Below are 71,335 nucleotides of genomic sequence, written 5' to 3'. Positions count from 1 at the left end.
ACAGCCGCCCCTTCCCCGCCCCCCCACAGGGGGACATAGAGGTGGGCGACACCAAGTCCCCCCCTCGCTCCCGCCTGCCTGGGCCACGCAAGCAGCAATCCAGCGACAGAGGGGCCCGGGGCTGAGCTGGAGGAAGGAGGCCAGGGCCTGCCTCTTGCACGGGGGCCCCCCAAATAGCAAGGTCCCCAGTCCCCCCCGTCTCTGGTACTACTGGCGGTCAGGATCTAGAAATCTGTGGGGCACACCTGGAAGCCGACGAGCCGGCCCCGCCTGTGTCTCAGTCTTGGGGCCACGTGTGGCTAAGATGGTGGCGCCTCACAACCGCGCGCAGCTGCTACAGGTGTCTTTGGTTATAACCCAGAGGCGGATCTGTGGGCTGTGACGCCCCGGCTCTTCCGCCCTTGACGGACAGCTCATCCCGCCCCTTCCTGCCCATCTTAGACCTGATTGGCTCCTGTGCCTTATATGAGTGGCACGTACTTCCCCAGTAAACGAGATCTTGCGCCCACTTGACTCCCAGGCCGTCTGATTGTCCTCCGGTGAGGGAGGGCTGGGTGCGGGCGGGCGGCCTGCCGACCCTTCTCCTTGCTTGGCTCGTCCGGTCGGGGCGTGCCTTCCCCGTCTCTCCCGCGGGTCGGGGGAGCGCGGGGCGGGGGGGTGCTAGAGACCCCGACAGTAATCCACAGGTCAGCATGTGCCCAGCTCCGGACCTAAGGCAAATCATGGTAAGGGAGGTAAGCCGCGCTCAGGGACACGGCGCGTGCTTCCTCTCACACGCCAAAGCTGGACCTAAAGTACACACACGCCAGGACGGGAGGAATCACGCAGGAAGGCGTTCCCACACCGTGAGACCAAAGGAGGATGCTCTTAGGAGAGACACGAAGGCACAGCACCTCTGGGCTCCTGAGCATCTATAATATATAGATATTTACTGACATGAACTCCAGGAAATGGAAACAAGAGGTATTTTCTTTTCACTTTGTTGTTGTTGTTGTTGGATGTGGGCTTGAACTCAGGGCCTGGGCACCGTCCCTGAGCTCTTTTACCCCAGGCTTACACTCTACCACGTGGAGCCACAGTGGCACTTCCATGTTTCTGGTGGTTAATTGGAGAGAAGAGTCTCAAAGGGACTTTTCAGCCGGGGCTGGCTGCGAACTCTGATCCTCAGATCCCAGCCTCCTGAGTAGCTAGCACTACAGCCGCGGACCGCCGGCACCCAGCAAGCATTTTCTTGGCTGCTGTTTTTGTTTTGTTTTCTTTTCTTTTTTGTCTTGTCTGTTGGTTTACGTGTCTTTGGGAGGATGGGGGAGGGGAGCACAGGCATGGAGGCACAGAGGGTGAACAAATGTGGCAGTGGTTCCCACTGGACACTCTGCTGGAAATGAACCATGCAACTTGAGGTGGAGATGGGAGAGGAAAAAAAACTGGGAGAGAGCAAGGGAAGGGGTGACAGTGTCCCCAAAGAAATGTACTCGTTACCTGGCTTGTGTCACTGTAACCCCTCTGCACGTCACCTTTAGATAACAATACAAAATGAACATTTGAAAAGTGTGCCCATCCCGTCCTGCATGTCCTGAAACCACCAGGGCCAACTTTGGGGCCTGGCAGGAGGAAGGGAGGCTGGGTGCCTGGGGTGCCCTAGCCAGATGCCGTGGGGAGGAGCGCGGGGCCCTAGAGAAGAGCCCAGCCCCGCCGCAAGGAGGAAGGGGAGGAGCCCCGGAGCCAGAGGCAGGCGTCTGCAGCAAAGCTGGGTCCCATGCGTGAGCAGGAGATAGACAGACAGACAGAGAAGGAAGGCACGTCACAACCGTCAGCCCTTATTGGGTGCTGACTGTCACTGGGCCCAGCACTAAATCACGTCTCGGGCTGGGAATATGGCCTAATGGCAAGAGCGCTTGCCTCGTATACATGAAGCCCTGGGTTCGATTCCTCAGCACCACATATATAGAAAACGGCCAGAGGTGGCGCTGTGGCTCAAGTGGCAGAGTGCTAGCCTTGAGCAAAAGGAAGCCAGGGACAGTGCTCAGGCCCTGAGTCCAAGCCCCAGGACTGGCAAAAAAAAAAAAAAAGAATCACTTCTCAGCTCCTCCCTGAGCCAGAACGAGGCAGCTCCCTCCGCCTTCCTCGTCCCCAGCCCGAGCGAACTCAGCCCGTACCTGTCCCCAGCCTCCTCTCCCCACCCGGCCCCTGGGTTGAGGAGAAGGGAGGGAGAGGAGCCGTTTCTTTTTCTTTGTCCTTCAAGAACTACCCAAGTTATTCTGTTTTGTTTTCTGTAGCAGGGGGCTTGAACTCGGGGCCTCACACTTGCTCGGCAGGCCCGCTACCTCTGGAGCCTACCCACAGCCCTTCAGGATGCCGGTTCTTCCTCAGCTCTGGGGCCAGCCTGGACCGTGACCCTCCTCTTTGCGCTTGCCCCATGCACGCCGTGCGACACGGCTGAGTGGCCTTGTTCCGGGGCCCCCCCAGTTGCTGGTGAGGATAGACGCCCGCTGTGGGCACGGCCCAGTTGCTGGTATCTTGTTACGACAGCCTGAGCCGAGACCCGACCCCGCACAACACAGCATCTCCCAATTCTACCTTCACACTTGTGTTCCACAGTGCCAAGGACCGCCCTCCCCGCCCCCACCCCCTCCCCTCGAATGCGCCCCATTTTCTCCCCTCGACAGGTGTATCTGCTTTATGTCACACGAAGCAGTCAGCTGGCTCAACATTAAAACTTTCAGGAATAGTCTACTCGATTCTATTTTTTAACAGCGCATCAGTTTCACTTCCAAAATTATACCGATGTGTTCCGTAGTCTTCCTTCTGCAGCACTCACGGGTTATCAGGGCCCAAAGCGCGGAGCTCAAATCGAGAGTGGCTCAGGAAGCTGTGCGCTGCACCTTAGCCCTGGGAGCTGAGTCAGGTTCCGGGGGGATGGATTTCACACGCACCCCGTGGAGAAACGTGAACACCAATGCCGCACATTGTTCAAAAGAAATGGCACGGGCTGGGAATACGGCCGAGTTGGTAGCGTGCCTGCCTCGTATCTATGAAGCCCTGGGTTCAATTCCTCAGCACCCACATATATAGAGAAAGCCAGAGGTGGCGCTGTGGCTCAAGTGGTGGTAGAGTGCGAGCTTTGAACAAAAAGAAGCCAGGGACAGTGTTCAGGCCCTGAGTTCAAGCCCCAGGACTGGCCAAAAAAAAAAAAAAAAAAAAGCAATGGCAATGACAGGGTATTCATTTTAATCTGCATTCTGCCCCCATTAAGCAGAATACCTTTGTAAGAAAAACTGTGTTTCCTGAGCTTTGTGGCAAGTGCCAAGTGGATGTGTGAATCAGCTGGCTTCGTGCCATTTTCCATTTGGCCTGCAAGGCGGATTTGAACGTTCGGCCAAGAAGAAGCAGAACAAAGACTGAGGGGTGGGCCGGCGGGGAGCGGTGGGCGGGAGCAGCGGAGGAAGGAAGCCGCACACAAAAGGCAGACGCCAGCTCTGCTAGAGACGGCACAGAATACTTGCCTTTGAGATAAGGAGCATTAACACGTCTTTGTAAAACTTAGCATTAGGGTTAAACACTTTGGCAGGGTGTGGTGGTACACTGCTGTAATCCCAGCACGAGGGAGACTGAGACCCGAGGAGCCAGACTTTGAAGGCCATTCTGGGCCTTGTTTTAAGAAGGATTAATGACAGACATTATACTTTTGAATGTAGGGCCCGGGTGCTTTCCCTTAGCTTGTTCACTCAGAACTAGCGCTCTACCACATGAGCCACACCTCCACTTCCAGTTTTTCGGTGGTTCCTTGGAGATAAGAGTCTCACAGACTTTCCTCCCCAGGCTGGCTTTGAACCGCAATCCTCAGATCTCCGCCTCCTGGGTGGCTAGGGTTGCAGGCGTGAGCCACCCATACCCAGATGAGCTCCTGGGTTCTCCCTGAGCCCAGTGTAGCCAGGCTCTAATAGCAAGGCCAGGCATTTCTACAAGAGCGCCTGCAGGTGTGTTCTCAGCCTGCGGGGGGCGCCGGTGAGCCGACCATTGAGCCACCGCTCAGCCCCTGCCACCAAAGGCTGTCTAAATGGCCTGCTCTTCCTTTTCTAACTTCAAAGTGACTTCTGGCTGGGTGCCAGTTATCCCACCTACTCGCAAGGCCAAGATCCTGAGGACTGCCGCTCAAAGCCAGCTGTGGGTGCGATACAGAACTGCGCATGTAACAAAGCTATAAGCACGCGTGCCCTGCCTCGGGGGCTCCTTTAAGCGGGGCATGGGGTCGGGCCCTTGGACTTTCTGTAGCCCACGATCCTCTGCCCTAACACCGCCCTCTGGCGCTGTCCAAGGCTTACAGAAACAGTGAACCACTGATACCTCCCAACTGCTGCGCATTGCACACACACGAGGTCAAGAGCAAGCCCCGGGGTGACGTGTTTGCAGCCATCTGAAGCAGATGGCTCTAGAACCTTCCGGAGGCCACACTCCCCTCCTATTTATGGACCTGGCAGGCCGCAGAATGAGTCCGTCTTGCTTTATGTGCAAAACTTTCCTCCTGGGTCAATGTTCTGATGCCCCAAATGACATATTACAAAGCGGAATAAAAGTATCAAGAACAGTAATTCATTCTGGAAATCCGTCTTCCTCCGCGAACTACAGGTATCTGCCATGTCCACCGGCGCTTCGCTTGAACCTCAGCCGTCACCCACATCCAATTACTTTCTAAGTCAGAGGTAAACTTTACATCATAAAATACCACTCAGCCACATCAATCCCATCCCAAATCTGCATTACTCTCTTGACCCGAACGCCTAGAAATCCACAATTCACGCATCGACCGGCTGCACCCCATCCATAAGCCTCGCCCCCGATGGTGGATTGCGCTAATAGATTCCGCAGCCCCGGCTTCCGGCGGTGATGGATAAGGGCCATTCGTTAGGCAAGCCCGCTCCCTCCAGCCGTGGATCGTGCAGGGGACGGCGGGCGGCTGATGGACGACCCGAACAAGGGCACCAGCCGGGAGAGAACAAGCGCAAAGTGGGTTCGGCCAGGCAGAGAGAAACGGGAACTTCGATCCCACCAACCCCGCTGTCCACCCCCCCCCCCCCGCCACCCCCGCCACCCTTGGCCTTCACCCGCCTTTGTCTCTGCCAACCTTGCCCGTCTCTCCCAGGCCAGGGCTTGCATGGAGACCGGATGTGGACTTCTAATGAAGTCGCTAAAGGAGACTGCATAGGATTATCACCTTCAGGGGTAGTTGGTGTTTTTTAAGGTTATTGAGCAATTTGGATGACGGTCGCTATATGCACCAAAAGACATGGTGAACGACCATGCCATCAACGTTATGAACCAGTCCTGAACAGTGACGGTGACTATCACACAGGACTTGGTGAGGTGGTGGAGGGCAGGCCTGGGCGGGGGAGGGGGTCTGCTCACCTGTCTCCATCTCGCTCTGATGATGGCCGACACCTGAGTGAGCAAGCGCGGTCTCCCTGCACCGTCTCAAACCGCCTCACTCTTGCTAACGCAAGTCACGAGGCCAAAGCCACGGCCCCCAGTGAGATGAGTCAACGGGGACAGACTCAGGCCGTGCAGCAGCATCAAACAGTGAAAACCAGCCAACTACTGCTGCACACAGCGTCCCGGGTCCCACAAAGACACTGCCAGGGGCAAGGGAGGGAGCTGCTGACGCGCTGGTAGCTGTGATCCACTTATACAAAGCTGGGAACGAGGCATGGTTACCATGATGGAAGGGGTCAGGGTGGGTCACCACCAGGGGACAATGACCCAGGGATGGGGGTGGGGTTCACGCACTGGAAATTCCTGCAGGATACCTATAATTTGTGATTTTATGCATTTGCTTCATTTCTGTTAAAATGTTCAGTTAAAGAAACAGCAGGCAGGTAATACGCCATGCCTGGGGCAGACTAGAAACGAGAGTCGAGGACAAGAAGATAAACACATTCACATAACGCACGTGTGCAGTCACCCCGGCAAGCTCCTGGGCAGAGGGAAGGGGGGACAAAGACAGGAAGGGGGGACAAAGACAGGAAGGAGGGACAAAGACAGGAGGGAGGGACAAAGACAGGAGGGAGGGACAAAGACAGGAAGGGGGGACAAAGACAGGAAGGGGGGACAAAGACAGGAAGGAGGGACAAAGACAGGAGGGAGGGACAAAGACAGGAGGGAGGGACAAAGACAGGAAGGGGGGACAAAGACAGGAAGGGGGGACAAAGACAGGAAAGGGGGACAAAGACAGGAAGGGGGGACGACAAAGACAGGAAGGGGGGACAAAGACAGGAAGGAGGGACAAAGACAGGAGGGAGGGACAAAGACAGGAAGGGGAAACAAAGACAGGAAGGGGGGACAAAGACAGGAAAGGGGTACAAAGACAGGAAGGGCAGACAAAGACAGGAGGGAGGGACAAAGACAGGAGGGAGGGACAAAGACAGGAGGGAGGACAAAGATGGGCAGGGCCTTCCCTCTGGGACTGGGCTTAATGCTGCTCACCCCTACGGTTGTTAAAATAAAAACTTACCAACTGATGGTCTACTCAGATGTGAGCTCCAGGCGTGGGTGTGCTATCTGCACTTTCAAAGCCCAGCACTAATTTACCAAAGAATCTCAAAATTCTCCAGCAGACCTGAAATGAGACCTGGCCTCCACCTGCCTCCTGACCCTACCACCTGCCCACGCCTCAGCTTAAAGTAAAACAAAACAAAAACTTGGCTTGTAGAAATACAACAGCACACACTCCAGTTAGAATGGCCTATACTCTGAACTCAGGCAACAACAAATGCTGGAGGGGGTGCGGGGAAAGAGGAACCCTTCTCCATTGTTGGTGGGAGTGCAAATTAGTACAACCACTTGGGAGAACAGTATGGAGGTTCCTCAAAAAGCTCAACATAGACCTACCCTATGACCCAACCATACCACTCCTAGGCATCTATCCTGAACAGCAGGTCCCAAGATATCAAAAAGACATTTGTACTTCCATGTTTTTCGTGGCACAATTCACAATAGCCAAAATAAGGAAACAACCCAGATGGCCCTCCACAGATGAATGGATCCAAAAAATATGGTACCTATACACAATGGAATACTACATAGCGATTAGAAATGGTGAAATATTGGTATTTGCAGGGAAATGGTCAGAACTTGAACAAATAATGTTGAGCGAGATAAGCCTAGAACACAGAAAACAAAGGGGCATGATCTCCTTGATATATGACTGTTAAGGTGGGGGGAGGGGGAGACAGTAGAGACCAGGTCTGTGCAACCAAAAACTTCTTGTCAAATGGTATTTCCCACAGGTTTGGGTCAGCGACCCTACATTATGTAACTAAAACCAAACAACCACTCAACATATAAAGGTCAAAAATTGACCTCTCAGTGGATCACAATAGCACAAAAGCTATGTATGTACGTTCATATAAGACTATTGTCAACATACTGTCTATTGTCGACATTACATTTAAAGCCCTAGGCGAATTTTCTTCGGCGTAGGCCACGTGGCTACTGTATATGTTCTTGGTACATTGTGTATTGTATATATGTCTACTGACCTAGGGAAGGGAAAGAAAAACAGGGTGTAAGATATCACAAGAAATGTACACACTGCCCTACTATGTAACTGTACCCTTTTTGCATAACACCTTGTCAAAAGTTTTTTGTTTAATTAATAAATAAATTACAGGGAAAAAAAGAAATACAAGAGCACAACCCTCAAAGGGACTTCATTTATTTATTTTAATTTTTTTGTTTTTTGGTGTGTGTGGTTTTTTTGTTTTTGTTTTTGTTTTTTGCCAGTCCTGGGGCTTGGACTCAGGGCCTGAGCACTGTCCCTGGCTTCTTTTTGCTCAAGGCTAGCACTCTACCACTTGAGCCACAGCACCACTTCCAGCTTTTCCTGTGTATGTGGTACTAAGGAATTGAACCCAGGGCTTTACACATGCTAGGCAAGCACTCTACCACTAGGCTACATTCCCAGCCCCTTATTTTTATTTTTTTGCCAGTCCTGGAGCTTGAACTCAGGGCCTGAGAACTGTCCCTGGCTTCTTTTTGCTCAAGGCTAGCACTCAACCACTTGAGCCACAGCACCACTTCTGGCTTTTTCTGTTTATGTGGAACTGAGGAATGGAACCCAAGGCTTCATGCACGCTAAGCAAGCACTCCACTGCTAAGCCACATTTCCAAACCTGGATTTTGATAAGCCGTTTCATAGGTGCTGTTTGGTTTAGTAATTGTCCCAAAGTTAGTCTTTACAAGTATGAGTACTTGTGGTCATCTAGTTATTCGCCACTAATCTATCTTCTATCTACCCATCCATTTCTCTACCCACCCATCTATCCATCCATCCACCCATCCATCCATCCACCCATCCATTCATACACCCATCTATTCATCCACCCATCTACCCATGTATACACTCATCTATCCCTCCATCTACCCACCTATCCCTCTATCCACCCATCTATCCCTCCATCTACTCATCCATCCACCATCTATCTATCTACCCATGCATCCATCCATTCACCCATCTACCTATTCATTTACCACTCTTTCACCTACAAATTGATCCACCCACCCATCCATCCACACACCCACATATCCTTATAACCACTCATTCATCATTCACCTGCCCACCCACCCATTCCTCCATTCATTATTCAACTCTTTCTTCCTCCTTCTACCCTTTTATCCACCAAGACATAAAAAGAAGTATGAAATTGGAGTTTCGAACTCTATCTTAGGTCTCTTATTCTTTTTTCCTATGTGATCTTGAACAAATAGTTGAGATTCTCTAAATTTTTTTTGTCTTCTATAGGATGGGGGGGGGAGTGTGCTTATCCTTGTATTACAAAACTACTATGAAAGTTAAATGATTTGTTGAAGCACCGTCAGCCAGTAGGTCTACTTAGTGGAGTAACAAGGCCTCTGTGGCAAAGGGAGAGACATCCCAGTGTGGACAAAGAAAAAGCCCAGAATCCAGGTCCTCTCACACGTCAGACCCATAGTCTACAGTGCCCAGCACCTTGATGGGATTCCCTCAAGTCCCCAAAGTAAATGCACTCCATCTCCTGCTATGGGCTGAACTGACCACCCGCAACCACCATTCATATGCCGAAGTCCCCACCCTGCGACCTGAGAAAATGACCAATTGGGAGATACTTCTTTACAGGGACAATGGAGTTAAATGAGATTGGGAGGCTGGGCCGCGATCCAACAACACCAACGGCCTGAATAAAATGGGGAACTTGCTGCTGGATGTGGATGGGTCCCGCCTTGCAATCCCAGCTGCTCAGGAGGCGGAGGTCAGAGGATCGTGTTTTGAAGCCATTCCCAGCAAGAAAGTGTGTGAGACTCTTATCTCCACGAAGCATCAAAAAACCTTAGCGTAGCTGTGGCTCAAGTGGAAGAGCAAAGAAGCTCAAGGGCAGCACAAGGGCCTCAATTCAAGCCCCAGGACCAGCAGGGACACACACACACCACACACACACACACACACACACACACACACACACACACACACACACACACACGGCGGAGCAAGGTGGAACACAAAGTAGGGTCAGGAGGACAGCGCGGGGTACAGTGCCTAGAAAAGTAGTTATCATAATAATTTTAGTATTTTTTTTTAGTGCTAGAATAACTGTTATCAACCAGAGATAGGACATTAATTTTGAGTCGGGAGTAAATGAAACAATAACAAAAAATCTTGCTAGGCCCAGTGGCTCGTGCCCGAGGCTGAGATCTGGAGGATTGTGGTTCAAAGCTAGCTCAGGCAGAAAGTCTGTGAGACTCTTTGCTTCAAAATAACCAGCAAAAGGGTGGGCTGAAGGCGTAATTCAAGTGATAGGATGTTGGCCATGACCAAGAAAGCTGAGTGAGAATTTGAGGCCCTGAGTTTAACCTAGGGGGGGAAAAAAAATCTTAAAGACAATTCTGCAGCTGACAAAATTTATTAGAGACATTCTCTCTGAAATACTTCTTTTCACTGCACATGATTCTGATCGCATTTTTTTTTTACCATTCATTCAAATACAGTATAACAAGTTTATTTAGAATAAATATAAGTATACAAAAATGTACAAAGACACTAAAAAGTTTCCAGCAACGGTCGTGTGTTTAAAAAGCGGAACTAAAGATGAAACAGCAAGTATCAAGCCAAAAAACGACTATCCTGATACGTTACGAGCCCTTCACCAAAGTACAGGCTCCAGGGAAAATCCTCCCGTGCCCACCTTGCGCTCTTCAGTGGACACTGAAAGGGCTGCGCATGCCGGAGCCCGACTGGTCCACGCGGGCCTTCGCAAGAGGGCAGGCTCAGATGCCCGAAAGATGAAAGCGGATCTGCACGCAGCACCACCTTCAAGCAACTGAAGACACGGTGCGTGGCAGGCGTGGCTCCTGAGGGTCGCTCTATCATGACCCGCGTTTTCTTGCTCTCCCCACCTGACAGGGGGCTCCTCCATCTTCCCGTTTACTCCTGTTTACTCAGCCAACCCCCTCTACTTATGCCGAATAAAACACCACCGCTCCGTCGCTGCTCCGTGACGCTCAGAGGCTTTAAGTACCTTCTTGAGAGGTTAAGAATGTCAAGCTGTTTTCCTAAGGTGCTATCCCACAAGCAGAGTATTATCCCGACTGTACAGGGCTTTTAAAGCTGAGAAATACAGAGATCTTCACTCTCCAGCCAATCATGTACAAGTCCTTTCGCTATGCCATTAGCCAAAGGAGGAAAGCAGCAGCAGTCTCCAAGCTCTGCTGTGGGCTTCAGGACGTGGTACCCCTCAGCCCCCCCCCCCGCCCCGCCCCGGGGGGTCACGGGCAATTCAAGGGAGTACTAAGCCAGAGAGCACAGCACCACTGCATCACCATACCCTATCTGGGAGTTAGCTACAAGCCGGGAGGCACGGGACGGCACACCCTGAGCACGCATGTCATTCAAAGCGGCAACTCCGTGAACCCCTCAGAAGAGACAAGGTGTAGATGTAAGCGTGCAGAGTCAGCTGCCCCGGTTACACCTCTGCTCGCCATTTCCCCACGTGGCTGCCCCTAGCTATTAGAGACCCTGAGTCAGTCACGGGCTGTTCTGATTTCCCTTCCGGAGGAGAGCGGTGCTGACACACGGACGGACCCGCCAGGGCACGCGTGCCAGTGTGCTGACACACTGATGGATCCACCGGGGCACGTGCCAGCATGCTGACACACCAACGGACAGGCCCAGGGCACGTGCCAGCGTGCTGACACACCAACGGACAGGCCCGGGGCACGTGCCAGCGTGCTGACACACCGATGGACAGGCCAGGGTGCTGACAGCATGAGAAGCCAGGGGCGCGGCCAGCCCACGCGTGGTCCCGAGGAGCCCGGTGAGCCCGCGGAGGCTCCCAGGCCAGCTCCCGTCCTGCCGATGTCGTCCACCCCGGGGCGGCCACGGGGGAGACCGCGCCCTCCGGAACGCGCACACTCGAGCCTTCTCTCCTTTCTCCCCCGCATCCGGGCGCGTGTGTCCGCCGTGTCCTCCGGCCGGCCGCCCCGGGTGCCGCGTGGCCATCACACCCACTGGCCGCCCCCGGCCGGCCCGGGCTGGGCGCCCCGCAGGGAGAGGACGCGCTTGGGCACGCCCCGGCTGCAGCCCGGCCTGCCCGGCGTGGCGGCGGCCTCCCCGCGGCTCGGGCTTCCGGCACATTCGCGGGCTTCCAGCACCTCGGGTCCCTCCTCGGCCTCGAAGCACAGGAGCAGCGAGGCGGCGAGGGCGTCGAGCTGGCCCAGGCCGGCCTCGCCCGGGGGCTCCGGGGCGCAGGGCTCCCCCGCCGCCGCGCGGCGCACGCGGCCGGCCAGGCGGCAGAGATCCTCCACGCAGCTCCTCCGGGGGTCGGCGTCGGCGGGGCCGCCTGGGCACGGGGCGGGGACACGGTGGAAATCAGGCATCTTTATATAAGAGGGACCCCATCGGTGCCCTAGCGGGCCAGGGAACCGAGATCCGAGGATCTGGGGTCCGAGTCCGGGGGACCCCCTCTCTCCAGCCGACCAGGGAAAAGCCAAGGGTGAAGCCGGGCCTCGCGGATGGAGCACCGGCCTCGGGTGGAAGCCGCAAGAGCTCCGGGCCCCCGAGTCCAGTCAAGCCCGGGAAGAGGGCCAAAAACAAAACAAACACGGGAGTCCACACTGTTGGGGATTATTCCACTCAAGTGTTTCTCTACTAGGCAAGCAAGCACCCTGTTTTCTAATGCTGGCAGTGGGGTGCAACTCGGGACCTAGGTGCTGTCCCGTAGCTGTTTTCGGATCAAGGCTAATGCTCCACCATTTGAGCCACAGCTCCACTTCTGGCTTTTCGGTGGTTAATGGGAGATAAGAGTCATGGACTTTTCTGCCCAGGCTGGCTTTGAACCGTGATCCTCAGATCTCAGCTTCCTGAGTAGTTAGGATCATAGGGGCCAGTGCCACCCATACCCAGCACCGCCGGTTCTTCCCAGTGATGTTCACAGACAAACGTGCAGGCCTATTAGGCGGAATCAGGTTCCTGCAGAGGTAACTACCGCCCGTGAGGGACCAACAGAGGGAGGAAAAAGGGGAGCTGGCTCAGGGCCCTTCTCTACACAGTTCTGGACACACGCCATCCACAGTGCATACCTCTCAGCGCAGAAATCACCATTCGAACGGTCCTCTCTAAGCAGTGTGTTAACTTCAATAATTCTGGGGCAAGATGAACCATCTTCTTGCAGTTCCGGAATCTATAATCTTCTTGTTCTGGAGCTCCGAAGCTTTTCTGTGTAAATCAAGATTTAAAAAAAATACATAAAATAGGCTACTTAGCAATAAACATTAACAATGTGATTTTAATCATCAGAAAGTTATTTTTAATAAAGTTCATTTCCACACCAATATTTTACTCAACTTCTGTAAGACCAAAGTTAATTATTAACATAATTATTTTTTAAAAGAGACAGAATTCGCAATGAATTTTAAATCAAGGTCTTATTGTCTTACTATGAGGATGGACTAAAGCAAGTTGCATGCACTTATCTATTACCATAAAATACAAACTTACTTAATTAAAAACTTCAATTTATAATACCTCCCCTTTATCATACGTAAATAAAAAATTGCCTTCATTTTTTTTTTTCTACTTCCACCCAAGGCTCCATCAGAAATAAGTTCTTTACTCATTATATTCAATGTATACTATGTAGTAATTGAACTACATAACTTGAGGTTAGGGATGGAGGAGAAAACTATGGGAGAGGTGACCGTGATCACGCGCATTGTACTAGCCAGGCACCAGTGGCTCCTGCCTGTAATCCTAGCTACTCACTACTCAGGAAGCTGAGATCTGAGGATCGAGGTTTAGAGCCAGCCTGGTCAGGAAAGTCCATACGGCTCTTTATCTCCAATAAACTACTCAGAAAATGCCGGAAGTGGCGCTGTGGCTCAAGTGGTAGAGCGCTAGCCTTGAGCACAAAGAAGCTCAGCGGCAGTGCCCAGGTGCTGAGTTCAAACCACACTACTGGCAAAAAAGCATTGTACTCATAACCTGATTTATATAATTGTAATCTTTTTAATTATATTTTTTAAAAAAGAAGGCAAGTTTCTTTTCTGCGGGTAACAGTGGGGTTTGAGCTCAAGGCCTCCTACTTGCTAGTCAGACACTCAACTACTTGAGCCATGCCTTCAGTCATTACTCTCCTTTTAAAGACTAATAACACACCTAGTTTATATTTTTCTACTTACCCGATACATGGGAATAAGGTAATCTGTCTTAGTCAGTTGGGTTTCAAATCTTTGAACTCACTGAGTATTAAACCCAAAAGCTAAAAGATACCAATCCAGTAGCTCTAAGAAACAAATGTAAGGGGCGAGGCACCAATGGCTCAGATCTGTAATCCTAGCTACTCAGGGCGCTGATATCTGAGGATTGAGGTTCAAAGCCAGCTGGGACAGGAAAGGCCGTGAAATCCTTATCTCCAGTTAGCCACCAGAAAACTGGAAGTGGCATTGTGGCTCAAAATGGTAGAGCACTAGGGGCAGTGAATATGGCCTAGCGGTAGAGTGCTCACCTCATATACATGAAGCCCTGGGTTTGAGTCCTCAGCACCACATATAAAGAAAAAGCCAGAAGTGGCACTGTGGCTCAAGTGGTAGAGTGCTAGCCTTGAGCAAAAAGAAGCCAGGGACTGTGCTCAGCCCTGAGTTCAAGCCCCAGGACTGGCAAAAACAAAACAAAACAAAAAATCGTAGAGTGCTAGCCTTGAGCTGAAAAGTTCAGGGATAGCCCCAGGCCCAATCGAAAAAAAAAAAAAAAGAGAGAGAGAGAGAGACAGAGAGAGAAAACAAGTGTAAGGGGATAGGAATATGGCCTAGTGGTAAGAGTGCTTGCCTTGTATACATGAAGCCCTGGGTTCGATTCTTCAGCACCACATATATAGAAAATGGCCAGAAGTGGCGCTTGTGACTCAAGTGGTAGAGTGCTAGCCTTGAGCAGAAAGAAGCCAGGGACAGTGCTCAGGCCCTGAGTCCAAGCTCCACGACTGGCCAAAAAAAAAAATCCAAGTATGAAAGTAGCAAAAAAAACAAAGAAAAAGAAAACAAGTGTAAGGATACTGTATTAACAAATTCCTATTCAATCTTCTATTACTAAGACTAGTAATGATGTCTGCAAAGTAGCTACAAACAAGCAAATGTGCTTCAATCCAACACGTACATAAGAGTTCTCTTTGAGTAAGCATAAAAAAGTTTTTTAAAAGTCATTAATTGAAGTAAGTGGAATGATAAAATATATACTAAATGAAATTTTAAAAAAAACCTCTTACTATTTTCCATTCAGAGAAGGTATCTTCAAGAGATCTGATCAGTCCCATGGCACTAGCTTTCATCTGCTTGGTGACCTGCAGAGAAATGAATATTTTATTATGCAAATCATTATTTAGAAACACAAAATCCTAGAACTGCATGGGAATCCAAGAGGGAAAGTTCTAGTCTACAAAGCCAGAAGGTTGAAGTTCTGACTCGGGAAGTGTAAATAAATAGCTTCAGGGTATCTAAATCATACAACTGGAATGTCTTTCAAAAACCGATGGCCTACCGATTTCTCCAATAAATACCATGCTCTTTGATGTCTGCTATAACAAGATTTGCCTTTTACTTAAATATTTACAGGATGAAATTAGCAAAACTCCCCATGGGAGCAAGTGAGGAGACTGACACACCAAGCAGTCGATGCTCTGAGAACTTCACACACATTTTATTATTTGCTTGTTTTGTTTTTGCCAGTCCTGGGGCTTGGACTCAGGGCCTGAGCACTGTCCCTGGCTTCTTCCCGCTCAAGGCTAGCACACTGCCACTTGAGCCACAGCGCCACCTCTGGCCGTTTTCTATATATGTGGTGCTGGGGAATCGAACCCAGGGCTTCATGTATACGAGGCCAGTGCTCTTGCCACCAGGCCATATCCCCAGCCCACAGGTTTTATTATTTGATGCCCGTTAAGGTTAGGTCCTGGGTCCTAACTCCTGAGACTCCGAAGGATGGCAGAAGCCCAGTCTGAACCCTAATCCTTTGCTTTTGCACTGCTCAGTGCTGCCCCCTACGGAGCAGCTTCATTTCTGCCAGAGGATTCTGTTGAAGTATGTGTTGGCTTCACCTCTACTGAGTTCTGCCCTAAGACCAACTCAGATTTGCTCTATGGGAAGGAAGGGGGGAGGGAAGGAAGAGAGGGAGAGAGGGAGGGGGAGGGAAGGGGGAACCAAATCTTCCTCCTTACACACACACACACACACACACACACACACACGACACAAACTAGGATGTATCTGTGGCAGTGGGGTTGGCTGCGTGGAGCCGCGGCCTTGCTGGCCGTCAGGTCCTGTGCATGCAGGACGCACCTCGTGCTGTGCCCACTGCCTCGAGAGGTCTTGTTCAAGTTCTTCTGCTTTTTCCAGCCCAGAGTCTAACAGAATCTTCATTCCTGAGCCCACACCATCGCAGACAGCATCCATGAATTCTCCCTAGGGGACATTGCAAGCATTAACTTGTTTTCCTGGTCTGGGTAATTAGAGCTACGGAAAGTTTCTAGAATCGCGCATTTCTAAACTTAGTTTTTCATGTATTGGGCTGGGTAGAGTCTCTGTGGTGGACAGCAATCATCAAATCAAGCACGTAGAAGGATTTTCGTCTTTTCTTGAGGCAGGTTCTCATTACGTAGCCCAGGCTAGACTTGAACTCATGATCCTCTGGCCTTTCTGCCTCCTGAATGTTAGGATTACAGGTGTATGCCATGACATCTAGTATCAAAGGATTTTAATGGCTTGTAAGACGTATGTGTTTCCAACTACTTTAACCCATTTACATTGAGACTATTTTAAACCTTACTGCCAAATTATTGAAAGCACAATTTACTTTGAAAAATGAACTGAAGCCGAGTTTAATGATGCTGCTGCAGAAGTCGCTCATGTTCCCCCAGGAGGTCTTTCAGAACTAACCTCGGTGACGTTACCTGGACGCTGCCGGAAGTCTGACTGTTCCTGTGGTCCAGGAAATACAGCTTGCTCCCTTTCAGAATGGCTAACTGCCCCACATACTTCACAGCTTGCTGAATAACCTGCTTCCCTTTCTTCCTGGCCTCTTTCACCATGGATGAAATATCTGAACAGCATCCCTGGAAGACAAAAATGGACCAGTGTACCCGACGCGCGAGCTCACCCAGGGGAAGGAAACAAGGACAGCACTGGCTTGCAGAACATGTGATCCCCGTTCCCCAGAAGAATAAGAGACAAGACGAACAATATGAAGGACATAAATTACCCAGCCATTGATACAATGACCACTCCTCATACACACGTTCAAGCCAGAAACCAGGCAGCCCTACAGCTATGAAAGATGGCAGCATACGATACAGTCTGTGAAATAGTAATGACTAGGCATTCTTCAACATCAACTCCTTATTTCTTCCATCTCACCGGAACCCTTGAATGTTTATCTGGGCACCTAAGCGTTTAGAATAAAGAACTAACATGTCCTTTACGCTTGCATTCAGATGCGGTCAGATGAGGAAGTCCTGGCAAACATGCAAACAGAGGTGTCATATGGCGATCTCCAGAAACTTCCTTTAGAAGAAGGGATGTTGCGTCCTCCTCTGCTGCTGCTTGCGGCCTAATGCACTAAGCCAGCTGAAGGTTGTCGTGCTGGACCACACAGCCAGGGCTACTCTTTAGGCAGCGCGGATGGGAAGGGGGAAGGAGGAAGGAGGGAGGAAGGAGGGAGGGAGGGAGGGAGGGCGGGCATGGCAGCCTTGGAGGGCCAGCGCCGCGGTGCCTGCCGGCCTGCAGACGCCATACGTGAGGGAAGGCAAGCTGTGATCGCGCTTCTCCCTCGTAGCCCAGATCTCACCTGAGCGAGGTGAGCAGGGGACAAAGATGACCGTCCTGGCCGCCACGTGGGCAGGTTTGTGACTAATGCAGCACGGGCAGAGCGTGGCCCCTCTTCCCAACGCCCTTCAGAAGGCCGGCACAGTAGCTGAGTAGAGGGTGAAGTCCGGTCCACTGGTTCCCATCCCCTCTGCCACTTCCTGGTTCTGTAACACTCAGCGCCCCCACCCCCGCCCCCGCCTAATACAATGGCGACGGCAGTGCCTACTGGGGGGGTGCTATGAGTATGAGACGGACTTGTCTCTGTAATCACTTAGAAGCCTTGGCTCAATAAATCCATTTTAATCTACTTTTAAGACAAGACAGGAAACACGTCTGAAAAGCCCCCAGTTCTAATGTAGGGAAAGATACAGGCCAAGGCAAAGTTAATAAATAGTTACCCAAACAATTAGATTCTCCAAAGAAGAAATCAATCTCCAGGCCAGGAGGTATGGCTCAAGTGGCAGAGTGCCTTCCCAGCAAGTGCAAGGTCCCGAGTTCAAATCCCACTCCTGTCCCCTCCACCCTCTCCTCTAAAGAAAAACAGGTTGAGAGAAATCAATTTACCTGCAAAAACAACTGTAGGTAGCCCCCAAGTGTTTTAATTTCTTGTCTCAGTTCATCTTCGAGCCTTGCTATGCTGGTACAAGGCAGACACTCATTCCACCAGTGTTTGAGCAAGACCACAAGCTGATCGAAAGCACAAGTGATCTGTATAGTCAAGGACTGCGTCGTTCGATCCAAAGAGAACACTTTGAACAAGGAAACGACAGTGATCGAGGTGCACTGTACGCATGGACTGGCATGTGGAGTAGAAACCCCTTTCTATAACTGCTTAAAGATAATTTTTAGGGGCTGGGAATATGGCCTAGTGGCAAGAGTGCTTGTCTCATATACATGAAGCCCTGGGTTCGATTCCCCAGCACCACATATACAGAAAATGGCCAGAAGTGGCGCTGTGGCTCAAGTGACAGAGTGCTAGCCTTGAGCAAAAAGAAGCCAGGGACAGTGCTCAGGCCCTGAGTCCAAGCCGCAGGACTGGCCAAAAAAAAAAAAAAAAAAAAAGATAATTTTTAAAAGGGAATAAATAAGACTAAAAAAATTTAAAAGAATGAAATTTAGTGGAAGAAACCATCTCCAAATATGTTTCCACATGGCTGGGGGTGTGGCTTAGTGGTAGAGTGCTTGCCTAGCATGCATGAAGCTCAGGGTTCGATTCCTCAGTACCACATAAACAGAAAAAGCTGGAAGTAGCACTGTAGCTCAAGTGGTAGAGTGCTAGCCTTGAGCAAAAGAAGCTCAGGGACAGTGCTCAGGCCCTGAGTCCAAGGCCCAGGACTGGCAAAAACAAAAAAAAGATTCCACATGCCAGGTGCTAGTGGCTCACACCTGTAATCTTAGCTACTCAGAAGACTGAGATCTGAGGATCTCAGTTCTAAACCAGACTGAATAGAAAACTTATTTCTAATTAAGCACCAAAAAAGCTGGAAGTAGAGCCATGGGCTCAAGTGGTAGCTCATTAGCCAATCAGCGCAAAAGTGCCAGGCCCTGAGTTCAATCCCCGGGGCCTGGCGTGCACACACAAAAAAGACCGGACACACATGAGTACCACGAGAGCGGTCAAGCAACCTCTAAAGTTGTTTGCCACCAGTGTCAAGTATCCCCCCCCCCCCAACCACAATGCCCTGAGATGGGGGTGGGGTGGGGCTGTCCTTACAGCTCTCCTGACTCTCCTCGTCCTGCTCTTCATGGGCTTTAGAAACGGCCAGCAGCGCAGTGTAGATTTTCATTAGATTACTCATCAGGCTATCTGCTATCGTTTTTTCTTCATCGTAATTCTGCCCAAGGAAGTCGATCGACGAGCCAATCAGTTCTTTGCAAATTCCAGGAAGAAATGGTTCTGCTGAATTTGAGCAAAGGCTGCTTGATCTCTCCATTAAACCTGCACGAACAGGAAACAGCCTGACGCATGCCTGGTTGTCACACACCATACTTTCCGAGCTGTGAATGCAGATACGCTATAGAATCGCGGGCCATAAGGCTTCAAAGGAATTCATTCTTACTCCAGTACCCTCAGCAGGCCAGCCCCAGGACACAGACCCTCGCAGGAATGACCTCACCTCAAGCAGCCGCAGCCCATAGGTTGAGTAGCTTCTCCACCACAACAGGGGTGACGAGAAAACCCATACACCCCAGCGGCTTACTCTCCTTTTCTGAGCTCCAGCTCAATTTCACTACATTGAGCTTTTTTTTTGCTCCAGTTTGCTACTCTGGAAGCATACATCCAGTTCTAGTTTTTTCCTGGTTAGCTGTCTTCCAGACTGATCTGCCCAGGTTGGCTCTGAATCTCCCTCCTCAGAATTCAGCCTCCTGATAGCTAGGATTATAGGTTCAACCCACCAGTACCTGGCTGGCTCTCTTCTTTATTTGCTTTTGGTAGGGATTAATTTTTTCTAACTCCTATAGTATTATAAACCGGTAAAATAATGGCAATTAAATAAAATGACACCGGAAACGGGACTTGCTCATAAAGTAGAAAAGCAGGAAACAACGTGCTATCTAAAACTATATAAAAAGAAATGCCTGTGTTAATTTCTTCTAGAGGTATACCACAATCAAGACAGGCTCGAGCCAGCGGCCTCTCTGTAGCCCAGGCAGCATGTCTCTGGAAGATTGCCCTCAGGACAGGGGAATTTTCTGAGCACTGTCCAATCCAGAAGACAACGTGAGGGCTGGGGATATGGTCTAGTGGCCAGAATGCTCGCCTCGTATACATGAAGCCCTGGGTTCAATTCCCCAGCACCACATATACAGAAAACGGCCAGAAGTGGCGCTGTGGCTCAAGTGGCAGAGTGCTAGCCTTGAGCGGGAAGAAGCCAGGGACAGTGCTCAGGCCCCGAGTCCAAGCCCAGGACTGGCAACAACAACAAAAAAAATCCAAAGTGGTAAATAAGCTAACTGTGGATTAATATTACTGTGATGATGAGGAGGCATGACAATAGTCTTCTACGAGAGTTACGGTATTCATGTGCCTAGCTTAAAGAATTTCCCCCCCTATTCCTCTTTTTCACTTCACTCAACATTATGTTTCAATCGAGTTGTTGTGTGAGTCAGCCATTTGCTCTTTCTTATTGTTCCGTAGTGATCTACTGATAGCTGACAGGAAGTTCTTCTTTGGAACGGGGTCTTGCGATGTTGTCGGTTTGGCCGTTAAGTGAGGCTCCTGCCTCAGCCTCCGGAAGCAGCTCAGACTATAGGAATGTGGCATTACGTCCATCTAGAGAGTCACTGTGTGTGCGTGGTGTGTGTGTGGGGGGGGGCGGTGTCCTAAGGCTTGAAATTAGGCCCTGGGTGGTCCTTGCGCTTCTTTTGCTCAAGGCTAGTGCTCTATCACTAGAGCCACAGCGCCACTTGTGGGTTTCTGCTAGTCTAGTGATGATCAGAGTCTCAAGGGCTTTCCTGCCCAGGCTGGCTTTGAAACATAATCTTCAGATCTCAGTCTCCTGAACAGCTAGGATTCTAGGCGAGAGCCCAGCAGAGAGATCTTACTCATTTGCAAGCACAGACATAATACAAATCATGGTATGCAATGCATAACCTGCTATAATTTCTTCTTTGACTTATCAAGAAATAACCTTCCCCATACTGCTGAACACAAATGTCATTCTCATTCAAGCGGCCGCTCTACTAAAAGGGCACAGAGCCCAGGATTTTACAAGTGAAGAAACCACCCAGTCTACCTCTTCATTTTACAAGGGAAACACCTAGGCAAGGAAGCAGCTTTCCCAAGGCCAGGGGCGGTGATGGCCGAGGCGGGACTTGGTGCCTGTCTCCCACTGCAGAGCTCTGGAGGGGGTCAAATACCTGATGACCGGGAAGGGTGCAGATTCGGAGGCAGGGGGACTTGTAAGTCCTGCAGACAACCAGAAATCCTCCTGTTCTTCAGCAAACATCTGCTCCTGAGGAGAACAAACACTGAGACATTGTCCTTACACGCCACAGGGAGTGATGCGTTCTCAATGTCTTGCTTGGCTTTTACCCTCAAGGCTGGTGCTCTACTACTGTGCCATGCTTCCACTTGCAGCTTTGTTGCCGGTTAACTGGACTTTTCTGGATGAGTTAATTCTGAATTGAGATTTTCGTGTCAGCCTCCTAATTAGCTAACATTACATGCATGAGTCGCCAGTGCCTGGCTAGAACAATTAGTTATTACTGCTCATACAATGATAAATAATTCTAAGGACATTAAGTTTATACCTGTTTATAATGGAAACAGAAAGAAACCAGAAATCCTAAAATCCAAAGGAATTCGTAAGTCATTCTTGAATGAGTTTGTTGGTCTGTTTTAAATCTTGGAGAAGTTTATATTCTTATAAATTGCCTCAGGTATCTCAAAGCTGATTTCCTGGTGGTTAACTGGAGATAAGTTTCATGGACTTTCCTGCCTGGGCTGACTTCGAACTATGATCCTCAGGTCTGACTCCTGAGAAGCTAGGATGATGGGTGTACGCCATCAGCACCCAGCTTGTCCTAGTGATTTCTGACTGCAGCTTAGCAGTTTAGCACATAGCAGGTAACGCAGAAATACTAAGAAATGTTTGCTCTAACATAGTTCCACCTCTTTGAGAATGCAAAATGAATTTAAGTAAGCATGGTTGGAAGCAACAAGAGGTCTAACCAAGTTTGATAACTCAAATGGATCTCGAACTGCAGGCAGCACAAGACGATACAAGTTTTTTTTCTGGTTAAAATAGTGTTTGCCGACCTTTTTATGATCTTTAAGGAGTTGTACAAAGGGGTTTCAATTCAATGTGTCAGTTTGTGAGTACAATGCATCTTGATTAATGCCACTCCTTCTGATGAATTTATTTTTTCCAGTCCTAGAGCTTGAACTCAGGGCCTGAGCACTGTCCCTGGCTTCTTTTTGCTCAAGGCTAGCACTCTGCCACTTGAGCCACAGCGCCCCTTCTGGCCATTTTCTATATATGTAGTGCTGGGGAATCGAACCCAGGGCTTCATGTATACGAGACAAGCACTCTTGCCCCTAGGCCATATTCCTAGCCCCCTTCTGATGCATTTTTAAGAATAAAAAACAGTACAGCTGGGAGGTTCTGGGACAGCTGATAGCTCACGTGAGAACACTGGGAGCTGTGGGCTCAGCCATCTTTGAGTGGCAACTCTCTCCCCCAATCAGCAGCAGCTTGGGGCGAGTCTCCTGACCGCTTTTCACGCTCAGTTTTTCCATCGGCAGCATGGCGACGAAAGCCCGCGCTCCCAGGCTTGTGGTAAGTGCCAAAGGAGGCCGTGCCTTAACAAGCATTCAGCCATCTTTTTTTTTTTTTTTTTTTTCATTTTGAAGGTAGTGTCTTGCTGTGCAGGCCCAGGCTGGCCTTGAACTCACGATACTCCTACCCCTGCCTCCCACGTGAGGGGACGGCAGGGAGGCTGCCCCACATCTGGCTTCCCAGACGCTCTTGATCCTGAGGACGCGCCCGCTAATGAGCCAATAGTGTCGACCCCTCCACCCTGCCTCAAGGTTCCAGCCTTGGAGACAGCGCTGAGGTGTCCTGGAACCTCAAACGCGCTCAAAAGGTGAGCCTCGTCCCAGCTCAGGGAGCAAAGCCCTCTCGCTCTAGCCTGTCACCCGACCCAGAGCGGCGACGTGCTCCAGCCCTGCCTCCCGCTCACGAAGGCAGCGAGTGAGCGTGCGTGCGTGCGTGCGTGCGTGCGTGCGTGCATTCATTCATCTTTCAGGACACAGTAGACAGTAGTCACCACAGAAATACTTGCTTAGCTAACTAAAGGGCGCAACTGTATGGGCTTTCCATACCTTTCCAGACCCCTTCACCTCCACAATCTTAGCGCCCGAGGTCCAAGTGGAACCACAATTTGTTTAAAAAACATCCAGGCATTATATTAGTCTCTACGCTTTAAGTTAATTAACAAGCAATGCACAGCATATCTACTAGTCTTCTAGCAGGATGATTTATTCCTTTCTGGTGCTCACACTGACCTGACTACACTTAAAATCCTACAGCTTACAGTAAAATGTCACGGGATATGCCAAGTTCTGGAGAAAGAAGTTTAAAGTAATACTCTGCCTTCTTCATAGAAAATTAAATTTCTGCTGCTCTAAGGTGCTCATAAAACTTGGATGATGGGGGCTGGGAATGTGGCTTAGTAGTAGAGTGTTTGCCTCCTATACATGAAGCCCTGAGTTCAATTCCTCAGCACCTCATATACAGAAAAAGCCAGAGGTGGCGCTGTGGCTCAAGAGTAGAGTGCTAGCCTTGAGCACAAAGAAGCCAGGGACAGTGCTCAGGCCCTGAGTCCAAGCCCCAGGACTGGCAAAAAAAAAAAAAAAAAAAAACTGGGATGATGAACTATAGTTTTGTTTCTCTATCACATAACATTGTCATATCCTATGCTATAGCTTAATCACTACTGTATTATTCCGTTTTTGGTTCAGGGTTCCCATCACAGATATAGCCATCATGACAATAAATTAAGTAAATTAGACATTTAGATAAAATGTGATATGTGTACACAAATATGTGCACACATAATACACGTGATAGTTTTACATATCAACACCCACACCCACGCACACACATACACGCCCCTCCAGAGTAACAACCACATCTTTACCTCCTTCGAGAAAGTGAAGACACGGGCGTGTTTGTAATGTCAGGTTCCCACTCATCTTCGGGATCACAAAATACATCGTCACCCTTGTTAATACCATTACTCTAAGGGAGGGAAAAAGATAGTTTTCATTGTTATCAGTGGGGAAAAAAATGTTTAGCAACTAAGGGGAGAAGCTTAACTATTCCGCTACATCCAAAACATAACATTGGCAAAATTACAGAACATTTTTTTTTAAAAAAATCACAATCTTGATGACATGTTAAAAATAATCACAGAGGGCTGGGGATATAGCCTAGTGGCAAGAGTGCCTGCCTCGGATACACGAGGCCCTAGGTTCGATTCCCCAGCACCACATATACAGAAAACGGCCAGAAGGGGCGCTGTGGCTCAAGTAGCAGAGTGCTAGCCTTGAGCGGGAAGAAGCCAGGGACAGTGCTCAGGCCCTGAGTCCAAGGCCCAGGACTGGCAAAAAAATAAAAAATAAAATAAAAAAAATAATCACAGAGTGTTTGGGATTATAGCAAATACTTAAAAAACAATGAACTTGGTTTAAAGATAAGAATCACAATTGAGAAGAGACAGGAAACATAAAGCACAAGTAGGCTAATGTGGCAAGGCGGAGATGGAGTGTTGGGAGAGGGGGGAACTCGGCAGTAGGGCCTGTGCCCCATGGGTGGGAGGCTCGGGATGAGCCCTGGGATCCCAAAAGGAGAAAGGAGAGCCACGTGCCAGTGGCTCATGCCTCAAATCCTACTTAGGAGACTGAACTCTAAGGACCATCGTTCAAAGCCAGCCCAGGCAGGAAAGTCCATAGCATTTTTTTTTTTTTAAGAAGTATCATAATTTAGGAAGAGTACTGTAGTTTAAAATTTGAAGAGAGATAATAAATGATAATGTGGAAAGAGATAGAAAATGGATAAACTATATGGTATAAACCAACAGTACAATTCATTTGGGGAGGGAAAGGGGGAGGGGGAGGAGGAAAAATGAGGGGGAGGTAACAAGTTGGATAAGAAATGTATGTACTGCCTTACATATGAAACTGTAACCGCTCTGTACATCACTTTGATAATAAAGAAATGAATAAAAAAGAAAGAAAATAGATAAACTGAAAAAAAAAGAAGTATCATAATTTATTTATTTATTTTTTTTTTTTTGCCAGTAATGGAGTTTCACTCAGGGCCTGGGCGCTGTCCCCATACTCTTTCACTCAAGGCAAGCGCTCTAACACTTTGAGCCACAGCACCACTTCCCAGGAGTTGCTTATCTCTAACCACCAAAAAAGCTGGAGGTAGGGGCTGGGAATATGGCCTAGTGGCAAGAGAGCTTGCCTCATATACATGAAGCCCTGGGTTCAATTCCTCAGCACCACATATCTAGAAAACGGCCAGAAGAGGCGCTGTAGCTCAAGTGGCAGAGTGCTATCCTTGAGCAAAAAGAAGCCAGGGACAGTGCTCAGGCCCTGAGTCCCACGCCCCAGGACTGGCCAAAAAAAAAGCTGGAGGTAGAGCTATGGCTCAAGTGGTAGTGTGGTAGTATGCTAGCCTTGAACTCACAAGCTCAAGGACAGTACGCAGGCACTAAGTAAGCTCTAGGACCTACCCCCACACCAACCCCACTCCGTCCCCACACACAGAGAAACAGGAGAAGGTATAAAAATAACTTCAGGGGGCTGGGGATATGGCCTAGTGGCAAGAGTGCCTGCCTCATATACATGAGGCCCTGGGTTCGATTCCCCAGCACCACATATACAGAAAATGGCCAGAAGGGGCGCTGTGGCTCAAGTGGCAGAGTGCTAGCCTTGAGCAAAAAGAAGCCAGGGACAGTGCTCAGGTCCTGAGTCCAAGCCCCAGGACTGGCCAAAAAAAAAAACAACTTCAGATTAAGTCATAACTGTCTAGGCCCTAGTGACTCAGGTCTTTAATCCTAGCTACTTGGCAAGCTGAGAGCTGAAGTATCTTGATTCTAGAACAGCCTGGAAAATAACCAGCTAAAAACAGGACTGGAGGCCTGGCTCAAATGGTAGAGCACCTGCCTAGCAAGCAAGCACAAGGAACAAACTCTAGCCCCACAAGACAGATCAATAAACTGCTGCTTACAAGCAAAAGTAAATATATGTAATGGTTAATACTGTCTTGAATAAGTACATGATGGGTTGGCTTTTATATTTGAAACACTTTTGTATTTCTTTTCAGCAGTTTATAGAGACTTTAGTAATTCTGCAAACCTCATAGAGTTCTTTCATGGTTGCAAGTTTAGATTCAAACTTTTCCACACTCCATACAGTTGAGATCCCGAGCCGCAAGTCTCGGACCCGGATAGAAGTATCCGAACGCCCCTTATCAGATGCATGGTCTCTGAAAGAAAAATCAAACCAAAGCGTATTTCCTACGACATATCTGCCAGCTCATACCAACAGCTGCCTGGAGACACACAACTTCTATAGGAATTCAGCATGCTCCTCATGTCCTCCACTGCTAAGCAGTTATACTGGAGGAACAAGCAGGTCTAATATGTACTATACAAAAATAAGTTCACAAGCAAGTTTCTTTCCATTTTAAACGGTATATTTATTTTTCCTTTAAGAAAGCATGCAGGGCTGGGCACCGGTGGCTCTCGCCTGTATTCCTAGCCCATCAGGTGGCTGAGATCTGAAGGTCATGGTTCAAAGCCAGCCTGGACGGGAAAGTCTGTGAGACTCTTATCTCCAGTTAGTCACCAGAAGAAAAGCCAGAAGTGGAGCTGTGGCTCAAATGGTAGAATGCTAACCCTGAGCAAAAAAAATCTCAGGGACAGTGTCTAGGCCCTGAGATCAAGGCCCAGGACCAGCATGCAGGGCTGGAGTTGGAACACAGTAGTTAAGAGTGCTTGCCTAACATGTGCAAGGACCTGGGTACAATCCCCTGCAGCCTACAAAAGCAAATAAGCGAACAAACTAAATTAAGGCACACATGACTGCAATCCCAACATTCAGGAGGCTGAAACAGGAGGATCATGAGTTCAAGGCCAGCCTAGGCTACCTAGGAAAACTAGAGTTCCAAAAAAAAAAAAAAAAAGAATTCCTTAAGTGGTGAGTACCAGCTTTGAGTGAAAAAAGCTAAATAAAGAGCTTAAATCCCCGAGTTCAAGCCCCAGTACTAACATGCTCATGGGCACACACAGGTACACACCCACTCACCAGTAAATCACTAAGACAACTCCACTTGTTCTATTTGTAAGTTAAAAATGCACGAGGACGTTAGGGCCGAGCCTCCAAGTGGCACTAGCGATCTACATAGCAACCCTTTCCTAGCAGGCCCAGCGGATAAGACTGTAAAGAAACTACAAAAAGGAAAACCAAACCAAAACAACACACCCGTATAGAGCAATTCCTCTTAAAACAAAGAACTGCTTTAAAGTCAGGGCCGTCAGGAAGCGCTCACCTGCCAAAAGCGTAACGTTTTTTCAGTTTGCTGCTGATGGTGTTGGCTTCCTGGATCATCACCGAGAGTTTCATGGAGCTCCAGCTGGGCTGAACTAACACAAAGGCATGGAGAGGATTTAAGCACACCGTGAGCTGCAAGCAAGTGGTTTTAACCAGCACTTGGGCTGCGCGTAAGAGCGGAGTGATTTCCCTTCAGAGCTCACGGGGACAAGAAAATACCCCAGCCAGTGGGTGTGGTACACAATCCTCCCCACTCAGAGGCAAAGGCAGGAGATCATGAGTTCAAAACCAGGCTCAGCTATATTGTGAGAACCTGTCTCAAAAGCAATCAAGCGAACAAAACGAAAACAAACAAAAATATTCTTTAAATTAAAATGGGGTCTCTCACTTGTGAAGAGATGGAAGAAAACTTCTGATTAAAAAAGAAAGTTTTAGCATAAGCTGGGTAGCGGTGGCTCGGGCCCTGTCATCCTTGCTACTCAGGAGGCTGAGATCTGAGGCTTGCAGTTCAAAGTCAGCCGTGGCAAGAAAGTCCCTGAGGCTCTTATCTTCAATTAACCACCAGAAGCTAGAGGCAGAACTATGGCTCAAAGTGATACAGCACTAGCCTTGAGCAAAAAAGCTCAGGGCCAATGCCCAAGCCTTAAGTTTAAGCCCCACAACCGACAACAAAAAAAACACTTAAGAAAAGTTTTAGTATACCAAGGAACCACCAAAGGCAATTTTTTTTCCCCAAATAACATCTAAGACTTTTTCTTCTGACTTCTTTTTAATTTTTCTAATTTCTTTTTAAAGTAAGGTTAAGGATATAATGGCCTTATGCATACAGACACATAATCCTTTTTAACTTTCCCCCCAAATATTCTGCAACACAAAAAAATAAAATTGGGCCAGGCGCAGTATAATTGTAGCTTAGGCAGGAGGCTGAGATCGAGGATAGGGCTTGAAGCCAGTCTGGGCAGACAAGTCTGAGAACCCATCTCCAATCAGCCAGCAGAAGCCTAGAGGCGGAGCCACCAGCCTTGAGGGGGAAAAACCAAGAGCACGAGGTGCCGAGTTCAAGCCCCAGGTGCAGCACAAAATAATAATAAAATAGACAGGAAAACAATGTTGTCTAAAATTTCATTTTCCCGATTATATTAACATACTCACTGTACAAATCAGTGAGATGCACCATGATTTTCCATGTGTGCAAGCATCCCAGCCATCCTTTTATTATTGGTTCCTCCCCTCCCCAAGTCCCTTCACCTTTTCCAACCCTAGCCGTCCTGAGGAATTGCTCTGCTCCCTTCCCCCTTGCCCTTCTCTGACTCCAGTGATGACTGCTCCGTCCTGTGCTTTAACGAGGACGACTTACTGGTTTTCTTAAATGGAGTATGTAATATTTGTCATTTTCAGGAGACATATTCAGTCTATAGATTCTAAAAATAAACATCCACACAAATATAGTCGCATATAGAAAAGTCAGCAACATCTAGAATAAAGCATTTTGAGTGCAGAATGGCAACTGACATCTTATTAATCATATTATAAATAAGGCAAGTAACTAAAAGTGTCTGCTAAATCAATCCTACTCACCTGTCAACAGTTTATCCCTATTAGTCCGATTCTGCTGCAAAATTTGTAGTTCTTTAGCAATTTTTTGCTTTTCAGCTTCTAAAGCCTCCAGGATTTTTGCGTGGCGGACACTGTGGTCTGCTAAGGCCTAAGCGATGTTCAGTCATTGGTACAGATCCACACGTGAGGAGATGCAGAGAGAAAAGTTACAAAGTCAGAGTGAGATGATGGATTTGTTGCTTTTCGTATCTACGCATTTCCCATGAAATCATGCCTTACATGTGCATATAAAGAAAAAATTTTAAACTGATTAGTAATAGTCCCACTACAACTGAATATGATTTTAAAATACTCATTTCATTAGGCACACATGCTGAACACGCTCTATTAAACATAAAAGACCTTTTAAAAATGGCTTGTACATTTCTGTGTGTGTGTGTGTGTGTGTGTGTGCCAGTACTGGGGCTTGAACTGTGGGTCAGGGTGATATCGGTGAGCTTTTGTGTTCAAGTTTAGCACTTTACCACTGAGCCACAATTCCACTTCTGACTTTTTTTTCCTTTGGAGATAAAAAGTCTCATGGACTTTCCTGCCTGGGTTGGCTTTGAACTACAATCCTTAGATCTCAGCCTCCTAAATAGTTAGAATTACAGACATGAGCCACCAGCGCTCAGCTGAAATTTCTAAATAGGATGCCACATCCCCAGTCCAACATCTGAAACTTTCAATAGCACAGATTAATCTTTCTTCCCTTTCCTAGGAATTAAAGAACTTTAGAAAAAGGGGGGGGGGGGCGCGGAGCAGTTGGCTAAAGAAGGACATTCTCAAGAAGATTTGTTGGCTAAAGAAAGCTAGAATAGGGGCTGGGCCTAGTGGCAAGAGAGCTTGCCTCCCATACATGAAGCCCTAGGTTCAATTCCCCAGCACCACATATACAGAAAACGGCCAGAAGGGGCGCTGTGGCTCAAGTGGTAGAGTGCTAGCCTTGAGCAAAAAGAAGCCAGGGACAGTGCTCAGGCCCTGAGTCCAAGGGCCAGGACTGGCAAAAAAAAAAAAAAAAAAAAAAAAAGCTAGCATAGGTTAAGATCTTAATAAGTGGCAACTACTGTCATAAAAAAATCAAAGTCCAGGGGCTGGGGATATGGGCTAGTGGCAAGAGTGCTTGCCTTGTATACATGAGCCCCTGGGTTCAATTCCCCAGCACCACATATACAGAAAACGGCCAGAGGGGCGCTGTGGCTCAGGTGGCAGAGTGCTAGCCTTGAGCAAAAAGAAGCCAGGGACAGTGCTCAGGCCCTGAGTCCAAGGCCCAGGACTGGCCAAAAAAAAAAAAAAAAAAATCAAAGTCCACAAAAACTTTAGTTGGCACAAATAACTCAGAGCCGCCCACGAACAGAGACTGTTTCCCAAGCGTGAAGCCGCTGCGGCTTTCTCCGGAGGCAGCTCATGGCGCCCCTGGCCCGGAGCTGCATCTGGTACCGGAGGATTAGGAATGAACTGTGACTGGCGCATCAAAGGCTTCCTGGGAGCAGCCTGCCTGCTGCTCTTCCAGGGGCCGCTCAGGCTTCACCTCCCCCCCCCACTGCCCTGTGCCCCAACACAAGAGCTGCGTCTACCTCCACTTCCTCGGTGCCACATCCCTTGCTTACGTTATCATGAGCACTTACAGACATGAAGAAGAGAAACGAGAGCCGGGCACCAGGGGCTCGGGACCATAGTCCTAGCTACTCAGGAAACGGAGATGGGAGAATAGCCTTTTAGAGTCATCCAGGGCAGAACAGTCCAGCAAAAAGTTGGACGTGGAGGTGTGGTTCAAGGGGTAAAGCACCAGCCTTGAGCAGAAAAGGCCAAGAAGGAGAGCACCCAAGCCCTGTATTCAAGCCCGGGTACCCACACAAAGAGACAGAAGACAGACAGACGGAGGGAGGAGAACCGGGGACGGAGCTGGGGGGGACACAGAGCTCGGCCTCCAGGCACCTCAGTGTAGAGGCGAGGGGACAAGCTTTCAGGCAGAAGAGCCTCTCTCTCCTGGGGATCTAGAGGAGGCTCTTTCCTGTCAAGGCGCCATACACTTAGCAAGGAAAACAAGCCCAGTTCCTCCTCAGAACGCAGCAAGTGAGCTATAAAAGGAAATTACCTGCTTTGTAGCCAGAGTCTCCATTTCTAGTCGTTTTTTGTTGACATATATTTTCTGTTCAAGATGCTGCTTCGTCTTTTCTAATTCCTCGATTTTGTGATTCGCCTTTTGGTTATTTATCTCCTGCATTTTCTTCCTTTGAGACTCTTCCCTCTGTAACGAACATTAATAAAAAACTAACTCTAGGCCAGAACAGTTTTTCAAAAATAGAACGGCACCAAAGTACCACAGGCCCTTTCTCTCATCAAAGCAGGAGAAATGACCAATAGAAACGCCGGCCCGAAGCCTCCCCGCTTCATTCAGGTTGGCTCATGGAACCAAAAGTAAATGTCACCAGTCACCAGTCGCCAGTTAGGAATACTCTAACCTGGGCGTGTGGCAACGCAAGGCTGCCGGGAAAGCGCCACGGCTGGGCCCCGCGCCTGGCTGCCCGGCTCCTTCTCCCCGCCGTCAACTCGCCTCTGAAGGAGAAACGCCAGGGCCCAGCCTCCCGGCAGCCCCGGCTCTAATCCCCGACACTCCTCCGGTCCCTCTAAGGACACGATGACCCGTCCCAGGGCACCCGGGGCTCCGCACACTACCAGTTCTGCTTCCAGGGCTTGGATCTTGCTCTCGTACGCGGCTCTCTGAGAGGCGAGCTCGTGCTGAGCCATCTCCTTGGCGATCTGGATGCCTTGCATCATCTCCTCCTTTGCCTTCAGCTGCGCTTCTTTCACCTCTGCCTCGAGTCTGCAAAGTACAGCAAGAGGTTAATAGGATGCACGGCTAATCACGCCACACGACTGTCCACTGAAAAGAATGAAACCTTAAGATAGGATTGCTGATAATAAACCAAATGTGTTCTGCAAGTTTTCTTTTCTTTTCTTTTCTTTTTCTCCCCCTCTTTCTTTCTTTCTTTTTTTTTTTTTTTTTTTTTTTTTGGCAGGTACTGGGGCTTGAACTCAGGGCCTGGGTGCTGTCCCTGAGATTTTGTGCTTTTGTGGCTCTACCACTTGAGCCACAACTCCACTTCTGGCTTTTTGCTTGTTGATTAGGACTTTTCTGCCTGGGCTGGATTTGAACTGCAATCCTTAGGTCTCTCAGCCTCTTCAGTAGCTAGGATCACAAGCATGAGCCACTGGTACTCAGCTAGAATTTCTCTATAAACAAAAAATATAGCAGGTTAAAAATCTGCTTACTTCCACCTTAGTTACTATTGTCTGATATTTAAGTGGACATATTTTTCTAATACTTAAAGCAAGAAAATTATATAAAAATATTTTCTAGTAGATACTGAAGTACTTGTAGTTAACACAAGAGTAGGGTATCTTAGTTCAAACTAACAATGGCTAGACCAACAATGATTCTTCATATAGCAATACTTTTTCATTTGTGTTTTGTGTTACATACATTAGGAAAATATTGAAATGACCCTAAAAGCATGTCTTACAAGAGCTGATGAAGTAGAAACTAAACCACATTTTCAACCATCCATAATAATTTTATGTGTCAGTACTGGAGCTTGAACTCAGGGCCTCATGCTCTGCGAGCCACACCTCCATGTCTGGCCTTTTCTCCGTCAGAGATAAGAGTCTCAGATTTGTCTGCTCAGCTTGGCTCTGAACTGAGATCTTCCCCTGAGCAGAAAGGATTGTAGGCATGGGCCACTGGCAAATGGCTAATTTCATGTTTTGGTAAGTCAAAATATTAACTGTCACCTCTCAACATACAAGAAAACAATGTCAATGGTAAACAGAAAGCTAAATAGCTTCTTTCTTCCCGGTAAAATTGATCTGTCAGGACATGCTACAACCAAAAGAAATCGCCATTCACGGTTTTACTGAGGAAAGAAAGAATGTCAGAAGAAGGGGGGGGCTGCCGGGGCAGGGGAGGAGGAGACACCAGACACCGCCGCCTGGACAGCGTCAGGGTGGGCACCGAGACTCGGACGGCCACCGTAGCCCCACCCCGCGAGTCACCAAGGGCCGGGAACTGCACACTTTAGAATGGCTAAAGTGCTGGGTGCCAGGGCTCACACCTGTAACCCTAGCCACTCAGGAGGCTGGGATCTGAGGACTGTGGTTCAAAGCCAGCCCAGGCAGGAAAGTCTATGAGACTCTTACCTTCAATTAACCATTCCCTCCCTCCCCCCCACAAAAAGGAGCCAAAAGCAGAGCTGTGGCCCAAGTGGTAGAGTGCTAGCCTTGCACAAAAAAAGCTCAAGGACAGTATTCAGGCGCTGACTTCAAGCCCTAGGACCAGCACCAAAATAATAATAATAATAATAATAATAGGCTAAAATGGAGCCAGGCATGTTCCCCCTTGCAGTACTTGGGAGGCTGAGGCAGGAGGACCAGGAGCTGGAGGCCAGCCTGGCTTGCAAAGTTAGAGCTTGTCTCCCAAAAGGGGGCAGAGGGGGGAGACAGTGGCATCTTTTAAAAAAAAAAATAAGGATGGAAAAAGTACATTTAGGCTTTTTAAAAGATAAAAGACACAGTCATTCTTAATTCCTCCTCCTGTCATTCTCTGTATTCAATGAGCTTTTGTCTCCTTTACTTTTCTCTGCTACCCTGCCACACCATACTTACTGTTCTCAACTGAAGTCACGGCCTGTAACCTAGCTGCTCCGAGCACTAAGCCTTCCGCTAAGCCTTCCCCTCAGCACGGGGGCCGGAGCCTTCTCTCACAATGTGCTTCTGAATCATGAGTGTCTTATACCTAACGGCAGTTCTTCAGTTGTTCCTTAAGAGGCAACCCACAGTTTTGAGCACATGCGCACACGCGCGCGAGTGTGCAAGTATGTGTGTGTGTTTGTGTGGTTGTGGGGCTTGAACTCAGGGCCTGGGCACTGTCCCTGAGCTCTTTTGTTCAAGGCTAGCCCTCTACCACTTTGAGCCACAGTTCCACTTCCTTGAGCCCTTTATTACGTATACTTCACCATCTCACAAAGCAAATGGGCATCTCCCAGTCTGCCTCGGGATGACACCTCATTTTCTCATGAGACACTACTCTAGGGACCCCAATAAGCCCCCAGTGGCCCCCAGTCAGGACAAGGGGTCACCTGTATACCTCTACACTACACAGGACATCACTAGTGAGAGCTGTCAGCTCATGAGATGATGAATTCCTCTAGTTCTTTTTATATCCAGCATTTTGCACAGTGATAGACACAAAGTCGATGCCTAGTAAGAAAGAATTTGTTAAACAAATGATCGTAGGGACACGGAAGGCGGTGTCAACCACTGAGCTTCGTACAGTGGGGCCATCTCTTCTGTAAACGCCCTCGTACGCTTCTTGCTCCACACCAACTGTACTACTTACTGAGATCTCTGTGCCACCAGTAACTCATTCTTGGCAAATTCAAAGTCTTTTGGAGCCTCACTTGCAAGAGTATCTCTACTGGAGGGCTTTCTCCCTTCCTGGACTTCGACTGGGTGATTAAATCTGAAATAATGATCGCCACCAAGAATCACTCGATCACCCTAAAGCACACAAAAATATTTGCTATTGGAGGTGACTCTGAATGGAAACTTCAGCATAAGGGAAAAAAAATCAATTAGCTCAACAATTCAAGATAATCTAATACTATTAATGAGAAGCATAGCAACTCACTTTTGGTAAATGCTTACTGTGTGTATGCGTGTATACCCGCATGTGCACATGTGCATGGATGTATGCGTGTGTACACACACACCAGGAGAACTTCCTTATCTCACAAAAGAGAAAAGCAAGGCTTGAGGATGAGATGCATTGTGCCTTCCCAGGTAATCTCCCCCACCGCAGCCCCTGGGACCGTACGTGACGCAGCACTGTGGACTCCAAGATGTGTCTTCCATTTACGTAGGTCTTTGCTTCCCCAACCGGGATAATGCTCACTGTCCCTTCCAGATTTTTGATCATACTGTAACAAATAAGAAGCACAGAGTTACAACCGCAACACACTCTAAAAGGCAAGAAAAGGGCAAAATGAAATAATCTCAGGCGATTACTGCCTTTGGTGTCTGTTTATAGCAACAAAGACTTAAAAAATATTATATTTTCATTCAACTAGATTTAGGAGTTTCCAGAAAAGAAAAGCCTGGCCTCTAGCCAATTCTATCTGCTACTGGTAGGGAAGAATTTTCACTGTGCATATTTTGAAAGTAATTCAAAAAAGAGAGAGAGAGAGAGAGAGAGAGAGAGAGAGAGAGAGAGAGAGAGAGAGAGAGAGAGAGCACAACTCTTGCCAGATGCTGGTGGCTCATGCTTGTAATCCTAGCTACTCAGGAGGCTGAGATCTGAGGATCACAGTTCAAAGCTGGCGCAGGCAGAAAAGTCCATGAGACTCCTATCTCCAATTAACCACCAGAAAACCGGAAGAGCTGCTTTGGCTCCAGTGGTAGAGTACTAGCCTTGAGCTGAAGAGCTCAGGGACAGTGCCCAGGCCCAAAGTTCAAGCCCCACAACCGACCAAAAAAAATAAATAAATAAATAAAAAAGGAGACAAAAATTCAAAAAAAAAGTATGAAACATGGATATGGCTTCCCATAAGTGAACTGACAAGCTTAATAACTTTAACAGGAGTAGGAAAAACTGCTCTGCAGAAAGAAACTCTACTTTTGTCAGGAATTATGAACAAGAATACACACAAATATTGTAGTTGCAGAAAATTACAAATAACCCAAATGCCTATCCACAAAGTACACAGACTGTACTAACACGAGATAGGTATGTACAATGGAATGCTTCGCGGCAGTGAAAAGACCATGAACATAGAGAAAATTTAAAGACACAGCGCAGCCAGGCACCAGTGGCTCACACCTGTGATACTAGCTGCTCAGGAGGCCCTCAGTTCCAAGCTAGCCCAGGCAGGAAAGACTGTGAGGGACTCTCATCTCCAATTAACCACCAAAAAGCTGGACGTAGATCTGTGACTCAGGCACAGATAGAGCAGCACTAGCTGTGCACAAAAGCTAAGCAATAAGACCCAAGCTCTGAGTTCAAGCCCCAGGGCCAGCAAACAAACAAGCAGGCAAACAAAAACACCCACAACATAGAACCAAAACAATTTACGAACTTTACCATTCCAATAACATATAAAATTTAAAATTTTTAATTTTTCACTCCAACCCTAAGTTTTGCTATATTAAAGAGATAGAAGTTCAATCTTACGCTCATCATTATAACTGCAAGAAAAGAAATTACCCTGGAGTCAGATCAGGAATGAACAGAGAGACCATTACATCCTACCTTACACTGACAGTAACTGTCTTTATAAAACACTCAAGAACTGTACTCCAAGAAATGGAGACAAGAGGTTTGTGTTATTTTGCTTTAATTTTTTTTTTCCTGGCTCTGTTGCTGTTTGCCTTCTGTACCTGTTGTCTTGAATGTTAGGTAATCTTTTCGGGGGAGAGCACGGGGAACACAGAAATGGTTGGACACAGGATGAACAAACGCAGCAGTGATACTCACTAGACTCTACGTTGGAAATGAACTCCACAACTTGTGGGTGGGAAGGGGTGTCAGAGGGGAAAACCAGGAGAAAACGAGGGACGAGGGGACACTGTTCAAAAAGAAATGTGCTTATTACCTGACTTATGTAACTATAGCCTCTCTGTACATCACCTTTACAGTAACAATTTTCTTTAAAAGTTTCCAACTAATCAATGAAAATAAATGACTACACATTTTTAAAAAGAATTATTTCTCCTGACTAGAAGACAGATTTGAAGAAGTAGAGCAAAGGATCAGCCTATGAAGGAGGCCCCCACATTAACAAGACGCAGAAGCTTCTGGTACACGCAGGTGCACCTCAGACCCTCAACCCACCAATGGTCGTCAGCAATCAAGACCCCGGACAGCTGAATGTCATGCTTTGCATGCGGTCTGCACTTCCCCACTGTAGTTGTTCCTTCTTTGATCACATACAGCAGCATCTCGGACAGCTGCGGGTCTTCGCTGAGATGGACAAGGTTTGGAAAATGGTTGTCCATCTGAAATGTAATTCCGGCTTTCTGGTAGAAGTCAGACCAAAAACAAAACACAAAAATTATGGATATTAAATAAATTGTGACCCCAGCATGAAATTATTAAATTCACTTGAAATGAATGATCTTTAAAACGGAGCTCATTTACATGGAGTCCTGATAAATTCAAGGCTTCTTGGGGCTCAGTGTAGTGTGTGTTTAGCATGTTCAAGGCCCCCTCCCCCCCAATTAATGTATTTTTAGGCAAAATTGAAGGCTTCCTAGACTCTCTACTTGTGAGGTCTCTGTGAGTTGATCAGAGTTTGTCGACCTTTCTTTGTCCTTCACTGCCCGCTGTCCACCCTTACATGAACCGATCACCGCCTAGCTGTGTCCATTCTAATTCTCCCTGGTCTTTCGAATGGCCATTTCTCCCGGCTCCATGCTCAATCTCATTATCATACTTCAGGCCTTTACTGACTCAAGTCAGAGCCGCTGGGCCTCCTGGGTCACCTTGCTAGCCCTTTCTTATGTTTCTAACGCATCGTCCATCTTATACTATGTGAGTTCTCTCAGAAGGGCACCCTCAAAATGACTGCTCCCTGGTCAAACACTCGCAATGGCTTTCTACCTCCCACTGGATAAATTTATTTCTCTGGCTTGGAAATCAAGTTCTTAAAGTCATCCTATCTTTCAAACTGTATCTCCTTATGAGTTCAGATATCCTGCTATTCCAACCGAACTGATCCATACACCCTCTTCCGAGAACTCAGTAAACTCTCCTACCTCTGCTCTCTCATGCTCTTCTCCTTCCTACAATGCTTTCTTCTTTCTCTTTACTGAAATCTTACCTGACCCTCAAGGCCCACCTCAAATCTCACCTCTTCTGAAACAGAACTGGCCATTCCCAGTCTCCCCCTCCTTCCTCTGATGGCTTACCACCTGTCCCCACCAGCCATGGGCTGGGCTTTGGTTTTGAGACAGGGACTTGCTAGGCACTCCTATCTTCCATGCTCAAACCCATCTTTCACGTATTACCAGAGAAGCTACTGAACATGCCAGCTCAGGGCACATCTTTCCATGTAAAATCCAGGCTCTCCCTGAATCTTACATCTTTCTCTAGTCTACACTGTTCCAAGATTTAATTTCTAACTCTTTGAAGCCCTTGCATCCTTCCAATATCCCCTAAGCCGTGCAGTACCTTTCCGCTTTTAAACACTGGTGTTCCTTCACTTAGCAAACCTTGGTTTTGTTAGTCTAGTAAATTCCCATTCCTTGTACAAAACCCTTAGTGTCCTCTCTTTGAGGTCCTCCTTGCTAACAACCCTGCTGAAAGCTAATTATCCCTCCTCTCTCCTGCTTCTCTGTTGTTTATATATATTTCATTGCAACAGGACAAACCCTGTGATACTGCCACTGCTCAGCCACTTCTCACAAAAAATGGCAGCTCCACAGGTTCTATCCAGTCAGGTGGCACCGTATTTCAGCCTTCTGACTGCGAGCTCTGAGAGCTAGAACCGGGTCAACCCACCTCGGCCTGCCCCGTGCCTGCATAACACAGATGATGTTCAGCAAACATGTGGAACCAAAGTGAGCGTAGCAAGATATTTAGCTTATATTTTAATTTCTCAAACCTATGGGCTCTAAGAAGCCACCGACTTGATCTTAACAACTCTTTAAACTGCCTCTGCCGTAGCACTGCTTTGTAACTGTCAGCATACGAAAAACATTTGAGGAGTTAAACTTGCCTATTTGCTTATGTTTTTATTTCCCCATCAGTTTATAAAGTTGAAGTGATACCTGTAACTCTTTTGTTTCTTGAAGTTTTCTTTTCTCAGCCTGTTCAAACTTTTCTTTCCATATCCTTTCCAAAACAAACAAAAAAAAAAACAAACAAAATAATAGAGTTAAAGCACTCAAATAAGTAACACTGAGAATCTAGAGAGGACCGGGGCAGCCTGGGAACTCCGCAGCAATCTTTAAAACAAAACAGTCTGAAAGCAGACTGCTCTGCTCGAATGGAGGGGAAGGAGAAAGATTCAGCATCTCATTGCTAAGGTCTCTCCTAGCCTGGGTGCTGGCGGCTCCTGCCTGTCATCCTAGCTACTCAGGAGGCTGAGATCTGAGGACTGCAGTTCCAAGCCTGCCCAGGCAGCAAAGTCCATGAGACTCTTTATCTCCAATTAATCAGCACAAAGCCAGAAGTGGAACGATGGCTCGAGTGGTAGAGCTCCAGCCTTGAGCGAAAAAGCTAAGAGACAGTGCCTAGGACCAGCATAAAGAATAAAGAGGACCCCTCCCCCGACTCACCAGAGCGCACACCACGCAGTATCTCACCTCTGCATCTCTGCCATGTCTCTCTCCTGCTGGTGCAGTTTCAGCCTCAGAGATGTTATTTCTTGCTGACAGAGCCGGTATCGTTCAGGGTCAATATTCCGATTGTTTCTTTGGGCAGCTTTTAGCTTTTCAATTTCTGCTTTCAATTCTAAGCATTTGTAAAAAGATGCATGCTTAATAAATACTTGATGTGGGGCTGGGAATATGGCCTAGTGGCAAGTGTGCTTGCCTCCTACACATGAAACTCTCGGTTCGATTCCCCAGCACCACATATATGGAAAACAGCCAGAAGGGGCGCTGTGGCTCAGGTGGCAGAGTGCTAGCCTTGAGCGGGAAGAAGCCAGGGACAGTGCTCAGGCCCTGAGTCCAAGGCCCAGGACTGGCCAAAAAAAAAAAAGAAAAGAAATAAATACTTGATGTGTGCTGACTTCTGACACCAGGCATAATGCTCCAATCTTTCACTTCATTTGGCATTTAAAAATATGTGACACTTAATAAAAGTAGACTATGAAGCGAAATCAGCGTATTTTACTTAACATGATCTACAAAGCTCTACCACACCTTAATCTGAAAAGGCGCTCCCATAGTAATAAATTCTCCCTTCGTCAGCCGGACAACGATGTGTCCTATCCAAGTGACACTTCTGTGAGGCAGAAGTGTGTGCCACCGTTAATCACACTGGGACAGATCAGAATTGTCTTAGGCGAACATCTCCCATAAAGACACGTGGAAGAAAGATAGAAGACTCTTCAAGCTGGAGTTCAGAACTCTGGCTTGGTTTGTGTTGTTTGCTTGTTGTGGTACTGGGGTTTGTACCTGGGGCCTTGTGCTTGTTAGGAGACCCTTCACCACGTACGCCTGTACGCCATTCCTCCGGCCCCTTTTGCTTTAGATCCTTTTTCAGAAAGGTTGTCATGTGTTTGCAGGGGCTGGCCTCATGGCCAGCAATCCTCCTACCCAGGCCTCCAGTCTATCCGAGATTACAGATGTGTCACCACGGAATGCATGGCTAGTTGAGACAGGATCTCACTCACTTGCTTGGGCTGGCCTTGAACCACTTGATCCTCCTGAAATGCTGGGATTCTAGGTATGAGCCACTAAGCCCAGCCAGAATGGCTGTTTTCAAGGAAAGCATTTGCCCTTGTGAAATAGAAGGGATCCCAAGGGGAAAAAAAATGAGTTATGACAGAGAACACATATGTTTCCCTGATTCCATTGCCTTCTGCAGCTAAACAGGGCCAAAGACAAAGAGCAAAGTTAAAACGAAGTACAGCAAAGCGAGATTCCTTGCAGGTACTGAACTCTATCCTAAGAGACCAGTCTTTGGCACAAATGAAATTAGGCCTGTGCTAGAAACGCAAGGTCAGATATCCTTAGTTAAGAACGAGCTAACAAAAAGTAGAACTAATAGATCAGAAATGAAGGAAGGATACCAAGAACGAAAATAGGAGCTTTACGTGTCTGTGGCTAAGTCTGTAAACTTTTGTTGCTGGGGGTGGGGGGGGCGGTGTACGTGTTTGCTAGGGCTCAAACTGCCTTAGGCTCTCATTTGGCTTTTTTTGCTCAAGGTTGGCCATTACTGGAGCCACAGCTCCAGTTCTGGCCTTTTGGGGGGTTAACTGGAGATAAGAGTCTCACAGACTTTCCTGCCTGGGCTGGCTTCAAATCGCAAAGGCCTCCTAGGTAGCTGGGATTGATTACAGATGTGAGCCACTGGTGCTCAGATGTAAAGGTTTTGTGTGCTTGCTGTTTCCTCTTTTCCTGCTGTTTGCTGCGGTCTTACGCTATTTTCTCCCCTCACTACTGACTTGTCCTTCTGTCTTGCTGTCCTTCTCCCTATCTCCCTCCATCACTATGTATGACTAAAATCTATCATAAATAGATATGGCTGAAAAAAAAATGTTTGCTTTGGTTAAGACTGTTCCTTTTAAGGCTGAATTAATGTGTAAGTTTAAACTGGGCCAAAATAATGTTTAGGTTCTGAGAAGAAAAAAAAAAGCGTACCTCTGATTAGCTTGGCGTTCACGTCTTCATTGACTTTGGCAACGTTGACGATCAAGCGTGCCTGGCTAGCATATCTGAGCGTGCTTAAGGTTTCTTCCAGGTTGCTGGATGCGGGGCTGACCGTAGCAATCATAGCAGTTTTGGAATTTCCACCCAGACTTTCTTTAAGGAGCCTTTGAGAGTAGAAGTTATCATCAGCCTTTATTTCTACAACAATCTAATTAAAGTATTGTCTAGAAAGCAACTAAAATCCTATTCTATACCCTACTAGCTCGATAATACATTTTCAATCATTTTGGCACTCACAACACAATATTTTCTCCAGCTTTCTCTATTGTTTAATGCCACCATGACCTGTGTAGAAGCATATAAATCACAGTTAACCATCAAATAGTAGAAAGTCAGCTCTTCCTTCCTAGATTGCCAGCTGCAAAGGGAAGGGATTATGCCTTGATCTTCCTATTTCCAGAGCGACTCAGTAAAACAAGAGGCATAAGCAAAAAAAAAAAAAATCTGTATTGTACTATTTGCAGAGTTTTATTTTTGAGGGGAAAAAAAGGTATGAGCTTTGAAAACAGACTTTTAGTAGTGAAGAATGAATGTCGGTAGTCCTAATTTTCCAAAGGTATGAAAAATAACTGTCCTTTCCTTGCAAGTTTCCAGGCGGTACACCACAGCACACTGATATTCCCAGACTTAAGCTGAGGTTTCACCCTGAGAAAGCCCATGTAAGTTAAAAATAACATAAGCCAGCTGGGCACCAGGGGCTCACGCCTATAATCCCAGCTACTCAGGAGGCTGAGATCTGAGGATCCTGGTTGAAAGCCAGCCCAGGCAGGAAAGTCTGTGAAGACTCTTATCTCCAATTAGGCACAGAAAAAGCCAGAAGTGGTGCAGTAGCTCAAGTGATAGAGTGCTAGCGTTGAGCAAAAGGACAGGGCCCAGGCCGAGTTCAAGGTGCAGAACCAGCAATAAATAAATAAATAAATAAATTAAATTAAAGAAAAATAATAATGCAACTTAAAAATGTATTGAAAGCCAGGTACTGATGGCTTACACCTAGGATCCTAGCTACTCAAGAGACTGAGATCTGAAGATCACAGTTCAAAGCCAGCCCTGGTAGAAAAGTCCCCCTGAGATTCTTATCTCCAATTAACCACCAGAAAGCCGAGAGTGGAGCTGTGGCTCAAAGCGGTTGAGTGCTCGCCGTGAGCACATTAGCGCAGGGACTGTGCCCAACCCCTCAGTCCAAGCCCCATGACTGACAAAAAAAAGTATTGAACGCAACTAGTTCACCCGCTTAGCAACACAATGGCACAGCTAGAGAGCAGGTTTTCTCTGTCCCCTGGTCTCGTGCCTGGCGGGGGCTCCCCGCACCGCTGGCTGGCCCGCCCGCTCGAGGCTCACAGGGCGGTCGGTGGCTCTGTGCTGCTGCCCAGCATCAGAATCTCTTAGAGCACATCACCAGTCCCAGAAATGAAAAGAAACCAAACGCCAAAGCACAATCTCCGCCGTGGTAGAGAAATCATATGCTAAACCATTACAAATTGGGGACCATCTCTCTATATGAACACTTCTCAGTGAATGTCAAATGTGCCCCTGTAACAGATTAGGAATAAAACCTATATTCACTAGCGAAAAGCACTAAGCATTAAGTGGCAGGTGTTGTGGGGTAGGCACACACAATACCTGAATTTCACTTTGTACACCAGGGCATGTTAGGCACTAGTAACGGACACAATTAGACGTAGGAGTAGTTCTCTATGCTCATGTACTATACTTTATGTACTAAGATGCTCATAGCAGAAGGGAGGGATTGATCCCATTTCTATCTGACAGGTAAGGAAACATGGCTGGGCCATGAAGTAATTGTTCAAAGTTACAGAGCTTATCAGGTGCAAATCGGAGATTCAAATCTAGTCACCTTTGGAAATGGAGCTGTGGCTCCAGTGGTAGAACGCTAACCTTGAGCAAAAAAGCTAAGGGACAGTGCCTGAGTTCAAGCCCCAGTACTAGAATATACACACACACACACACACACACACACACACACACACACACACACATATCTAGGTAATTTGTTTCTAGAATCCACATTAATAAGCACTTCTTTTCTGATTCAAAGTTGTAAGAAATCAGCTTTTCCTCATTCATAGTATTCACTGTATTTTATATAATTTGCGTGTACACGTGTGTGTGTGTGTGTGTGTGTGTACGTGTGTGTGTGTGCGCGCATCCTACTGGGGATTGAACCCAGGACCTCATGCTTGCTAGGCAAGTGTTCTACCACTTGCATTATGCCTCCAGTCCTATTTTGTATAGTTCTTTATATTTCAAAAGATACTTGCCACGTAAGAACAGACTCGCGATAGGGAACAAAAACTCTCCTTCGGTTTGCTTGTTCTGAGAGTGCAGATATAACCTTTCCCAAAGTTAGCAAGGACTTGTTAATGCTCACGCCCTCCTGTACGCAAGATGAAAAAGAAAAATACTTTTGCTTCTCATCAACAAAGGGATTCAGCAAAGCAGATATCTACCCACATATGATTACTACATACATTCTTCCCTACACTACCAACTTTCTTATGACTCAAAATGTATTCAGCTTTCCTTGAAAAGTAATCATAACCAAAAAAGTATGTATCGGGAAGCCTTTCGGCGATGCAATCACAAGCTATGTAACTATGTACTTATCTGTATTACATATATAATATACACATTATATATAGTCATATAGATGCATAACGTATAAGTATATATTATATGGTTATATGTGTATGCATCAATGCAATATATACTACACATATATGTAATTCCATTTGTACTCATAAAAGTAGTGCCTTCCTGGGGCTGGGGATATAGCCTAGTGGCAAGAGTGCCTGCCTCGGATACACGAGGCCCTAGGTTCGATTCCCCAGCACCACATATACAGAAAACGGCCAGAAGCGGCGCTGTGGCTCAGGTGGCAGAGTGCTAGCCTTGAGCAAAAAAGAAGCCAGGGACAGTGCTCAGGCCCTGAGTCCAAGGCCCAGGACTGGCCAAAAAAAAAAAAAAAAAAAAAAAAAAAAAAAAGTAGTGCCTTCCTAAATAAATCTCATCAAGATGAGAAAGGAAGGACAGGCACCGGGACATACCTGTAGTGTTAGCTACTTGGGAGGCTAAGGCAGAAGAATTGCTTATAACCCAGATTTTATTATTATTATTATTTTCAGTAGTTACACAAAGGGGTTGCCATTCAACATGTCAATTTCTAAGTACAATGCATCCCAATCAGTGTCGCCCTTGCTTTATTCTCCCCCTCCTCTATTTCAACCCCATCCACCCCTCATGTTACGGGGCTATGTTTTCACATCTGTAGATTGAGTTTCATGGCTGCATTCGCTCCCCCTCCCTCTCTCCATTTGTCCACTCCCCTTCCCTTGGATCCCACCCCTCACACAAGGCACGTTTCAGCTTCTTGGTATTCACCTGGCTAAACTAGAGGTTAACTGTTCAAAGGAGTTACGCCACTGGACCCCACCCTTTATACTTTAGTCGGCTTCACTGTGTATACACGTATATGGCCTGGTATACGTTTTCATATTTGTTTATAATTTAGACCTAACTTTTACATATGAGAGAAAAATATGCCATTTGTCTCGCTGAGCCTGACTGAGTTTACAACATCATTTTTTCCAGGTCTATCTTGCAAATGATGTAATATTATCCTTCCTGATATATGCATGGAATTCTGTTGCGGGCATGGGTCTCCTTTCCTTGATCACCTGTCGTAGGGCATCTGGGCTGCGTCTGTAACTTGGCTATGGTGAGTAGCGCAGCAATAATCAAAGGGGTGCGCGGGTGTCGTTACCGTATCCTCACTTACAAGCTCTCGGACAAATTGCCCTAGAATTTGAGGCCAGCGTGGGAAGAGCGCGTCGGTACCTTGAGCCGGTCCCCGCTGGTCTGGGCTGTGGAGCAGCGCTCGCTGCCGGCCAGATCTATGAGGTTTATGCGGCTTGTTATCCTGTGATCATGTTCTTCCCCCTCCACAAATTCCGTCTACAGAAAGATAATATTAGGAGAATTTGGTCCTCTATGACTTGCTGCCACTGTGTCTTTAAGAGGGAGACATACACAAGCTTACAAACAAATGGTTTAATTTCAAAGCATCCATTTTTTTTTTTGTTTTTTGGCCAGTCCTGGGGCTTGGACTCAGGGCCTGAGCACTGTCCCTGGCTTCTTTTTGCTCAAGGCTAGCACTCTACCACTTGAGCCACAGCGCCACTTCTGGACGTTTTCTATATATGTGGTGCTGGGGAATTGAACCCAGGGCCTCATGTAAGCACTCTTGCCACTAGGCCATATCCCCAGCTCCTGCCTAGAATTTTAATGGCATGAAATTGCTAGAGATTTTCTGAATTTGTGATTATAAGACAGAGGGTTGAATAGTGGAACCTATGGCTAAATTGTAAAGTCTTCTATTTTCTAATGTTTTACCAAATACTGCATAAGGACCATAGATTACTGACATTATCATATATCGATATAATTAATATGAGTACCAGTTTTTAAAATGGCAATATATTGCCAAATATACAAAGTTATTCAAAGTAACTATATATTCCTGAAATCCATTTATATCTACATAGTTTCATGACTATATATATATATATATTTTTTTTTTTTTTTTTTTTTTTTTTTTTTGGCCAGTCCTGGGCCTTGGACTCAGGGCCTGAGCACTGTCCCTGGCTTCTTTTTGCTCAAGGCTAGCACTCTGCCACTTGAGCCACAACACCACTTCTGGCCATTTTCTGTATATGTGGTGCTGGGGAATCGAACCCAGGGCTTTATGTATACGAGGCAAGCGCTCTACCACTAGGCCATATTCCCAGCCCGTCATGACTATATTTTTAACCTTTACATTTAGACCCTCCCCCCCCCAAAAAAAAAGAATTAAACTATAGAAGAAATGTCTTCACTGTCTTTCCTAAGCGAGTAGGCAACGGCGCAGCACCTTGGTCTGGGTCATCACCAGGGCCAGCACAGAGTGGGAGCGGGAACTTTTGTCATTCATGCCGGTCGCCGCAGTGGCTCTTTGCTTGTTCCCCAGTTCCAGCCAGCTCTAAGGAGAGACAAAGAGGGACGCCGCCATTCAGACATGCTCACCCATCAGCCAAAGAAAGCCAAGAAGCAACAAAGTCAGGAAAGCACGTTTGTTTCTTACACACGTTTGTAGCAGGTACAGTGTGTAATTAGCTTATAAGATGAAACTAATAAATATTTTCTCTTTTAATAACGTATAGCCCCCCCCATGGGCTATTTGTGGGGTTTTTGTTGTTGTTGTTGTTTGGTCACTTGGATCAGGAAATAATATTCTTAACAATCTGCTCCTAGAACTCTTAAGGGTGACGTGATATCCAGTTTATTTTCAATTCAGGAGCCATTTCTTTCACATTAACATACAGTGAATTGTACAATTTCTTATATTGTGTTGACAAAGCTTTACAAAACTAGCTCACAAAGCCTTAACAGGACTAACCCCTTACTCATGCCAACAGCAATGGAGAGACAGTCTTAGAAATACCCAGGATATGCTCTACCTCGTTAAAAAAGACAAAATGCAACCAGTCTTACCTGGATATCAGAGTAAGAATTGACAACGTTCCTAATTTTTAAGAAGTAAAAAGATAAAAATCAATTTAATTGGCATTATTCTCATCAACCAGTAATCTTTCAAAACATAATTACTCTAGCCATACCAAAGGCGGATTCATAAACATTCCCATAATTTACTTTCTTTTCTTTTGGTGGTGGTGCTGGGGTTAGCTCTCAGGACCTTGTGCTTGACCTTGAGTCACACTCCCGCACTTCATTTTCCCTATTCTTTTTTTTTGTTTTTTTGCCAGTCCTGGGGCTTGGACTCAGGGCCTGAGCACTGTCCCTGGCTTCTTCTTGCTCAAGGCTAGCACTCTGCCACTTGAGCCACAGCGCCACTTCTGGCCATTTTCTGTATATGTGGTGCTGGGGAATTGAACCCAGAGCTTCATGTATATGAGGCAAGCGCTCTTGCCACTAGGCCATATTCCCAGCCCCTCATTTTCCCTCTTCTTAAAGGGCAGGGGGTGAGATGATACTTGTACTTCATCAAAACGTATGACTTTTTAAAATGAAGCACCTTAGCACTGTAACATTACAGTACTCAAGGATAAATCACGCCGTCAGAAGCTCTATCTTAAGGCTTTTATGCACGTGAGGCTGCGCTGAGGATGGCGATTCAAAGCCAGCCCAGGCAGGAAAGTTCAGGAGACTCCTATCTCCAAAGATAGGATTAACCACCAAAGAAGCCACAAGTGCAGCTCACGTGGTAGAGTGCTAGCCTTAAGCACAAAAGCTCAGGCCCTGAGTTCAAGTCCCAGGACTGGCACTTACATGAGCACACACACACACACACACACACACACACACACCACCATCACCACCACCCACCACACCAACAAACAAACAAACAACAACAAAGACTAAAACAGAAACCTCCAGTGGCTCATGCCTATAATGCTAGCTACTCAGGAGGCTGAGATCTGAGGATAAAATTCAAAGCCTGCTAGGCAGACAAGTCTAAAAGACTCTTCTCTCCAATTAACCGGCAAAAAAACTTGAAGTGGAGGTGTTGGCTCAGGTGGTAGAACATCAATCAGCCTTGAGTAAAAAAGCTAGGTCAGGAACTGAAGCCCTGAGTTGAAGCTCAGTACCAGCAAATTAAGAAAAAAAAAAATGCAACTCAACCACCTTCCCTTCTTCACTTTTCAACTTAAAGGAACAGGTATAAAAATCAGATTTAAAAGAAGATTTCGACTTAATGGGGAAAGAGAAAGTAAAAAGGAGAAAGAGCAAATATTTACTTCATTCTCAGTTTAATCAATGTACTATACTAGATGCTATGAAAAAACAAACATAAAAATCCACAGCTAACTGGTCCCCTGGCTGTAAAGAGCTGGCGTGGTCTTCTCACAGTATACAGTGGTTTCTCCTCCCGGCTCTCACTCTACACAGTGGTCTCTCCCAACCCCCAACCCCCCCGCCCCCACACACATGATATGCAGTGGTTTCTCTCCACGTCTCCTGCTGAGCCAGACACTTACATGGACAATCCCTCAACATAGGGTCCGGACATGGGATGCTCCCTCACTCTCAGCTGGAAAAGGCAAATACGAGCATCACTTCTATACTTGGAGTTAAATACCCAGAAATAAATACAAAGAACTACAAAAGCAAACCTGAATGTTACAAAGAAACTGCTTTACACCCCAAACCATTGATACATGCACAATATACAACATTCTTCACATCAATGTATTACTAGTTTTTATTCCTAAGTTACATCCTATAGTACCTATTTATTTATATGCCTTTAAAGTTCTCTGAAATATATTAACAAAATTTCAGACATATTTTTCTTCCCTTTTACACTGGCATTTTGGGGCTGGGGATATAGCCTAGTGGCAAGAGTGCCTGCCTCGGATACACGAGGCCCTAGGTTCGATTCCCCAGCACCACATATACAGAAAACGGCCAGAAGCGGCGCTGTGGCTCAAGTGGCAGAGTGCTAGCCTTGAGCGGGAAGAAGCCAGGGACAGTGCTCAGGCCCTGAGTCCAAGGCCCAGGACTGGCCAAAAAAAAAAAAAAAAAAAAAAAAAAAAAACTTACACTGGCATTTTAACCTTTGTGACCAGAAATTTTAAAACACCATCAAAGTCATAAAAGACAATGTCATTTATTTGAGTTTCTTGATTTTGTCATGGTAAACTGCATGACCTTGGGCAAAGAAAGTCACTTTAAATGGCTATTTAATATGCTGCAAATTTCCTTTGCAAAATTAAAACAATTCTGTTAGAAAAAGCAGAAAGGTTTTAAAAAGTGGAAAGTCTACTCAGACTATTTACAGCACATCATATAAACAATCCACTGAAATACATTGTTCTATGATAAAAATATAAAGTTTGAAAAACTTTCACTATCTGCATTGGCGATCTCAAGCGCTTGCTATCAGTAAAAGCATGTTAGTAAAAACTTAAGCCAAAGTGTCCAGAATGCACATAATTATACACCTTTATAAAAACAAAAAAGAAAAGCAAATAACAATGAGTTGTTTAAAACTTACTGGTTGCTTTCTCTGACCATGTTCACCTTTACAAACCAGAAGGTCATGAATTTTTTCATTATAGACTTCAAAGAAGCTCATTTCAAGGTGGTAGCTGACCTAGCAGAAATAGAAACAATTTTTTGGAGTGTTTTATAAGTCATATACCTGAAATGGGTCATATCCAAGTTATATAAAGAACTCTTGTTGGGTATCAGTGGCTCACACCCATAATCCTAGCTACTTAGGAGACTGATATCCTGAAGATCAAGTTTCAAGGCCAGGCTGGACAAAAAAAAGTTCAGGACACTCTGTCTCCAAAATAACCAACAAAAAGGAAGCAAACTGAACAAGATGTGAGGCCCTGAGTTCAAATCTAGGTATTGGCACAATTTCTTTTTTTTTTGTTTGTTTGCCAGTCCTGGGGCTTGAACTCAGGACCTGGGCACTGTCACTGAACATCTTAGTGCTCAAGGCTAGTGATCTACCACTTTGACCGTAGCTCCACATTCAGGCTTTTTAGTGGTTAATTGTAGATAAGAGTCTCACAAATTTTCCTGCCCAGACTGGCTTTGAACCGCAATCCTCAGATCTCAGCCTCCTGAGTATCTAAGATTACAGGCGTGAGCCACCAGTGCCCGGCTCACAAAATTTATTTTAAAAGGAATTCTTACAACTCGATGATCAATCCAGTTTAAAAAAAAGAAAAACAGGCAAAGGACTTCAATAAAGAGTTCTCTAGAAAAGATGTGCATCTTAGAAAGAAGTACCCGAAACATCATTTATGAAGTTCATGTCTAATTACATTCCTACCATCAGGAGGGAAATGTGAATCAAAACCACAATGAGAAACCACCTCATAACCACCAGGATGGCTACAGTGAGTGAGGAAATGAACGAACAAACGAGAGGCTGTACAGACACTGAAACTTCCCTCCAACACTAGTATGCAGCTGATACAGACACGGTAGAAAATACTGGTATTTCCTCAAAAGATTAAATACAGATATAGCATACAACCAGCAATTCTGCTATTCTACAGCCAAACACATTGGGAATTTTCAAAGAAAAATGTGAATGCCCAATGTTCACCATAGGATGGGAACATGGAATAACATATAACAGAAGAGTATTCAGCCACAAAAAGGAACGGAGTACTGATATAAGCTAAAACATGGAAGAACCTCCTACACGCCATCCTCCGTAAAAGAAACCAGACACCAAAGTTGACATGTGCCATGATTTCATTATATAAAATTGCCAAAATAGGTCAATTCAACATTAGTAGTTGCTAGAAGGTGGAGCGAAAAGGTAACAGGTTGAAGATGCCCCTCAGTGGATGAATGGATCAAGAAAATGTGGTACATATGTATACACAATGGAATTCTATGCTTCCATCAGAAAGAATGGCACTGCCCCATGCATAAGGAAATGGGAATACCTGGAAAGTTTATATTAAGTAAGCCAGACCCAAAGAAACATAGGTTGCATGGTTTCCCTCATTTGTAATCATTAGAATGTGCCTATAATTCTACAAGTAAACTCAATGGATAGTAAAAGACAAAAAAAAATTACACTTGGACATGATAAATTAAACAGGACTCTAAACATTCCCACAGTGAGGTACAAGGAGGGTATTCTTAGGAGAGGATCATGAAGGCTCCTGATGCTTATCGAAATTAACTCCAAGAACTAGAAACAAGAGGGGTTTTTTTATTTTACTTTTTGTGGTTTTTGTTCTTTCCCAGTTTGGGGCTTCTGTACCTTTTTGTCTTGTATGTAAATGTATCTGATTTGGGGAGGGGAAGGGGAAGCACAGAAATGGTGGGACAAAGGGTGAACTAATTCAGCAGTGATACTCACTAGACACTATGTTGGAAATGAACCATACAACTTATGTGGGAGGGGAGTTGGGAGGAAAAAAACTAGGAGAAAAGGAGAGAGGGGTGATACTGTTAAAAAAGAAATGAACTCAATATGTGACTTATGTAACTGTAACCGCTCTGTACATCACCTTTACAATTTAAAAAATCACACTAAAGGGTCTGGGAATATGGCCTAGTGGCAAGAGTGTTTGCCTCATATACATGAAGCCCTGGGTTCAATTCCCCAGCACCACATATATAGAAAACAGCCAGAAGTGGCGCTGTGGCTCAAGTGGCAGAGTGCTAGCCTTGAGCAAAAAGAAGCCAGGGACAGTGCTCAGGCCCTCAGTCCAAGGCCCAGGACTGGCAAAAAAAAAAAAAAAATCACACTAAAAAAGCAAAAATAGTAGGCTGTAACTGTTTAGTGGGCTCAGGCTTTCCTTTCAAAGTGAGGAAAACTTTGGATAGAAAACTAGATAGAGATGCTAATTAAGTCACATTGTTAAATGTCACAGGATTGTACGCTTTAAAATCATTGTTATGAGAATTTTATCTCAATAAAATATATTTTATTATGAACAACAAAAAAGGCCCTTCCATTTCTTATTAACTTCAAGCCATATTTTAAGCCAACCCAATATGCATTTCTTAAGTGCCCAGTGACAATGTGTGTGGATAGGCAAGTGCGTATGGGTAGCGTCTTGACACAAAACTTTCCAGTTCCCAATACTAAGCAATATTTTTCCTTTACAAATTATCCAGTCTGTTGCGTTTTGTTATTAACAACAGCAAAAGAACTAAGACAATGTTACATCACAGCGATCTGAATTTGTGTAGGACTCAGTGGATTACCCTGGTGTTTCTGAGACTACAGGAAGTGGATCTTTTAACCCTACCTCCAAATCTAGCATACGGTTTTCCCAGTTTCCCTTAGGAAGTATATCAAGTGTACCAGTACTAAGTTCCCAGGCTGGATGTACTGCTGACCAACTGACTTGGGATCGCCAGAAGAGATTTTATAGCAAGTGCCTGCCTGACTGCAGACACATGGGTGACACACATGGCAAACCTACGACACACGTACGGCCCATGGAACGGCATGGGCCACACTACACGTGAAGAAAAGGAACAACAAAGAGAAAGATGGAGAACACGAGGAGACTGCCCCCCCCCCAGGAAGAACCGCTTCAGAATTTAGACAGCACCCTCCCCTACCAGCATTCCAAGGAGAACATGACCAAGAATTGAGAACGAGCCAGGTGCCGCCGGCTCGCACCTGCAATCCTAACCATTCAGGAGGCTGAGATCTGAGGATCATGGTTCAAAGCCAGCCAGGGCAGGAAAGTCCCTGAAACTCATTTTTCCAGTAAACTACCCCCCAAAAAGCCAGAAGTGGAGATGTGGTCAAGCAATTGAGCATCTTTGAGCAAAAAGAGCTCTGGGACAGTGCCCAGGCCCTGAGTTCAAGTCCAAGGGACAGCACCAAAACCAAAACAACACAAAAAAAGAAGAAGAAATTGAGACCAGTATCTTGTAGATCTTTCTTTTGTTTTTATTTTATTTTATTTTATTGCCAGTCCTGGAGCTTGAACTCAAGGCCTAGGCATCTAAGTCTCTAAGCCTGGGCATCTGGTCTCTAAGTTTTTTTGCTTAAGGCTAGCACTCTACCACTTGAGCCACAGCCGTACTAATAATGGCTCTTTTTGGTTGTGAATTGGAGACAAGAGTCTTATCTAGGACTTTCTTGCCCAGGCTGGCTTTAAACCGCCATCCTCAGATCTCAGCCTCCTGAGTAGTTAGCATTACAGGAATAAGCCATGTGCACCTGGCTTCTTCTATAACAGCTGATAACTTAGCAGTTATGACTCTGATTTGGATTTGAACATACCTCTTGAGTTTGCTTTTTGGCAACTTGGGCAAAAAGATCTTCACAAAATCTTGGAATTATTCCTAGTTCTTCGCTAAATCCCATCATCCTGAAAAATTCATTAAGAATAAGGAGAAAATAATACGGATTAGTTTTTAAAAATTCCTTTGGGGAAAATGAGTTTGTTTCAACATTTTTTTAAATTGTTATTATAAAGGTAATGTACAAGAGGGGTTACTGTTTCATAAGTCAAGTAATGAGTACATTTCTTTTCGGACAATGTCACCCCACCCTTGTTCTCTCCCAGTTTTTCTCTCTCATTAGTTTAGGGCATTTTAAGAAACTCTTTTTTGGGGGAAATGGGCTAGGTAGGGATCATAGGACGAGCTACTACTTAAAAGTTCACCGTTAATAGATGAGCATCAGATCTGCCCAGGCCTAAGACGTGCCTCCACCAATTAATTACTAGCTCGGTGACCCCAGACAAGGCACTGGGCCTCACTAAACCTCAACGCCCTCGTCCGCAGCATGGGAAGAGCAGAGCCTCTGTTCAGAGGGTGGACACAGAACACAGAATGCCTCTACGGAGCATCTGCAGTACTGGAAGCGCTCCAGGAAGGCTAGCTCCTGTGCACATTCGACCTGCTTCCTTTACCACAGCGCCGCTCATCAGACGCCTTGACGTTGCTTTCAGTATGTGTAATCGGCGCTTGGTAACGGAGCACATTGATGGGGCACAGTGGGGCCCTTCCATGCTTGTACACGATGTGCAATGGCAGAGCTGGGTCCCCCTCCCCCCCTTCATCTCACACACGTGCAAAGAATCTATCACAGTAGCTCGTTTTCCCTCTGTTAGTCTGGAGAGAAGCCCTTTCCTGATAGGTCCCTGCTCCGGCCAGGTGGTTTGGCCCTTGTTAATTTTAGTAGCATCCTTTTCCCTGAGCACTTCAAGACATCCTGTTTGAAGCTCCTGGAATTTTAGCTACATCCTGTTAATTAAGCCACACCCCTCTGCAGAGGGTGAACCTGAGCTCAGCCAATGTGAGCAGAGGGGCGGGACCTGCTGTGTTAGGGAGGAAAAGGGAGCAGCCTGTCTGCTCTGTCGGTTGTTTGCCAGGTTTTTGGCACAGTGAACTTTGCCTTGCTGAGTTCCTTTCCAGTTGGTGTCCTACTCCTACGTGGCACCCCTACATCCCCAGGTATTTCTAGCACACATTATCATTTCACTGCATTGGAAACGGTCCGAGTCCTTTCTGATGTTTTGAAATTCACCGTTTTGAAATAGGAAATCAAGTACTTATATAAGGCAAAGTACATATAAGGAAGTGACAGATATCCAAGTGTCCCAAAGTTGCTGCTGTTGTAATGAAGGTGATATACAGAGGGGTTACATTTACCTAAATCGGGTAAAGATTATATTTCTTTTTGGACAGTGTCACCCCTTCCCTCCTCTCTTAGTCCCCATCCTCACCACAAGTTACGAAGTTTTTTTGGTAAGGTTTTACCCAGTAAGTTAACAACTGCTCACAGCTTCTAACACGGGACAGATGTTAAGCTGCTAGGTTTACCCCACACTAAAGATGCCTGTTAACTGTCACAATAATACTTATAAGACACCCTCTCGGGGCTTCACTTATACAGAAAATACCAATTATAGTAAAAATGGAGCCAAAGACACAAGTCATTTCTGGGGTAGACTGAAGTCCAGAGGTCCGGTGGAGCCCAAGTTTGCGGAGCTGGTAGATAATAATGGGTGAGCCCCGCATCCTGACGTGAGTGGCTTCACAACCACGTCCTTTCTATCTACCAGGCCGGATGGCTGGGTGTGCCATGCAACTTACGTATAGGATTTTCCAGAGCCGGTCTGACCATACGCGAAGAGACAGGTGTTGAAGCCTTCGAAGGCTCCCTCCAGGAGAGGCGCTGCTAGCCTCTCATACACGGCTGTCTGGCTGGCGTAGCGAGGGTGGCGTTCATCAAAGGACCAGAAGGAAACATCGTAGGAAAACGTATACACTTGTCTCGTGTCGGGATGCTCCACGGTGATTTCTTCTCCGTTCATGAAAACGACCTGGATTGCCTTCTCCATCTGCTCTCTTTGAAAAGCAGAGCGAAGGAAAAAGTCAAGTTACTGTGAGTCCTATTCCCACAGAACAGAAGAACCTCAATGTGAGTTAAATGGCGTAAGTCCTCTAAGGTGAAAGAACTGTGGAATTTAATGTAGAAAACTAGAAAACTTAATTCAAGTGGTTTCTAAAATATTCGTTCCTATAAGATTCAGTGCTAATATTCCGAGAACATAGAATGTAATTTTTTTTGTCCAGAAAATTTAACTCACTTTCACAAAAGTTTCCCCCCCCCTTGTTTGCTTTCTCTTTAACCACACCTTGTTACATCCCACTGACCAGAATCAACCTCTATGCTTCAGTACAAATCGGCAAACCTCGTTTTGTTATGAGGAAACGCGGGGGCTGCAAATCTAGATTAAAGCCAGACTAAAATATAAATAAAAGAGTTTCAACAAGCTAAAGGTAAGAAGTTTAAATGCTAAGTCTCTTTGGGCTACTGGTTGTCATCACTGTTAATCCATAAGTATCCTTACCACTAAATGTTCTCCCTCAAAACACTTAAACTTCACTTTTAATTAATTATTTTTTTGGTCGGTCATGGGGCTTGAACTCTGGGCCGGGACGATGTCCCAGGCTAATCTTTCATATTTTAATAGAGTTTTAGAAGTTCCTAATAAGCCAGGCCCTACTGAGTCACGCCTGTGATCCTAGCTACTCAGGAGGCTGAGATCTGAGGATCACGGTTTAAAGGCAGCCTGGGCAGACAATTCTGAGAGATTCTTATCTCCAAATAAGTAGCAAAAAGCCGGAAGTGGAGGCGTGGCATAAGTGGAGGGGAAAAGCTAGTTTTACGCAGAGAAACTGAGCCAGAGCAAAAGACTCTGAGTTCAAGCCCCAGTACCAGCACAGAAAAAGTTAGCTAATGAACGGAAGGCGAAACGGCACCTTTTGCTGAGGGGCCTCACTCGGACAGCCACGGTCACCTGACTGTTCTCCACTTTGAAGGGGTCAGCTTCTGTGGAGCCGTTGTTCACAACCGCAGTTGTGCCCTCGGGAAGGAGCGTGTTTTCTTGGGACACATCCCTTTTACTTGCAAGGAGAGCGCTTTGGGGCCTTTGCAGGCTGGGCGCCCTGCCTTTCCCCGCGGGTGCAGCCGGGCTTTTAGGCGGAGGCAGGCGGTGCTGTGGTGTAGACTTGTGTCCGGGGGTGCGTGGCACAGGGGCTCTTTTCTCCAGGCTTCCGAGCGTGTGGGGATGGTCGGCGACATCCTTCCCGATACTTCCACGATGGGAACTGATGGGCACGCTTCTGCTGGAGGACGTCGGGGCCACGGCGTCCCTCGTCCCTCCCGGGGCAGAAAGGGCGTCTTTGCCTTTCTCATCGATGGCGTCTGAGTCTTTGGTGGAACTTTCAGAGGAGGCGACAGAAGGGTTTGTATTGCTACTTACCATCTTCATGTCTGTCCCAGTTCCCTGCGGCCCGGCCCGGCTGCCCACCTTCGGCGTTCCCCGCCACCCTTGCACACCATCTGTCCTGGCACCCCGACGACGTTGCAACGTAAGGCTAGCCTCCGCCGCGGGTCCAGTTGTGTCCCCCAACTCACTCCCGAGGAAAGTCGACTCTCTGTTCCGCGTAACCCTCCTCTGGAGACTCAGTTTCCCCACAGGGTCGGGGGTAAAGGGCAGATCTCCTGACTTGTTACAGGCAGAAATAACGTAAGTGCTGTTGATGTCTCTGACTTTCCTGGCAGGTGTCGTTACTGGGTCTCGGTTTTCGCACCGTGATGCGTCCGGCTTGGAACGCAGCTCCGGCGGGCTGGGAGCACTCAGCGAAGCGCTGGTCTGGGAAGGAGGCACTTTCAGGAGAGCACCAGCGGCTCTACTGGGAGGAGTCTGGACTGACATCTTGGCAGCAAGTTCTTTTTTAAAAGAATGTGAAGAACCTAAGCCCTTCTTTGGGTGTTCTTTTGATTTCTAGACATTTCATATCCGTTTTGAAAATATCTGGTAAAGAAGCAAACAAACAAAAGTAGATTGCATCAACTTTCAGAGAGGATCTCCCACTCAGAGTAAATTCCCAGAGGTGCACAATCTCCAGCCACAATCTCCAGCTCAGATAGTCACAATCCCCAGCTCAGATACCGCTTCCAAGCTGCCAGGCATGACACACCTTCAAGTCAGCACTCAACAAATAGTTCCTGCCTGGATCCACTCTGATAAGATACTACAGACCTTCCCTTAGCCTAGAAGAAAACATAGATTATCTTTGCAAATGCATCAAAGACATACATCAAGTAGAAGTGAAAGCCTAGCACAGTGATAGACACTTGTAATTGACGATGCGCAAGGAGAATCTCAACTTCAAGGCTAGCCTGGGATACAAAGTGCAACTTGCCTCAAAACAAAACAAAGCATAACAATCCAATGTTAAAAAACTTTGTTGGTTTTTTGTTGTTGTTTGTTTTCTTGTAGTTTTGTGGTGCTGAGGTTTAAATTCAGGACTCTGTACTTACTCTACCATTTATGCCACCATCCCAGACATTTCTACAATCATTTGTTCTTCAGACGGGTCTTGAGCTTTGTGTCCAAGGTTAAGTCCTGGACTGCCGTCCTCCTCCCCAATCCTCTGTCTTGAGTAGCTGGGGTTACTGAGTGTGAACCCCCACAGCCACACTGAGGACTAAAGGAAACTCACGCACCTAAACCAGGGTCTGGAAGCAAAGCATTTTACACACACTCACTGAATACTAGAACGAAATCCCTGTCACCAGGCAGGTTACTCACGAATAAGTATGCTGACTTTAAGTAGTATAAAGTGATTGCTTGTGTAAGGAAAGCGATTCAGGATTAGGCAAGTGGCCAGGTGTAGGGGTGCACACCTGCAGTGTCAGGTGAAGGCAGGAGGGGTAGAAGTTGGAGGCCCGCCTTGGCCTCCCCTTCAAGGAGAGGTAGACTCCCAGCCCTCCATCAGGCAACAAGCTACACCAGGTAACGGTCAGCACTATCTATTAGGCAATGAAGTTTTAAAGGAAGAGAATGGTGGTGACAGCTAAAGCCCTGGGGCTTGAACTCTGGGCCTGGGGGGCGGTCCCTGAGCTCCTTTGCTCAAGGCTAGCGCTCAAACACTTGAGTCACAGACTTCGGGCTCCCTCCCCTCCATTAATTAGAGACAAAAAGTTTTACAAACTTGCCTGCCTGCCTACCTTCACAACTCAATCCTCAGATCTCAGCCTCCAAGAGTGGCTAGGCTACTAGGCTCCCGGGCAGCTCTTTAACAACTAGTCTTTTCCTTCACAAACCCCTTGTGCCTAGGAAATGACACACCGACTCAACTATTCCCGGGAGCACTGCTACAGAAGGACGGAAGCTCATTTGTACAGCAGATCTTTGAAGGTGTTACAGGAACAGTCATCATCAAACACACAGATCTTCAGGTCATGCTTGGCCTCTCCCGTCAAACTAGCAACTAAAAGTACAGAATCCGCCCGTGCGGAAATGAATCTGAAGAGGAAAAGGGGTTCTGGAAATTCTGCTCCAACCGAACACCATTTGCTCTTCACACAGATCAATGCAGCTTTCAAGGAAGGATGCAAGGAAAAGGAAGTCGCCCAATGCCCCAAGGCCCTGCTGCGCTCCATCGGGTCCCCTCCAGGGCTGTGATGGAAGGGGCCTCTCAAGGACACGGAGTCGGGGACCCCGGACGGGCACGGGAGAGGCCGGGCGGACCCGAGTCGGCTTCGGGGTTCTCAGGCCGCGTCCTGGGGACACAGTGGGGGATCCCCGCCAACGCCACAGAGGCCTCCGAAGGGAAAGTGTCTGCAAGCCGCACCCCCCTCCCCGGAAGGGGTGTCATCCCTCCTCAGCGTCCACCATCGCGGGGACCCCCGCGTCCAACCCCACCCCACCTCCCGGGCCACTCACCGCCCGTAGCGCCGGTTCCCGCGGCGGCCGCAATTTGAAAGCGCGCCTCGCCTGCTGATTGGCTGCCGGACGTGAGTCCACAGCCGCGCCCGGAAGCGCCGCTGATTGGGTGCTAGACGCCAGCTTCGTCCCGCCCCGTCTCCTAGGCAACGCCAGGAGCCAATGAGCGTGGAGCTCGGGCCTCGGTGGGCGGGAGCGAGGCCTCTGGAGGAGCCACTGGGGCGCTGGGGCGGGACTTCAACGGGAAGCAGTTGAAACCCGGGGCCGCGCGCGGTTCACCCGGGGATCCCAGCAGCTCCGGAGGCTGAGCTCTGAGGATCGGGGTTCAAAGCCAGCCGGGGCAGGAAAGTGCGTGACTCTAGTATCTCTGATTCACTGGACGAGGAGCCACCGTGGCCCAAGCCTTGAACAGAGCAGCGTCCTCTGTCCTCCCAAAGGCTGCCTGCAATCGAGACCTCACGTTGAGAATGGCTATTTCCTATGCCAGGAGCTGAGGTGTGAAATGTGCCTTCCATGGTGGTTTGTTGTTGTTGTTGTTTTTAAAATAAAATGTAACCCTGGAAGTCTTAGGAGGTAAATATCAATATGATTCCCAATTTATAGATGAGAGGCGAGATTTTTTTTCATTGGTAAACGTGAGTGATCACACAATCAGCAAGTTGGGGGGGGGGGGGGTGTCCAGAAATAGGATTTAATCTGGTTTCAGTAAAACTGGAAGGAATAGATTATGAAGAAGAACCAGCTAAATGAAAAGGATTTGGGGCAGATACATATTCCAGAGTCACAACATGGTAATGGGCAGTAAGTGCAGACAACCAAAAGGTTTTGAAAGACGAAAAGAGAACCAGGAGTAGCTTCAACCATAATGAAAAATTGGATGGGTAATAATCATTATTAAACTCTGAAAATCTTCCTAAAATCCAGCTATCCGGGGCAACTGTCAGAAAGTAAAATGCAATACTAGATCTATAGGGAAATGCCCATTTGGTTAAAATCAAAAGAAGATATGGCAAAAGACTGACAAACCCAAGCACAGGAGAATTCAAAATAATAATAAAACCTATGGCAACTGGGAAAATAATACAGAAGTGTAAAAAAATCTATTCTAATTTTTATAAGGAAAATAAGTTGGTCAATAAACTATAAATTGGGTAAAGATACCCTCACAAACACAAACAATTCATATGAACATACATACAAATACAAACATCCAGATCTTAAATATACATTTTTTTTAAAAAATAAGTATGAGCAAAAAAAAATCTCTTTTTTTGGGGTGTTATGAATTTGTACCAAAATTTAAAGTATATATTTCTAGGGTCACAAATTGGAATGCTGCATGAGATCAAGGGTCGTAGCTGTTTTGAGTATATCCTTTGTGTTTAGTACAAGGCCTGGTATAGAGTAGAAGTTTAATAAATACCCTTCTAGAAAGGAGAATGATAGTGTATTGGAAGAGCTATAAAGATATTCATCCCTTTTGAACAAGGAATGTAACCAAAACTACTTCTTTCTAAAAATATATTTTTTTCATGAATCAAAACTGTTCTCAGGAGTATTGTCTCTCTGTGTTTAGCTTTCAACTGGAAAAAGTCCAAATTTCCAATTTCAAAGGGTCACTGGACGTTTAAAAATGAGGACAGCTTATAACCTCAGGCCCACTTAAGTTACACAGTGATTATAAATTAGTAGCACCAGACAAGGCCTGGTCTCTGAGCCCAGGGGCTGCCTGCCCCGCAGACCGTGAGCTCTAGGTGGCGCTCTCACCCCGGTTTTCCTGGCAACTGGCAGGGAATCCATCACCGGCCACTGCACTTCCTGCCTTCTGTCTCTGTCTCTGTCTCAGCTAACTCCAAGTTCAATTCCAAGGCCAGGGTGCATGCATACTCCACAAACTGAAGGGCCACCCACGAGCCCCCTCCAGCTCACTCAAGAGGGATTCTGATCTTTCAAGTCGCTCCCACTGAGATGGTGCTCTCCTCTGCAAATCCTATCCAGAGCTGACTAGCAGAGAAAGCCACTTGACCTCCGAGTGACACAGGTTCTGCCTTGGGAAATCACAGATGATGAGCGCACCCCACCCCGAAGACTCACATGGAGGATTAAACTAGATTATGTCTGCAAAGTGCTTGGCGTGGGCCCTGGCTCAGGATTCATGCTCCGCTAATGCTGACTGCCACGAAGAAAAGCCCTATTCAAGGCTGGTGCTGAGGAACGGAGCTCGGGCACTGATGGGCTCTGCCTTCATAATGATAATGGCGCACCCCACGAAGGATGTGGATTATGATTTTAATCCCTAGAAATAGCTGCAAGATGAAATAGTGAGTCCTTTTGTAGTGGATTTCACTGAGCCCTAGTAGAAAGCAGCAGAGAACAATGCAAGACTGTCTAAGGGAAGGCTGTGCTAATCTCTATTTTGTACCTATTTGATTAAAGTTTGAAGAAATACAGACTTCGAATGAAAAGGGAGTCTAGAAAACGACAATTTAGCCAGTGCAAGTTCTGTAGAGCAAACCACCAGACACTTCTCTGTTGCGTTTTTCAGCCTTGGTCCCATCAGTCAAGTGACCAGTACCTCCTGGACTTTGGAACTGGGCGCTTTCTCCAACCGCAAGGCCGCCGGTGTGTCAGGTGGTGTGTATGCATTGCGACTGTGCACACAGCAGCTACTTAAACGATCATAGCGTTGGATGGCGGCGGCTCACGGCCATAATAGCAGCTTCTCAGGAGGCTGAGACCTGAGGATTGAGGTTCTAAGCCAGCTCAGGCAAACAAATCCATTGGACTCTTAGCTCCAATTAACCAGCAACAAGCTAGAAGTGGAGGCACGGCTCAGTGGTGATGCACCAACCTTGAGCCAAAATGCCAAGTGAGAGGGCGAGGCCGAGTTCAAGCCCCAGTACACACACACAAAAATAAACAAACAACTAAATGTCATACGATAGAAGGGGCCACTCCTGTGAAGTTGCATTATACACATGAATGCACATTGAAATGGAAACCCTTGTGTACAACGACTTGAAGATAATAAATTTAAAAAATTGAACGGCATATATTTTCAAGCCTGTTTGCAAGTTTCACTTACTGAAATAATAGTTATTTGGGGAGAGAAGAGTCAAAAGAACAGCGTGTCCGCTGGGCACCGGTGGCGTACGCTTGTAATCCTAGCTACTCAGGAAATGAGATCTGAGGATCGCAATTGAAAGCCAGCCAAGGCAGAAAAGTCCACGAGACTCTTATCTCCAACAAACTACGCAGAAAAAGCCAGAAGTAGTGCTGTGGCTCAAGTGGTAGAATGCTAGCCTTGCACACAAAGAGGCCCAGAGACATTGCCCAGGCCCTGAGTTCAAACCTCAGGAAAAGAAGGAAAGGAGGGAGGGAGGGAAGGAGGAAGGAAGAGGGAGAGGGAAGGAGAGGGGGAGAGAGAGAGAACAAGGTGTTATTCATTATTTTACTTCTCTGTTCTTCAACTTCTTGTTGCTCAGGGCCTTGATCTTGCTAGGCAGGTGCTCAACCATCTGAGTCAGGCCCCGACCTTTTTGCTTTAGGTTATTTTCAGACAGTGTCTTGTGCTTTGTGTCCATGCCAGCCTCATGCTGAGATCTTCCCACCTACATCTCCCCTCTGATCGGGATTACAGGCATGAGCCACCACGCTTGGTTTGTTCTTTGACACAGGGTCTTGCCAACTTTTTTTGGCCCAGGCTGGTCTCCAGTCACGATCCTATCTCCACTTCCCAAGTAGCTGCGATTACCGGTGGTTACCACCCCCCCAAACCAACAGCTGAACTCGTTAACTTGAGCAAAACCTGTGCCAAACAATCCGTACAGTCATCGGGAGCACTTTTATCAAAAATCCACCAGAGGGAGACAAACTGAAGGGAAACATGACAAAAGCATTCAATAGCCAAGCCAACACCGGTGAAGCCCTTTAGAGTAGGTAAGGTTCAAAGCATGATGATTAGTTCACGCTAACTAATGGTCTCGAGAATAAAGATAACTCAGATTATTTCCAGGTCCCTGTTTGTCGTTCAGTAGTTGGAATGGAACACAGAGCCTGGCTCATAGTAAGCTAGCTCTCTACCACGGAATCATAATCACAGCCCTTGGGTTTTTTGTTGTTTTTTTTTTTTTGAGACAAGAGCTTGCTGTGCGGCACAGCTCACCCCAAACTCCAAGGCTGGGATTACAGGTGTGCACTCCCACGCCCCATCACAAACGTTAGCAAACTGTGAGATTTGTTTCCCAACCTTGTAGGTGCAGCTGAGACGCTCTTTTCCCACAGAGATCTAGGGACTGTAGATAAGCAAGTACACTTCACCTAGGGGCCATAGACAAGTTCTCTTCCTGCTATCTCCTCTCCTGCCAACCAAACCATCCTAGCAAGGGCATTCAGTCCTTTGCTAGCTCAAGACACGTAATCCTAGGGGCGGTGGTGGTTATTGCTGTTTTACAGATGGAGGAACCAATTTTCTAAACAAGCACCTTGCTGGATGGTGCACGCCTTATAAAAGCAGAGCCAGGCTGGGAACTTGGGAGATGGATCACCGCGGTCTGAGCACTGCACCCCTCCCCTGAGCAGCTGTTTCCACAAAGATTCTTTCTGCTCCTCACATTTCTGTGACCCAAGAGTTAAACTGGATGAGCAGGAAGGGAGTTTCGATCTGGTACAGTTTGTCTTTTCCTTCTACATTCAAATACCTGTTTGACCAAGAGCGTGGCGCCCTGTACTGGGATGTGATTATGGTGTGTGTTCTGGTCTTGGCTGCTCAGGTCTTTACCAATTCAGTTGTTGATTACCCAGTGAAACAATCTAAAGACTCCTGTCAGTAATGTTAAAAAGGAGCAATTATATTGAATAATCCCTCTTTATATATAAATGAATTAACTCGGGGATTAGAGTGCTATTACAGAGTGTGCTTCTGCTCTTCAAATTATGCTGGATTTATTCCAGGGAAGATTAATAAGACTTAAAAATGACTGTCAGTCCCAGAGCCTTCCAGGTAGTTGAGTTTTACCTAAGGCCTAACAGAAAGCTTGTGTGGCAAGAAGGATTGTTCTGGAAGGCCAGCTCTGCCCTCTTTTTGGGGGTCTTCTCCCCACTGCGCTTGAACACCATGGCCCAAGGTGATATTTGACATCCTACCCAAACATGCTACGGACTCCTCTGACTACAGTGAGAATTGTCCTCCAAGAATGATCAGACTTATCATGGAGGAAGAGTTTGGAATGCATATGGGTCAGTCGGCTAGCACCTAAATAATTTGTGTATATATATATATATGTACATTTTTTGGTATATATATATTTTTAAATGTGGGTCCTGGGGCTTGAACTCAGGGCCTGGGTGCTGTCCCTGAGCTCTTTTGCTCAGGCTAGCAATCTACCACTTGAGCCACAGCTCCACTCCCAGCTAGCTAGCTTGCTTGCTTTTCTGGATTTTTTTTTTTTATAGTTAATTGGAGATACAAAACTCATGGACTTTCCTGCCCAGGCTGGCTTTGAACCATGATCCTCAGATCTCTCAGCCTCCTGAGTAACTCAGATTACAGGTGTGAGCCATCAGTGCTCAGCAGTTTGTAAAAGTTTTACTGCTCAAGGTTACTACTAGTCTAGAATGTCCTTCTGTGATGAAGAATGAGGTCCTTTCGGTGCTGTGTGTGTGTGTGTGTGTGTGTGTGTGTGTGTGTGTGTGTGTGTGCGCGCATGCGCACGTGCTAATGCTGAGGCTTGGACTCAGGTCCTTGTGAAAGAAAGCAGTCTATTCTGCCACACTAGAGTCTCGCCATCTTGTGACCGGTCGCCATTTTGTACTTCTGCTTCTTGATGCTTCTATTTCCTGGAATTATTGGCTTCTTGACTTCAAACTGTCAGCTGTGTTGTTTGTAAACAGACAGTATGTCAAGGGTATGAGTCCTTACGAATGGGGTTAAAAGCAAACAAGCCTCCCCCGCCCCCGTGGGAAGGTTTTCACGGAGGGCCGGAGTGCTTTCTGACTTCCTTGGGTCACCTCATCACTCTGGTAGCCAATGTGAACAGAACAAGAGCCAGACCCCTGCCAGAGACGCGGGGCAGCCTCCCCAGCTGGGTTGAGACAGAAGCCAAGCAGAGCCGGGTGCCTGCCCAGCGGGGTGGGTGCTACGCACCCTTCTTCTGTGCAGAAGGAAACCTTGGCGAGATCTTTCATCTCTCGTGTCCATGTGTTTCTGGCCCCAGAAAGTTAGTTCCTTCCTTCCTTCCTTTTTTTCCAGTCCTGGGCCTTGCACTCAGGGCCTGAGCACTGTTCCTGGCTTCTTTTTTGCTCAAGGCTAGCACTCTACCACTTTAGCCACAACGCCACTTCTGGCCATTTTCTGTATATGTGGTGCTGGGGAATCGAACCCAGGGCTTCATGTATATGAGGCAACCACTCTTGCCACTAGGCCACATTCCCAGCCCTGTCCCTGGCTTCTTTTTTTTTTTTTTTTTGCCAGTCCTGGGCCTTGGACTCAGGGCCTGAGCACTGTCCCTGGCTTCTTCCCGCTCAAGGCTAGCACTCTGCCACTTGAGCCACAGCGCCGCTTCTGGCCGTTTTCTGTATATGTGGTGCTGGGGAATCGAACCTAGGGCCTCGTGTATCCGAGGCAGACACTCTTGCCACTAGGCTATATCCCCAGCCCCCTGGCTTCTTTTTGCTCAAGGCTAGCACTCTGCCACTTGAGCCACAGCACCACTTCTGGCCTTTTCTATATATGTGGTACTGAGGAATCGAAGCCAGGGCTTCATGTATACGAGGCAAGCACTCTACCACTAGGCCATATTCCCAGCCCCAAGGTTAATTTCTTGAGCCTGGGCAATGTCCCTGAGCAAGACAGCTCAAGGTTAGCACTCCACCACTTGAGCCACAGCACTATTTATGTTTTTCTGGTCGTTAATTGGAGATAAGAGTCTTATGGACTTTCCTGCCCTGGCTGGCTTTGAACCACAATCCTCAGATCTCAGTCTCCTGAGTAGCTAGGATTATCAGCACAACCTCCTTTAAAAAATATTATTATTGTTTTTATATCTTGGTTTAAACTGTGTATTCATTTAAATGATTTTTCTCCTTTTTTTTTTGTGCTGATACTGGGGTTTGAACTCAGGGCTTTGTACTCTAACTTAGCTTTTTTTGCTCCAGGCTGGTGCTCTACCTCTTCACTGTCTGGTAGTTAATTGGAGACAAGAATAGCATGGACTTCTCTGTTCGGGTTGGTTTTGAATCTCTGTCCTCAAATCTCAGCCTGACAGTTTCTCCTTTAAAAAAAAAAACAAACACATAAAACTGGGAGAAAGTGAGAGAAAGGGTGATTGTTTACCTGACTTTTGTGATTATAACCCGTAGGTATATCACCTTTAGAATAACAATAAAAATCTATATAATAAGAAAAACATTGTATGAAAAAAAATATATATATATAAAGCTTGCTTTGTTGCCTATTGTCTATATTTTTCCAGTCGCTTCTACCTAGATTTCCTCTTTCCAGTTTCTCTGCATTTCTAATTCAGTCTCACCAAGCCCATGGTCTCCTCACTCCTATGTTGGACATAATAAAAATCATAAATCTTAAAAAAACATATGAAAAGGGTTTTATCAAAGGATTGCTTTTCTTGTAAATGATTATGAAAGGGTCGCTGCCCAGTAAAAAGTCACCTGGACTACGAGAAGTCTACAGGAGCTCAGCCCTCCCAATGGAGAGAGGGATCGTGTCTACAGTCTGTGGCTTCATGAATAATTCCACACCCATCCACAGGCCTTTACTCGCTGACATAAGCCTTATTATTACTTTAAAAAAAAATTAGACCACAGTCAGTGCTCTGACTCATGAAGGGGCGGGGGGGGGGGGTAAGAGATCCATCATCAGAGCCGGGCTCCCCCCTCCGCCCCCCCTCCCCAGATGCAGCAGCCCGGGGAGCCACAGAGGGCTGAGTGTCCGCTCTAGCAAGCCTCTGTCTCCTCGGCCCAGAGAGGAGCCCAGGCCGGTGCTGTCTGTCTTCTGTGCTGAACACCGAGGGTGACCGGGACGGCACGAGGCCCGCTCAGCTCAAACAGCGCTGACCGTGCCACGCGCGCCACCGGCTCAGCCCCGACGGCCTGGCCGCAGCTGGGCCCCGAGGAGGGAGCGCGAAAACAAGGGCCGCGTTCATCCGTTTCACAAGGGGACTGCAAGCGCCGGCCCGGGCCCCCGCCCCCACCCCAGTCTCCTCTGCCCCCCCCCCAAAAGCTGCTGCACCCCAGGCTTCAAAGCAGTGAGAGCCACGATGCTGGGGAGGTCAGCTCTGCAATGTTTATTTAACCCAATCCATCAGAAATGTTATCTCTCCAAGGAATAATCAAGAGACAACTGTTGAAAGAACTGACTCTTTGGTTTCAGATTCGGTACATGTTTTACTCAGAACAAGCACATGTAAAGTGCCTAATGGCAGGACCGATATAAAGCTCTCTCAATCTCGCTCGCTCTCTCTCCCCTGATTCTCCTTACATGTTCAGTAGGAAACAGGTTCTCCAGATGTGAGTTCAAAGTATATGTAGACCCTCGTAATAGAATCGTATTCCGATGGAGCTCAGTAGCTCAGGCCTGTAATTCTACCTTCCTGGGAGGTGAAAGTGAGGCGATCCCAGTTTGAGGCCAACCTGGCCATAAAAGTCCAAGGGACTCAACCAGTGCGACGGGGCTGGGCTGCGTGCCGGGCACCAGGGCTGCGCGGGGCGGTGAGAACCTGTCATGGTCGGTGACAGGGAGAAGCACAGCCAGGACTGCAGCCAGGCTGCAGGAGACGAAAGCAAGACCTTACCTGGAAAACAACCAATGCAAAAAGGGACTGGAGGTGTTGCTCAAGTGGCAGCGTCCCTGCCTAGAAAGCACCGGCAGATCCGGAGTCCAATCCCCAGATCCACCCGAACCAAACAAAGAATTGCATCGGGGCTGCAGGAGAGCGGATGGAGCTCTGTCATCCCGGGGCCCTGGTCCTGGGCCTGGGGTTGATCTCTTGCGGGGCGCCAGTGGCTCACACTTGTAATCCTCTCTACTCAGGAAGCTGAGATCTGAGGATGGAGGTTTGAAGCCAGCCCAGGTAGAAAAAGCGTCTAGAATTCTTATTTCCAATCAACCACCAAAAAGCCAGAAGTGGAACTTTGGTTTAAGTGGTAGAGCACCAGCTTTAACCCCCAAAAAAGCTAAGGGACAGAGCACAGGCCCTGAATTCAAGCCCCAGGACTGGTACAAAACCAAACAAATCTTACATAGATGTGACTGGGTTCAAGTTAATGTTCACTTCAAATTTATTCCATTTCCATCCTCTCTACTTAAACACAAGGTTCTCTCCCTGTAACGCATCTATCTACAGGCTTTCTAGAACAATCAATATACATCTGTAAAACAGAAAGACAACATGGGCCTTTAAAGAATTGTGGAGGCCTCTTTCTGATTCCTGAGGCAAGAGATGATTCTGGGTATCCTGAGCTCAGAAAAAGGGAGAGATGTCTGCTTAGATGAGGGTGGCATGCTCAGAGCCCAGACCGACCCTCCTTCCTCTCCCTCTTCTCCTTCTAACGCAGTTTGTTCTGGGGGGGAACTATACACCCAGGCTGGCACTCAGGGTCCTAAATGAGACACAACAATGACAGAGAAGCCATTACTTCCTCGTTCTAGAAGGAACTCCCCAGTTTGCAGTGAAACTCTGGGTATCATTCTCTGGCCCAAGGGTGCTTTCCTCATTGTGTTCAGCAATTCTACCTATTCAGGCTCCCCTGCAGTGTTTTAGGGACTCGACTTGAAAGCCTGACCTTACTCTTTGTGCGACTGAATTTCATTAGCCTCCTTTCTGCCCCTGTTTTCCGACACCAGTCCAATCTTTGGCAATCTGGTCCATTCCTGGAATGTAGCACCTGACCACCGGGCACAGGGTCCTCTGTAAACCTAGCTTCCTCCCTGGGGACAAAAGGGGCCCGGATGGGGAGATGAGAAAGAACCAGGCTCCAGGGGCAGGGCAGGATAGGGGGCCTGCTTTTCAGCGCTGGGGTGGGGCGGGCGGGGGGGGGGGGGGGGGGGAGGGACTTCCTGGCCTCTGGAGCTGAGCTCCTCTGTCTCTATTCATTGCCTGGGGGCTGGGAGAAGGGAGACACATTTTCCTCCTAAATCCAGTCCTCCGCCCTGCTCCGAAGGAATCCACTCCGGGTCCTGCTTCCTCTGCTTGGGAAGAGAAAGGTTTTCACTGAGAAATGGACATGGGGCTCCCTTCCTCACTGTACCCCCACTCTCTCTCTGTACCCCTCCTTCCTCCACCCGCACTGCTCTGAGCAAAGATAACCCTGTTCCATGGCACCTTACACCTCTTCCTACTGCATGGCTGGTTTCTTTTTGAGACAAGAGTCTTGCTTGGTAGCCCAGGTTGGCCTCAAATTCATAATCCTCCTGCCTCAGCCTCCCGAGTGCCGAGATTCCAGGTGTGCGCCGCCATGCCCCACTTGGTATTGGTTTTGCTTGGTGAGGTTGCAGTACGGGCCTGCTGCTGGGCCTCTCCCCGACTGAGAGCCACAGGCTGAGTATCTACACCTGCCCGTGCTTAACCACAATGACGGCATCTGTTCCATGAGAGAATGACAAAGTGGAGCTTGAGCCCAGGCCTCTGTACCCCAGATGTGCATCCCGTGTAAAGCCACATGTTGAGGGCGACTGGAGAGACTGAGGCCTCAGAGACCAGGGAAGGTGATGACCTTCGGGGCTGGGCGGGTCAGTCAACCTGGGAGCCATCTTTGTGGTGGGGGGGGTCAGGTGGACGGAGGTGATTAGCTGAGACCCGAAGATGGCTGATCAAGTCCCCAGGGGGTCGCAGGGCTTTGGCTGGGTTCTGGCGTGGCTTACTATAGTCCAGGAAATACGGTGCGCGCGCTACTCCGGACGCACATCCCCTCTTTTAGAATGACACTCTAGAGCACATTTTGCCTGGGGCTGGGTTCTGGCTCTGCTACTTAGCTGAATGGCTTTGGGAAACTTGATCCAAGGGCTTGGCCTCGGTTTCCGCATCTGTAAAGGATACGAGTGCTTCTCCTAGAGAGCTCTTGTGAGGATTAAATGAGGTAGTATGCTTACCTGACACATAGCATTTAACTACCGTCAGTTCCTATTTCTTAACTCCCGAAACCCTACCATGTATAATTTACCCAAATAGAACATATAATTGTTCTTTCAAGAAAAAAAAAAAAAAAAGAAATCCGACATGGTGGCAATGGCCTGTGACCCCAGCACTTAGGGGGCGAAGGCAGGGGGAGTTGGGATGGAGGAAAGAGCCAGCCAGCTCCTCCTCCAGCTCTCACCACCTTGCTGCTCAACAGAGGAAATGGTCCCCGCTTCGAGGAGACAGGAGAATGCCCAATGCCCGTGTGAGAGTCATGGTGTCACATGTGCACCCAAACCGAGCCAGGGTGTGGTTCTGTACCCCGATGCCAGGGCCCACACACACGCTAAGGGTCAGATCCCAGTTCAGCCTCTGACTTGTGTGTGTTGAGGGAACCCCTCAGATCTGAATGGTGACGATGACAAAGTCATCCAGCCAGGGGCTGGTCCTCTCTGACCCACACCGGTACTGGGACTTGAACTCGGGACCTGGGTGCTGTCCCTTAGCTTTTTTTCTCTCAAAGCTGGCATTCTACCACTTGAGCCGCAGCTCTACATCTGGCTTTTTGTCCTCACAGGGTTCTTGTGAGGATGGAACGGGTTAATCACCACAGAGCAGTACTCCTTGATGCCAGGAGAGGTTACCTATGCTACCAAGATGTGGTCTTCACGGCCAAGGCCTGAAAGAATCGCTCGCTACATTTAGTTGCACAATAGTTCTTTCTCGTTTGTCAGAGAAATGGTGCCTATTGTTAGTTAGGCAGAAACTCTGAGTCTATTATCTTAGAATTAATTGAATCATTAGCCTCTCATGGTGGATAATAACCCGAATCTACCTGAGAGCGCGCAATTAGCTCAACCCTCCCCGGTCCTCGCCTCTGCCCCTCGCCTGCCTTCTGCCCTCCCCTCTTGATTGCGTTAACGGAGTAATCCGTGTGATTACTCTCACCCTTTGGGCTA

At 47.2% G+C, this 71,335-nt stretch overlaps 1 protein-coding gene across 1 annotated transcript; it reads right to left on the bottom strand.

Annotated features, from left to right (window-relative positions):
* Positions 1 to 11,523: 11,523 nt before the first annotated feature.
* On the bottom strand, positions 11,524 to 56,623 carry Kif14 (kinesin family member 14). Its single transcript, XM_048358254.1, has 29 exons — positions 56,270 to 56,623; positions 55,097 to 55,351; positions 53,277 to 53,364; positions 49,545 to 49,643; positions 48,526 to 48,578; positions 47,021 to 47,051; positions 46,401 to 46,508; positions 45,329 to 45,445; positions 43,753 to 43,868; positions 41,405 to 41,577; positions 39,401 to 39,548; positions 38,864 to 38,927; positions 36,927 to 37,111; positions 34,914 to 35,016; positions 34,437 to 34,597; positions 31,718 to 31,865; positions 31,137 to 31,289; positions 29,021 to 29,147; positions 27,441 to 27,534; positions 26,246 to 26,375; positions 24,019 to 24,119; positions 21,235 to 21,329; positions 19,088 to 19,312; positions 17,938 to 18,122; positions 16,461 to 16,622; positions 15,850 to 15,972; positions 14,781 to 14,855; positions 12,604 to 12,739; positions 11,524 to 11,864 (listed from the first exon to the last, which is right to left on the bottom strand). The coding sequence occupies exons 2-29, from the start codon at positions 55,342 to 55,344 to the stop codon at positions 11,524 to 11,526; spliced, it is 3,789 nt and encodes a 1,262-aa protein (XP_048214211.1). The 5' UTR covers positions 55,345 to 55,351; positions 56,270 to 56,623.
* Positions 56,624 to 71,335: the final 14,712 nt, after the last annotated feature.

The sequence above is a fragment of the Perognathus longimembris genome, chromosome 11 (genome assembly GCF_023159225.1).
Source record: "Perognathus longimembris pacificus isolate PPM17 chromosome 11, ASM2315922v1, whole genome shotgun sequence".
Classification (NCBI taxonomy): Eukaryota; Metazoa; Chordata; class Mammalia; order Rodentia; family Heteromyidae; genus Perognathus; species Perognathus longimembris.
Note: the sequence above shows the minus strand (reverse complement) of the source record. Positions and strands in the feature narration are given on the sequence as shown.

Excerpts from the sequence above, each read along its gene's own strand:
- Kif14 (XM_048358254.1), bottom strand. The coding sequence starts at position 55,344 with ATGGAGAAGGCAATCCAGGTCGTTTTCATGAACGGAGAAGAAATCACC. Across the intron at positions 37,112-38,863 it reads AAGAAACAAAAGAGTTACAG|AAAGCCGGAATTACATTTCA; the intron begins GTATCACTTCAA and ends GACTTCTACCAG. Across the intron at positions 21,330-24,018 it reads TCTTCACTTTCTCGAAGGAG|GAGCAGATGTTTGCTGAAGA; the intron begins GTAAAGATGTGG and ends TGTTCTCCTCAG.